The sequence below is a fragment of the Musa acuminata genome, chromosome BXJ3-8, assembly GCF_036884655.1.
Source record: "Musa acuminata AAA Group cultivar baxijiao chromosome BXJ3-8, Cavendish_Baxijiao_AAA, whole genome shotgun sequence".
Classification (NCBI taxonomy): Eukaryota; Viridiplantae; Streptophyta; class Magnoliopsida; order Zingiberales; family Musaceae; genus Musa; species Musa acuminata.
The window spans coordinates 26,862,140-26,934,228 of record NC_088356.1 but is presented as its reverse complement, the minus strand read 5'-3'; the positions used below and the strand labels follow the sequence as shown (position 1 = coordinate 26,934,228).

General features: G+C 40.2%; 2 protein-coding genes across 3 annotated transcripts; both read right to left on the bottom strand.

The window, feature by feature from the left end:
* Nucleotides 1-14,859: 14,859 nt before the first annotated feature.
* On the bottom strand, nucleotides 14,860-17,598 carry LOC135644159 (uncharacterized). The gene has a single exon (XM_065161622.1). The coding sequence runs from the start codon at nucleotides 17,596-17,598 to the stop codon at nucleotides 14,860-14,862; it is 2,739 nt and encodes a 912-aa protein (XP_065017694.1).
* Nucleotides 17,599-29,916: 12,318 nt separating this feature from the next.
* Nucleotides 29,917-32,801, bottom strand: LOC135645105 (ACT domain-containing protein ACR4-like). 2 transcript variants are annotated; one of them, XM_065163184.1, is made up of 7 exons: nucleotides 32,422-32,801; nucleotides 32,235-32,280; nucleotides 32,027-32,141; nucleotides 31,884-31,951; nucleotides 30,817-31,428; nucleotides 30,436-30,540; nucleotides 29,917-30,370 (listed from the first exon to the last, which is right to left on the bottom strand). In XM_065163184.1, the coding sequence occupies exons 1-7, from the start codon at nucleotides 32,496-32,498 to the stop codon at nucleotides 30,026-30,028; spliced, it is 1,368 nt and encodes a 455-aa protein (XP_065019256.1). In that variant the 5' UTR covers nucleotides 32,499-32,801; the 3' UTR covers nucleotides 29,917-30,025. The 2 variants fall into 2 exon arrangements, with proteins under 2 accessions (XP_065019256.1, XP_065019258.1); XM_065163186.1 differs by having other exon boundaries at nucleotides 32,241-32,280; nucleotides 32,422-32,630.
* Nucleotides 32,802-72,089: the final 39,288 nt, after the last annotated feature.

The following is a 72,089-nucleotide window of genomic DNA, read 5'->3' as shown; positions in this document are numbered from 1 at the left end:
TGTTGAGCAACAAGCTCGGATATCTCTCTTACTGTCGTCTCTCGTTCAATCCCGATCCCTTCGAGTTGTCGAGGGGGTAATAGAAAATGGCTCCAAAATGCATTAGTTTGCATCATTTGAAGCTTTGCAGGGTGGGAAGTTCAATAGAGGTGGGAGAGCGTACAACAGCAATCGCTTCCGCCAAACCGATTGAGCTCGCAAGCAGCAGCAGCCCAATAAATCACAGAAAGTTAGAGGCCACTGCATGACCATATAATCTCTCGAATCAATCCCATTCCTTTCGTGTCGCTGCCTCGAGTAGCATACGTAGAAGATATGTTATCAGATCAGATCGTGTATACTCTTTCTTCTTGTTAGAATATTGCATGCGAATAGCCAAATGAGTTCCAATGAGGTTATTGCCTCCGATTACTTCCACATATCGGTTGGGTTTGCATCATATCATATCTACTTTCGGATGGTATATTATTGGATCGTGGATGGAGGTATAAGCATTAAAAAAAAATTCATAAGATGTTATTATTACATAAAATTTTTTAATATCAAGATTAAAATTAAATAATAATAGATTAAATTTATGATATGTACCTTTCGATATCATCCAGAAAAATATTTATATGATCTGCAAAAGCACGTCAATTTAGAAAGAGAATTAGGTTTATCTTCTTCTCTCTTTCACATATCACTATAATTGATAGATTAGAGATTAGAAAAAATAAAAGAAGAACTGTAATCTTTCAATGACTAATTCATGTGACTAAGAGAAAATGAGAGAAGATCTGTAATCTCTCAATAATATCACGTATCCATGTCTTCACATATCATCTAGTTAGTTCTTAGGAGGTCATATATATTTATAGGTGAGAGAAGAAAATCTAGAATAAGTAATTAGGAGAGTCTCCCATCAAGATCATCTCTCCTAAATAATTCTATCATAATTGGACTTCCTTTCTATTGGTTGATATCCATCATCAAAATCTAATCAGATCTATAATATATTTTTACCTAATTAGATATGACCACATAATATAATATTCTCCCACTTGGTCTATTAATTAATAAGATATAAAAGAAATTTTAAAATCAAAATAAAAAAATAAATTTGTTTGAAAATAACTTTACATAATTGGATTTAAAAAAAATTAAAAATATTTTATACATGGCCATAAATTTTAAAACAAATCAATAAGTCCAATAAGCATAATGATACTATATTTAAGTCCAAGTACTAATACAAGTGTAGTTGTATGTTATCAATATTATGCTTCCTTCTATATACCACAACACAGTTAACCTTTCCTAATATAGTCCATGATAACTTATGTAATTTATCTTGTCAAGATAATCCTGTTATTATGTTCAATTATAATATATATAAATATAAATATAAATAGGATAGTAAAAATAAATAACTTTAATTAAGCAAGAAAAATATCAATAATAATATCTACTTAAACATGCATCATCATATCTTTTATGGCTTGCTCGCAAGCCTCATTCTAAAAACATATGCTTTAAATATTTTAGACTATAAAGCCTTGGTAAATGGATCAGTAATTATCAAGGTGGTGCTCAAGTTCTCTATTGACACTTGTTATTTCTTAACTCTTTTCCTAACAACCAAGTACTTTATCTTAATGTATTTAGAACTACCAAAGTACTTGCCTTTATTAGAGAAGAAAACTACTATGGTATTATCATGAAATATCTTCAGTAGCATAACAATTGAGTCGACCATACCAAGTCCTAAGATAAAATTTTATAACCATAAAACTTTATTTGTGACCTCAAAACATACCATAAATTCAACTTCCATTATTAATGATGTAATAAGTGATTATTTTATACTTTTTCAAGAAATTATCCCTCTAGTTAACATCAATATAAATCCTAAATTGGACTTCATACTATCAAGGTAATTTCCAAATAAACATATGAATATCCCGTCACTTTAGGCTGATCTAATCTCTTTTATGTAAATATATAATCTTTCGTCTCCCACAAATATCTTTAACTTTCTTTGCAACTTTCCAATGTTCCATTCTTGGATTGCTCTAGTATCTACCTAGCATGACAACAACAAAACTAATATATAGTCTTGTATATGTTTGAACATATAATATATTTTCAACTACACATACATAAGGAATATCTTTTATTTGATTCCTTTTTAGGTTAATTTTCAAACATTAGTTTTGACTAAATCTTTCACCTCTAGTAATAAGTGTATCATTAGCTAAATAAAGATGTGTTCTAAATCTCTCTAATATTCGGTCAACATATCCTTTTTAAGAGAGTCTTAGCAATCCTTGAGATCCTTGAATATCTCAGTGTTAATAACATAAATTACCTTATTCATATCAATCATCTTAAAATTCTTACTGAGAAACATTTTAGTTTTATGCAACAAACTAAGATCACTAGTGGCAAGCAAAATATCATCCACATATAAGACCAATATAATAAACTTGCTCCTATAAACCTTTAAATATATGTATTAATCAATAGTATTTTTCTTAAATCCAAAGGAAATAATAGTATCATGAAACTTTATATACAATTATCTAAAAGCTTGTTTAAGGCTATTGAGATATTTCCCAAGTTTGTAAGCCCAACTTTTATTTTTTTTTTCTATGTATTTTTCGTGTTATTCTATATAGATTTTCTCATCTAGATCTCTAGTTAGAAATACTATTTTCATATCCATCTAATGTAACTTAAGATCATAATGAGCTACTAATGTCATAATGATCCTCAATAAATCCATTTTAGAAATGAGAGAAAATGTCTCGTTATAGTCAATGTATTCTTTTTTAGAAAAACCTTTAGCAATAAGTTTGGTTTTATATTGTTCGATATTGCTCATTGAGTCATATTTTATTTTAAGGACCCATTTACAACCAACTCTTTTATAATTATTGAGTAATTTAATGAGTTCCCAAACATCATTCTAGTCCATCGATTTTAACTTTTCTTTTATCGCATCATACCACTTTTTAGAATCACTACTTTCTGTAACTTGTGAAAACGATAAAGGGTATCTTTTCATCCCTATATTATAATCTAATTCTTATAGATATACCACATAATCATCAGAAATAATATATTTTTTTCTTTTTGAGATCTACTCGAAACTATCGATTGCGATTGTTCTACAAGATCATTAGTAGCCACATTAACATCATGTGAGAGTTTATCAATATTATTTTTTGTTTACCCTCATTAATTTATTTAATAATTTAACAATCTCTTGAATAGGAGATGATAAAGAAAGATTAACATGTATCTTCTCAATATCAAATTTTGAGATTTTCACTCGATTTCATCATTTTCTAGAAATATTGTATTACTATATTCTATTATTTTTATATAATGATTAGAACAATAAAATCTGTATCCTTTAATTTTTTTTTATAATCAATAAAATATTAAAAAATAGTTCTTAGATCCAATGTTCTACATCCACTTATGATTCCTCCTCCGTCGAGGTCACTAGTGTCCACTAATGGTCTTTCTTCAATAAGTTTTGGAGATAACTCTTACAAGCCTTACACCTTTTCTTGGATGATTACAAAGCTATAAAGAGGGAGGAGAAGGACTCTTCTTACTTTTACAACACTTTTAACACTCCAAAGTTTTTTTCACACTTTGATTGTACTTTTGTTTCCTTTCATGCAGAAAAGGGTGGGGTATTTATAGGCATCAATGGCTTCAAAATTGGAGCAAAAAAGTGTCTCATCCCGGGTTTCCAAGGTACTAGGCGGTACCACCGCTTAACATTCTGACACTGGGTGGTACCACTGCCCAATCTGATGGTACCACCGCTTAACGGAGTCTTAGATAGTGAGCTCTAGTAGTACCACCGTCTGCTAGGGTGGTACTACCACCTAGCAGGTAATAACTGCCAATGGTACCACCGCCCAGAACATTTGGGAGACCGTTCCCTAGGTGGTTCCACTGCCCTAGTTTAGTAGTGCCATTGCCAAACAGAGTCCAACAACCTAGTTAGGCCTTGAATTCGGTTCAAACCAATCCAATTACGGGCCTAGTTGGCCCCTAATAGAGTTAGTAGGATTACCTCTCAAATCTAACCCTAATTACGTGCTAACTATGATTCTTAAGACACATACTAAGCAAATTAAGTCCGGTTAGTCTAGGTTTCTTCCAGCGAGCTTCCGGTGATCTTTTGGCAAACTTCTGACGATCTCTCGATAATATTCCAGCAGACTCCCGATAAGCTCCTGGACTTCATGATGATCTTCTTGGCAAGTTCCGACGAGCATTTTTGGCAAGCTCCTAGACTTCTCGGTCAATTCCGACAGAACTTCCAACGAACGTCCGGACTTCCGACAAACTCTCAAACTCCCGATGAAATCTCGATCTTGACTCCGACACTTTGTTTTGCTTTATGCCTTGATTGCTATCGTAGTTAATCCTGCACACTTTTCTCAACATATAGAATTGATCAAATAATTTACCAATTGATTTTAGTATCAAAATTCGAGATTCAACAATCTCCCCCTTTTTGATGATGATAATCAATTGATGACGGAGTTAACCTTAACTCCCCCTATCTATATGTCATACTTGAGAAAAAGGCACTCTTGAATTCAAGGCCTTTGAATTCAAGCATCAAACCAATAAGTTATATTCATTTAAACTTATCAACATGTATATCATGCATATACCGATTCAAAATATGATACTATGTATTTATCAATAAAAATTATGTCAATGCATGACATCCATTTTCAAGTCCAATATAGAGAGATGATAGACAATCATCATTTTCATGTACAAATTTTAAATATAAAATTTAGCAAAATGACAATTCATCAATGGCATGATATCAATTATAAATAGAAAATGAAGCTAATGATACCTTATCATAATGATAGACATTTATCAAGCATTTATGAAACATTTCAAGTATCTATGATGATGTATATGCAATACATTTTGATATGTTTCAAGTATTTGCGATGTGTTGCAATGTATTTGACGATTCCAATTATATTTCAAGTATTCGTAAAACATTCAAGTATTTACAACAAGATACATTTTATATATTTATCTCAATCATTCATAATGCCAATTTGTCATCAATTTTTCACATTTCTCCCCCTTTGTCATCAACAAAAAGGAGAATCATTCAACAATGCAAGTGTGGTATAAAAATTCAAGCAAGTTCTACACCAATTTATCCAAGCCAAAAAGGAAGGTAAGCAAAAACTTTGCATGATAACTTCTTTTGGATAAGCTAACATTTTTACTTTGAATGCGCAAAGGCTTTTTGGTTCTTCTTTAGATGTGCAAGTTTCTTTCTTCCTTTATCATAAAAATAAGAAGAAGAGGAAGAAGGGTAAGGAAGGAATTTATCAAGAACCAAATTTATGAAATGATTTGAACCAAGTCAAATGAAAATAAATGAGTTTCAATAAGGAGAAGGGATTCATGAAAAAGATCAAGATATCTATATGAAATCAAATCCTCATTCTTGCAAGTGATCATCATATACTAAAAATTCATAAAATTCTTTTCCTGAGAAGAGTAAGGAGGAATTCATGGGAAAGGAGCATCATATGAAGGATAAAAAAATCCATGAATAAAATTTCATAAATCAAATCTATTTCTAATTAAAAATTCACAAGAGTGAAATCCGTGAGAGATGTATTTGTTAATGAGTTACATAAGTGAAGGGACCAAGTGTATCAAAAAATATTAAGTGAAGGAGCAAGGGTATAAATTTGATACCAAGTAAATTGATATTCTAGATTTCATGAAAGCTTTAAAAAATCAAGAAAATCCGAAAAAGATATACAACAAACTTATGCATTCGGATAATTTAACATCCCTAACTCTCTTCTAATAAAATCAAATTATTCTTCATTTAAAGGTTTTATAAAGATATCGGCTAATTGATATTTCGTATCAATAAACTCTAAAGATATGTCATGTATTAATAAGATCTCTTATGAAATGATGTATAATGTCAATATGTTTAGTTCTAGAGTGTTGAATATGATTTTTTGTTAAACATATTGTACTTATGTTATCACATTTTATGAGAATATTCTTAAGGTGAATCTTATAATCTTCTAATGTATTTTTCATCCATACAACTTGTGCACAACATGCACCAGCTGCTATATACTCCGCTTCGGTTATAGATAATGCAACCGAGTTTTATTTCTTGGAAGACCAAGAAACAAGTATATGACCTAAGACTTGACACATTCCGGATGTACTTTTTCTATCTTCTCTATATCCAGCAAAATCTACATCAGCATAAGCAACTAATTCAAAGTTTTCAGATTTTGGATACCATAATCTTAAATTAGGGGTTCCTTTTAGATATCTAAGAATTTTTTTAACTACTTTAAGATGAGATAGCTTAGGAATAGATTAAAATCTAGCATAAAGTCCTATACTAAATGTTACGGTAAGTAACTTTTTAAGCCGTGGCCTCGGGGCCGTCGCGGCTCGGTTCAGGGGTCCGGATGTCGGGGATCTCGGGCGGCGTCCCTCGGGGTCTCCCGGCGGCCGAGCATGGTGGTTCGGGTCGGGAGGTCGGTTCGGCAAGTCGGGTCGGCAGTTCGGGTCGGGAGACAGCTCCGCCGCAGCTTCAGGAAGAGGCGACACCGTCTCGCACCTGCACACAGGTCGGGCCGGGAGCTCGGCCCGACCCCTCCGACGATCAAATTAGAGAAAGATGTGGAGCCAATTGTGGATGAGGCAGAAGAAGAGCCTTTGAGGGTTTTGTGTCTGAGTCAGTTCCTCCTCCTTTCCCGGTCCCCCCGGCTAGGGGACGTTTATAGTGGAACCTGGCATTACCGGGCGCGCCATCCCGTCGGGGCAGGGCCGTACCTCTGATGGCATCCGACATCGTCGAGGATGTTGCGTGGGGGACCGGGGAATCGCAGGGTATGGGCGAGCTTCAACCGTTACCTGCTTCTGTCTCGTCCGACTGTGCTGGGTCAACCGAGGGGCCGTGCGCTCAGTCAGGCTGAAGTCCGGGCACAGATCGTTACCTTTATTGCCCCCCTGGGGTGCCGCGCCTGTCCACGTACGGGCGACGTCGTCAGGAGCGGGGTCCGCCATTTTTTGCCATATCATATTCCCCCCCCCAAAGGAAGCCATGGCTCGGTTTTGGGTGGAAGGGATTCGAGGCGTGGCTTCGATCTGTAAGTGGTCTCTTCGCGGTTCATGATCGAGACACACGTCCGGGGCGACTAGGCCGCGCCGTAGAGGCGCTTTGAGTGGCCTGAGGCCGAGGAGGTGGTCAGGGATATGCGTCTGAGGAGCGCGTCCCGGGCGGGTTGGCCGTGTTGAATCTCGTATTTTGATGATGAAACTACTTGATATATGTTTATGATTTAATCTGCGTTTTGAGTGACGCAGGGTGCTTCGATCAGGATGAGACAATTAAAGCAAGAACATCATGTTGTGCCGGAGGAACATGTCAGAAGATTGGACGTCGGGCCGGTGGATCGGTCGACGTATCGACAGAAGGCTTCGGGTCGTGGACTCGGGCATCGGGCCAAGAAGAGCGGGTATTGTGCCAAGGATATCGGAGTTGCGGAGTCAACTGGCCGATTGGGCAATAGGCTGCAGGAAAGGACGATGCGCCGAAGAATCGGACGAAGCGTCGAGGGACCAATGACATGCCGGACAACTTGATTAATCGCTTAGGATTAATTGTCTCGATCGAAGTTTTTGTTTTTGTGTGTGCAGGATTAACTACGATGAAAGAAAGACAAGCAGCAGGAGTTGCGCCGGAGTCAAGTTCATGATCACATTGGTAGTTCGAGAGTTCGACGGAAGTTCGGACGGTCGTCGGAGGTTCTGCGAGAACAGATCCGAGAAGTCCAGAAGCTTGCCAAGCGAAGCTCGTCGGAACTTGCCAAGTGGATCGTCGCAAAGTCCAGGAGTTTGCCGGAAGTCCGTAGGAGCATCACCGAGGGTTCATCGGATGATCGACGGAAATTCGCCGGAAACTCGCCGGAAGAAGCAATTGACGCACCGAAGCAAAGCTGCAGAAATTGTCTTAGATCTAATCGTAGTTAGCACGTTGATTAAGTTAGAAAATGGGAGGTGATCCCATTAACTTAATCTTGGGCCAATTGGGCCCGAATTCGGACTGGTTTGGGCCAAGTTTGGAGCCCAACCAGTGATCTGGAATAGTGCCAGGAGGTGCAACCGCCTAGGCCAGGAGGTGGCACCGCCTGGGCTAAGCCTCCCAGCGAGACTGGGCGGTGCAACCTCTCCAGCAGAGAGGTGGCACCGCCTGAGCTCAGTCTTCGAGCAAGACTGGGCGGTGCAACCTCCCTGACAGAGAGGTGGCACCGCCTGAGCTCAGTCTTCGAGCAAGACTGGGCGGTGCAACCTCCCAGGCAGAGAGGTGGCACCGCCTGAGCTCGGTCTTCGAGCTCTGCCAGGCGGTGCAACCTCTCCAGTCAGGAGGTGCAACCGCCTGATCCCGAAATTCCGGGATTTGATCGTTTTGAGCTCCAAATTTGAATTGGGTTGGGGCCTATAAATACCCCACCCATTCAGCACTGAGAGAGTAAGAACTTACCCGAAATCTTGTTCTTTTCAGTGGTTCTTAGAGCTCAAAACTGCTAGTTTTTCCTCCTCCTTCTGTTCTTCAAGTTTGAGTTGTAAAGAGAGGAGAGAAAACATCTGTAAGGGTTGTCTCCTAAGCCCGTCAAAAGGAGTGAATCTGTAAGAGGGTAGTTGGCCTTCGCCTATTGAAGGAAGGCCTCTAGTTGACGTCGGTAACCTCATCGGTGGAGGAAGCCAAAAGTGGAGTAGGTCAAGACTGACCGAACCACTCTAAATCTCTGGTTTGCGTTTATTTTGAGCACTTTATTATTACTGCAAACCTCCTACATAGCTACTGCTCTCTGCGCTTTTACGAACGAGTTCTGTGCAGTTTACGTTCACGTCTTAATTCCATTTACAAACTGCAAACTGCTCTCTGCGCTTTTACGAATGAATTCTGTGCAGTTTACGTTTACGTCTTGATTCCATCTACAAACTGCAAACTGTCTCTCTGCGCTTTTACAAATGAGTTCTGTGCAGTTTACGTTTACGTCTTGATTTCACTTACAACTGCAAACTGTCTTCTGCGCTTTTACGAACAAAGTTCTGTGCAGTTTAGGTTTACGTCTTGATTTCATTTAGAACTACAAACTGTCATCTGCATTTAGACGCAAACTGCGTTTAGACGCAAACTGCGTTTAGACATAAACTGCCCTTAGACGCAAACTGCGTTTAGACGCAAACTGCGTTTAGACGTAAACTGCGTTTAGACGTAAACTGCGCTTAGACGCAAACTGTGTTTAGACGCAAACTGCGCTTAGACGTAAACTGCGCTTAGACGCAAACTGTGTTTAGACGCAAACTGCGCTTAGACGCAATCTGCGCTTAGACGCAAACTGCACTTAGATACAAACTGAGAATTAGCTTTTGCATCATAATAGTTTTTATTGAACGAACGCAGCTTTTGGTTTTAATCGCTGTAAGTTTTCCGCTGCACTAATTCACCCCCCCCCCTCTTAGTGCTCTCGATCCTAACAGGCCGCACCAAGGAGGCGGTCTCGGGGGCATGCGGCCGAGGAGCACGTCTCGGGCGGGCTGGCCGCGCCGAGGAGGTGGTCTCGGGGATATGCGGCCGAGGAGCACGTCTCGGGCGGGCTGGTCGCGCCGAGGAGGTGGTCTCGGGGACATGCGTCCGAGGAGCGCGTCCCGGGCGGGCTGGCCGCGCCGAGGAGGTGGTCTCGGGGACATGCGGCCGAGGAGCACGTCTCGGGCGAGTTGGCCGCGCCGAGGAGGTGGTCTCGGGGACATGCGGCCGAGGAGCACGTCTCGGGCGGGCTGGCCGCGCCGAGGAGGTGGTCTCGGGGACATGCGGCCGAGGAGCACGTCTCGGTCGGGCTAGTCACGCCGAGGAGGTGGTCTCGGGGACATGCGGTCGAGGAGCACGTCTCGAGCGGGCTGGCCGCACCGAGGAGACGGTCTCGGGGGCATGCGGCCGAGGAGCACGTCTCGGGCGGGCTGGCCGCGCCGAGGAGGTGGTCTCGGGGACATGCGGCCGAGGAGCACGTCTCGGGCGGGCTGGTCGCGCCGAGGAGGTGGTCTCGGGGACATGCAGCCGAGGAGCACGTCTCGGGCGGGTTGGCCGCGCCGAGGAGGTGGTCTCGGGGGCATGCGGCCGAGGAGCACGTCTCGGGCGGGCTGGCCGCGCCGAGGAGGTGGTCTCGGGGACATGCAGCCGAGGAGCACGTCTCGGGCGGGCTGGCCGCGCCGAGGAGGTGGTCTCGGGGACATGCGGCCGAGGAGCACGTCTCGGGCGGGCTGGCCATGCCGAGGAGGTGGTCTCGGGGACATGCGGCTGAGGAGCACGTCTCGGGCGGGCTGGCCGCGCCGAGGATGTTGTCTCGGGGACATGCGGCCGAGGAGCACGTCTCGAGCGGGTTGGCCGCACCGAGGAGACGGTCTCGGGGGCATGCGGCCGAGGAGCACGTCTCGGGCGGGCTGGCCGTGCCGCGGAGGTGGTCTCGGGGACATGCGGCCGAGGAGCACGTCTCGGGCGGGCTGGCCGCGCCGAGGAGGTGGTCTCGGGGACATGCGGCCGAGGAGCACGTCTCGGGCGGGCTGGCCGTGCCGAGGAGGTGGTCTCGGGGACATGCGGCCGAGGAGCACATCTCGGGCGGGCTGGCCGCGCCGAGGAGGTGGTCTCGGTGACATGCGGCCGAGGAGCACGTCTCGAGCGGGCTGGCCGCACCGAGGAGACGGTCTCGGGGGCATGCGGCCGAGGAGCACGTCTCGGGCGGGCTGGCCGCGCCGAGGAGGTGGTCTCGGGGACATGCGGCCGAGGAGCACGTCTCGGGCGGGCTGGCCGCGCCGAGGAGGTGGTCTCGGGGACATGCGGCCGAGGAGCACGTCTCGGGCGGGCTGGCCGCGGACCTCTGGTACTTTGAGAGCCCTCAGGAAGTGGCTTGTGGAGAGATTGTCGTTCTTTTTCAGCGTCGAAGAATCGCAGTGGCCGTTCTCCCTGCTTTTCCCTGCAGTCTCTTTGGGTCTGCATTTATGACAAGGTGTTTGTTGGCCTCCCCTGACATGACGCGACGAGCGAGTGTGCGGATGAGCTGTTGGCCGCTATGGGGAGACGAAGGGACGTCTCTCTTGGCGGGATTTTTCTTACATAAATGGCGCACTTGGCCCATTTCATGATCCTTGCTGCTGAGTCCTGGACCTCGTCGTCCCTTCTCCTACCGCACCTTTTCCTCTCCTACGCCGTCTTTCCCCAGTCGCTCTCTCGTCGCCTTTCTTGTTCGTTTCAAAGCCGGTAAGGATGTCCCTCTCGCCTGTCTCCTCGCCCTTGTCCTTTGATAGAGTCCGAGAGAGCACGCCTCCGCCCTCCCCAGACGAGGAGGCGGCGCGAGCCCTTGAGGTTCTAATGTGGCCGCACGACCTCGACTCGGTGGTGAGCAGGTCGTCGCTGGAAAAGCTCCGGGAGCGTTATCACATCCCGGAGGAGTTTGTCCTCGTTGCGCCTGATCTGGGGCAGCGGTCGTATGACCCGATCCCCCGAGGTTTCGCGCTGACTCAAGATGCCCTAGAGGCGGGGTTGCGCCTCCCCCTTCACTTCACCCTATCATTGTTTCCTGTCTCTCTTTGTGGCGGATTTCGCCTTCCCAGGTGGCGCCAAACTCATGGCGCTACCTAGTAGCGTTCTTAGGGGAATGTTATCACGCTAACATCACCCCTACCCGAAACCTCTTTCTTTCTTGTTTTCGCCTTCTTAAGGGGCCGGGGGGTTATTTCGTGTCAGCCCGGGTCGGTTTTCGCGTCGGGGGAGCCCCTTCGAACAACAAAGGGTGGAAGGGACGGTTTTTCTACGTTAGCTGGACGAGGGATTGGGGCTTTGGAGTTCGGTGGGCGATGAGGGTGATAGATAACACAGTCCCGCCTTTGAACGACGAGGAGCGTCGGGACCTGGAGAGGCTTCAGGAAATCCTTCCCGGTTCTCAAGCTATCCGAGCTATGACCGAGGAGTGGCTGGCTGAGGGGGGTCTTAGCCCGGCTTTTGGGGGTACGTTTATAGCGGGTGTTCCCCGTGACTTGTTTGTTTTCACAGGTCGTGATCGTATGCTTGTTTCCTTTGTAGGAATGAAGCTTCTGTCGCTCCGCGGTGGTCACTCATCGTTGGCTCCTTCCCCACGCCCGTCCGCTGCTTCCTCTCCGCGACCCTCTGCCGACCCGTTGCCCGGCTCGGCGGACGCTCCATTAGAGATTCCGGAGGGGCGCCCGTCAAAGAAGGCGAAGACAGCTGGTCCTGGGAAAGTCAAGGCGGGGGTCACCCCCTCAAAAATTGTAGGCGCAAAGTGGGCCGTTCGGGACGAGGGGCCTTCCCGAGTCGATGGGCCCAGTCAAGGGGCGGCCGGGAAGAGGTCGAGCCTGCCCACGGTGGATGACCTGTGCGGGCTACGCACGGGGGCTGGCGAGCCCCTATGGTCGTTAGTGATGGGCGAGCTTCCACCGGGGGAGGCTTCCGACCCACTAGTCGCCCGCTGGAAGGGGCTGTCCCGAGGGGACAAGGTGTGGGCCGGGGGAGATCCCTCGGCTGCCTTTCTCCGAGGTGTGCTCCACCCCGACCTGGCTCGGGATCTATACACCCTGCCCTCGGAGGCCATGCTCAACAAGGCAGGGAGGTTTCTGACACTGGTGAGTGTTTTGCTAACTCTGGGCGTCCTTGTGACTGTGTGGTGATCCTCCCTTTTCTGTGGCAGGGCCTCCACTACTCGACGGCGCTGATGGACCGAGTGCGTGACGCTGGCCAGGTAATCTGGAACCTCAGCGAGCGCAACTTCGAGTTGTGCCATCAGCTAGAGGAAGTTCGGGCCGGGTCGGGCCCAGAGGCGGTAGCGGCCGCGGAGAAGCGCGCAACTGACTCCGAGGGGGAGGTGGCGCGTCTGAAGGCGGAGCTCGAGCAGTCGAGCAATTCGTTCAAGGAACTCCAAGAGTTTCTTCGTTTGGATCGGGCCGAGCTTTGCCTATTGAAGTCGGAGGCACTTGACCTTACCAAGAGGGCGGAGAAGGCCGAGGCTGAAGCCCGCGCTGCTTCCGATGCGCTCGCCGAGGAGACTCGCCTTCGCCCGTCAAAGGACAAGGAGGCGATCGAAGTTTATAAGAAGTCCGAGAACTTCGAGCTCGGATTGAACCGAATGGGGCGAGTATCCTACGAGTATGGATACAGAATTGCCCTGGGTCGCTTTGACTCATGCCCTCCTAGCTCCGAGGTGGAAAGAGATCCGTTCGCCTCTCATCCCGTGGACTTGGAGGTGGATATGCCGGAGGACGTGCCCTTCGACGACCGCCCGAGGACTCCAGGAGAGTGATGAGTTTAGTTTTTGTACGCCGGAGTCGGGTTTGGGGGTGTGACGGGTCGGTCTGTTCCTCGTGGTTAAGCTCTTGTACCCCCTTTGAAATAAAATGACCTTTTCTTCCGATCTCGGTGTTTTCATAGTGACTACATCTTCAGATGAAGTATTTCTTAAGGTTCTGTATGTTCCAAGTCCTGGGTACGGGGTCGCCATCCATTGTTGCGAGCCGGAACGTCCCTGGTCGGGATACTCCGATGACCCGATAGGGTCCTTCCCACTTCGGGGCCAGTTTCCCCCTTACTTGGGTCGGGTGGCTGACCTCGACTTTGCGCAGGACCAGGTCCTCTAGCTTTATCAATCGGGGTCGTACCCTTCGGTTGTAGACCCTCGCAACGGCTCTTTTGTAAGAAAGGGTTTTCCGGTGCGCGTCAGCCCGTCTTTCTTCGAGTAGATCCAGGTTGGATCGGAGCCCTTCACCCGAGGTCTCTTCGCTGTAGCCTGCTGTCCGTGGAGTCGGGACGACTACTTCGGATGGTAGTACGGCCTCGGTCCCAAACGTGAGGCTGTAGGGAGACTCCCCCGTCGGGGTCTTGGGGGTAGTGCGTAGCGCCCATAGGACGCTCGGGAGCTCGTCGACCCAAACCGACCGGGCAGCGGACACTCTTCTCTTGAGACCGTCGATGAGAGTCCGGTTGGTTACTTCAGCCAGTCCGTTCGCTTGGGGGTAGGCCACCGAGCTGAACCTCAGCTGAATCTTGTGCTTAGCGCAAAATTCCTGGAACCTCCTGCTGGCGAACTGAGGCCCATTGTCGGTGATGATGGACTGGGGCAGGCCAAACCGAGTTACGAGGTTTCTCCATACGAACTTTTCTACTTGTGACTCTGTAATGGTTGCTAGGGGCTCGGCCTCGACCCACCTGGTAAAGTAGTCCACTCCTACGATGATGTACTTCCGCTGCCCTGAGGCGGGCGGGAGAGGCCCGAGTATGTCCAGCCTCCACTGCGCGAATGGCCAGGCACAGTCCACGGGGGTGAACGTGACCGCCGGCCGTCGGGCGGCGCGGGCGTGCTCCTGGCATGAGCTGCATCGCCGCACGAAAGCTTTCGCGTCCTGGCGCATGGTCGGCCAGTAGTACCCCTGTCGGAGTATCTTGTGCGCCAAGGTTCGTTCGCCTATGTGTTCCCCGCAGGTCCCTTCATGCATCTCGGACAGAATTGTCCGGGCTTCGTCGGGCTCTAGGCAGCGTAACAAGGGGCGCGAGAAGGACCGCTTGTATAGTCGTCCTCCTTCTTCAGAGTACCACGCCTGCGTCCGACGCAAACGTCGAGCCGTGGTCTCATCGTGGGGTAGGGTCCCGTCCCGCTTGAAGCGCAGCATCTCCTGTACCCACGTGGTTGGCGCGTCATCTGTGACCGTGGTGACGATCTCTATGGCTCGGCGAAGGGGCTCTTTGGTCCCGGGTTGGGCCTAGGGAGCCGAACCAGATGCCAGTTTTGCCAGAGTGTCGGCTCTCTGGTTCTCGCTCCTGGGAACTCTTAACAATTCAAAATGGGCGAACTTGGTGGCAAGGTTTTTTACTTGTGCCAGATATTTCGCCATGGTCGGGTCCCGGGCTTCGTACCCGCCGCCGAGCTGCTCGGCCACCAGTTGCGAGTCGGTGAGGACGTGTATGTCGGACACCTGCATCTCCAGTGCCAATTGGAGTCCCGCCAGGAGAGCTTGGTATTCTGCTTCGTTATTGGTGGCTCTGAACCTGAAGCGGAGGGAACGCTCGACTGAGCAACCGTCAGGTGTAACCAGCACCAGCCCTGCGCCGGCGCCCTTTGCGTTGGCTGATCCGTCTACGTGGAGAGTCCATGTCTCACGAGGTGGTTCGGGTTCTTCGCCTGTGGTCGGGGTCAGCTCTGCGATAAAGTCGGCCACGGACTGGGCTTTAATGGCGGTCCGAGGTATGTACCGTATGTCGTGCTCGCCAAGCTCCACTGCCCATTTGAGGAGATGCCCTGCAACGTCGAATTTGGACAAAACAAGCCGAAGTGGCTGGTCAGTTATTACCTCTATCGGGTGGGCCTGGAAATAAGGGCGGAGCTTTCGTGCCGATAGCACGAGCGCCAGCGCTAGCTTTTCAATCGGCGGGTAGCGTCCCTCTGGCCCGCTCAGCATGTGGCTGACATAGTAGACCGACAGTTGGTCGCTGGAGTTTCCATTGACCAGAACCGAACTGACCGCGTGTCGAGAGGCGACGAGGTAGAGACCCAATTTCTCCCCTGGGGAGACCGAAGCGAGTCGGGGGAGGTTGGCCAGGTGTTGCTTCATCTGTTCGAAGGCCCTTTCACATTCCGTCGTCCATTGGAAGCTTTTTGGATCCTTCAGGGCCTTGAAGAAGGGGAGGCAGCGATCTCCCGATCGGGAAAGGAAGCGTGACAAGGCGACTAGCCTCCCGTTAAGGCGTTGCAAGTCTTTAACCGTCCGAGGAGGCTGCATGTCAATGATAGCCTGGACCTTTTCCGGGTTGGCGTCAATCCCTCTCTCGTGTATGATGAATCCGAGGAATTTTCCCGAGGTTACGCCGAAGGCGCACTTGGCAGGGTTGAGGCGCAGGCCGAACCTTCGTAGGGTGTCAAATGTTTCAGCCAGGTCGGAAGAATGAGCCTCCGCTGTTCGGCTCTTTACGATCATGTCGTCGACGTATATCTCCATGTTTCGTCCAATCTGATGGGCGAACATTCTGTTCATCGTCCTCTGGTACGTGGCCCCGGCATTTTTCAGCCCGAACGACATGACTTCGTAAAAGTATACCCCTTGCTCGGTGAGGAAGGCTGTGTGTTCTTGGTCTTCGGGTGCCATCCTGATTTGGTTGTACCCCGAGAAGGCATCCATAAACGAGAGACGGGCGTGGCCGACTGTGGCGTCGACTAGCTGGTCGATCTTCGGTAGGGGGTAGCAGTCTTTTGGACATGCATTATTGAGACTGGTGTAGTCGATGCACATTCGCCAGCTTCCATTAGGCTTTTTGACGAGGATTACATTGGAGAGCCATTGCGGGTACCTGGCTTCTTCTATGAAACCGGCCGCCAGAAGTCGGTTTACCTCTTCTCGGATGGCAAGTTGCCGATCTGGGGCCTGCCGCCTGGGCCTTTGTTTCATCGGGCGAGCGTCGGACGAAATGTTTAGGTGGTACAGCGCGACTTCTGGGTGGACTCCTACTAGGTCTGATGGCGTCCAAGCGAAGATGTCGGCGTTGGCTTGCAGAAGGCCGACGAGCTGCTGTTGCTCCAGTTCGGGCAGCCCCGACCCGATTTTGATCGTTTGATCGGGCCTGTCTTTGATTAGTGGCAGGTCGATGGTGGATTCCCTCGGTTCGGGGCGGGGAGTCGGCTTTTTTCCCTCCCGGGGGTCCTCCAGCGGGGATTGGACCCTTGCTTTTTTGTTCAGCGTTATGGCAGTCAAGTAGCAGCGCCTGGACTCCCAGGAGTTTCCTGCTACTTCCCCGACCCCATCGTGGGTCGGGAATTTGATGGTTTGGTAGTAAGTTGAGATGACAGCTCGGGTCTTGTTGAGGGTTGGTCGTCCGAGGATGGCGTTGTATGCCGTGGGGAGGTCGACCACCAGAAAGGAAGTCATCACTGTTTTGGTCTTAGGGAAAACTCCCAAAGTTAGGGGCAGGGTGACAGCCCCTAGTGACGAGATTGAGGCACCGGTAAACCCCGTGAGCGTCGAGCATACCGGCTTCATGTTCTCTCTGACCAGGCCGAGCTTCTGGAAGGTATCCCAATAAAGTATGTCGGCCGAACTCCCAGTGTCGACCATGATCCTTCTTACTTGCGCGTTGGCGATTCTGGCTGATATCACCAGCGCGTCATCATGTTCGGCTAGCTCAGGTCCCCCGGTCGGGAAAGTGACTTCGGGCCCTTTTTCATACTTGGAAGCTTCGGCCAGGGAGGCCCTGGCGTATGCCTTCCCGCCCGTCACGGAGCTCCCTCCGGACGCGGGTCCGCCGGTTATGACGTCTATGTGTCGCTCGATGGGACCCTCCGGGCGTGGCGAGAGCTCCTTATCTGGCCGGAGGTATGGGCCGAGGTGCCCTCGGCGGATGAGCTCCTCAATTTGCCTTTTTAACTCTCGACACTGCTCGGTGTCGTGACCGGGCTGTCGGTGAAAACGGCAGTATTTAGAGCGGTCCGCGAGCTCGCGCGGGCTCCTCATCGGGTGGGGGTCTTTGAGAAGGCCTTTCTCCTTGATGTGGAGAAATATTTCGGTCCGGGAGGAGTTTAGGCCCGGGGGAGGGGACCTAGGTACCGCGTCGTTGAGTCCGTCAGCCCTACGCCGGGAGGTAGCGGGCTGTTGTTGCCGGGGCTATTCTGGCTTAACCCTCTTGCGCTCGTCGCGCCTCCCGACCATCCATGCTTCAGCAGCGACAAACTGGTTCGCACGCTGCAACATTTCTGGCACCGAAGTGGGGGGTCGCTCCACCAGAGACCAAAAGAATCTGGTAGGCCGCAGGCCCATCATGAATGCCTGCATCATCAAAGAAGGGTGAGCATCAGACAGCCCGCGAATTTGTGTGGTGAAGCGGTTCACAAAGTGGGAAAGGGGCTTGTCCTCCCTCTGGTTGAGCCCGAGGAGCATTGCCACCGACGGCTTTGGTTTGGCGTGAGCCAGGAAGTTAAGCTCAAAGTCTTTGGCCAACTGGTCGAAAGAGGCGATGGTCGCGGTCTTCAGATTGCTGTACCACGCTCGGGCTGAGCCTCGCAGGGTTGTCGGGAATGCCCTGCACATCAGGGCGTCGGACGTCCCGTATAGCGCCATCTGGGCGCGGAAAGCAGCTACGTGGTCCGCCGGGTCGGTGGCGCCGTCGTAGGCGTCCAATGAAGGGAGCCGAAAATGCGGTGGGATCGCTTGCTCTTGAATCTCGGGGGTGAAAGGGGACCCCTGGTGTTGCTCGGCCCCCGGGTCTCCCCTGGTCCTGCGAACCTCTCGCTGCACCTCGTCCAGTCGATGGCCTCCGAGGCGCAGCTGTGCCCACAAGCCCTCCGTCGAGTCTGAAAGCGGGGCCACGGGCGTCGGGTGCGCCGCTGGGTCCTCCGCTCCTCGGCTCCCGGGTCGGGTGGACTGGCCCGGAGGTGAAGCGGGAGACTCGGGAAGCGGTGCGTGGGTTGGGGTGGCGGACCGTTGCCGTTGTGGAGGTAGGGTTGAGTGTGAAGACGTCGGATGAGAAACCAGCGGGATGATGGTCTGCATCACTCCCGTGAGAGCCCGGACCTAGTGTGTGAGGTCGTAGAAGGCTTCGGGTGGCACGGGTGATGGGCCGCCGGGATTGCCGATGGGCGGCGATAGACCCGGGTCGTTGAACAATCGCCAGTAGCGCTCCGAGATCGCAGCGGGGCGCTCGTCACGAACCCCCTCCTGCGGGGGATGTTCTCCCGTTGCATCGGTCGGGTGCGACCTGACGGCTGGGGGCTCGTCGGAGTGGGCCTGTTGATCGCTCGACATTCGGAGGTTCAGGCCCTCCTTCTAGCGCCAATCTGTTACGGTAAGTAACTTTTTAAGCCGTGGCCTCGGGGGTCCGGATGTCGGGGATCTCGGGCGGCGTCCCTCGGGGTCTCCCGACGGCCGAGCACGGTGGTTCGGGTCGGGAGGTCGGTTCGGCAAGTCGGGTCGGCGGTTCGGGTCGGGAGACAGCTCCGCCGCAGCTTCAGGAAGAGGCGACACCGTCTCGCACCTACACACAGGTCGGGCCGGGAGCTCGGCCCGACCCCTCCGACGATCAAATTAGAGAAAGACGTGGAGCCGATTGTGGATGAGGCAGAAGAAGAGCCTTTGAGGGTTTTGTGTCTGAGTCAGTTCCTCCTCCTTTCCCGGTCCCCCCGGCTAGGGGACGTTTATAGTGGAACCTGGCATTACCGGGCGCGCCATCCCGTCGGGGCAGGGTCGTACCTCTGATGGCGTCCGACATCGTCGAGGATGTTGCGTGGGGGACCGGGGAATCGCAGGGTATGGGCGAGCTTCAACCGTTACCTGCTTCTGTCTCGTCCGACTGTGCTGGGTCAACCGAGGGGCCGTGCGCTCAGTCAGGCTGACGTCCGGGCACAGATCGTTACCTTTATTGCCCCCCTGGGGTGCCGCGCCTGTCCACGTGCGGGCGACGTCGTCAGGAGCGGGGTCCGCCATTTTTTGCCATGTCACTAAATATGATGTTCGATCTAGTTGCAGTGAGGTATAGTAAACTACTTATCATACCCCTATAAGTTTTTTTATCAAAGCTTTCTCCACTTTTGTCCATATCTAACTTAGTGAAAGTACTCATAGGAGTTTTAATAGCTTTTGAACTATCCATATTAAATTGTTTTAGCAATTCTAATGCATATTTGGTTTGATTAAAAAAAATACTATCACTAAGTTGTTTGATTTGTAAGCCTAAAAGGAAAGTTAGCTCACTCATTAAACTCATCTCAAATTCTTGATTCATACTCTTAGCAAACGATTCACATAAGGATTCATTTGTAGAACCAAAAATAATGTCATCAACATAAATTTGAATAATAAGAAAGTTATTTTCAAAATTTTTAATAAACAATGTAGTATCGACCTTGACTTTAGAGAAATTATTTTGGATAAAAAAGGAGCTAAGTCTTTCATACTAAGCTCTCGAGGTTTATTTTAATCCGTAAAGAGCTTTGGTTAACTTAAACTCATGATTAGGAAAAAAAAAGTTCTTAAATCCAGGTGATTATAACATACACTTCATCAGAAATAAAGCCATTTAAGAAAGTACTTTTAACATTCATTTGAAATAACATAAAATTATTACTACTAGCATAGGCAAGGAGCATCTTTATGGCTTCTAATCTTGCTACATAAGCGAATGTTTCTTCATAATCGATATCTTCTTCTTGGCTGAAACCCTTGTCCACTAATCTAGCTTTGTTTCTAACCACGATATCAAATTCATCTTGGCTGAAACCCTTGTCCACTAATCTAGCTTTGTTTCTAACCACGATATCAAAGTCAATTGATGGGTTAATTGATCTAATCTACATTATTGAGTTAAGTGTGTAGGATTAACTATGATAGCTTGAAGACATAAAGCAAGTTTACCGGAGTCAAGTTCGATGGGTGTTCGAGAGTCCGCCGAAAGTCTAAAGAATCATCGAAAGTGTTGTCAGAACCAACCGAGAAAGAATCAGGGACTTGCCGAACTTTTTGGAAGTCTGCCAGAAAGATTATCAGAGGTTTGCAGAGATCACCGAGAAGGTTCGGATACTTGCCAAAGACTCGTTGAACTCGCCACAAGACCGGGAGCCTACTGGGAGTCCACCGGAAGAAATCCGAGGGTGTATCGGAAGTCCATCGGAAGTTCACCGGAAAGCTCACCGAAAGGAAACTCGACATTGCCGGTTAAAAATTTACTTAGGGCTATGTCTTAATTTTATAGTTTGCATATAATTTGGGTTAGGATTAAGTGTTAATCCAATAACCTAGTTAGGGGCCAATTGGGCCCAAGTTTGCACTGGTTTGGGCCAAGTTTGGAGCCCAACCAGTGAGCTGGAACAGTCTACGTGGTGGCACCACCGGGTTGGGTGGTGGCACCGCCCAGAACCTGAGAGGTCTAGCGATGGCACCGCTAGTACACTGTCAGTGTCAGACACTGATAGGCGGTGGCATTGTTAGCACCGGGAAACTCAAAAGTAATTTAAATTTGGAGCCCAAATTTGAATCCTCTTGGGGCCTATAAATACCCCTCAATTTTCAGCAGAGAACACACCTTTTTGAGAAGTTAGAAAGTGAGAAAAAGCTCTAGCAAAGTCTTGTTTTCAATAGCTTAAGTGTTCACTTCCCTCTTTCTCTTTGAAAAAAATCTATAAGAGTGTGAACCACTTGTAAGAAGGTTGTAAGAGGGGTATTTGGTCCCTTCCCCTTCAAAGTGATTTGCTAGTAGAAGTTGGGAGCCTCATCGAAGAAGGCTTCGAAAGTGGATGTAGGTCATTTGACCGAACCACTATACATCGTGGTGTTCCTTGAATATGTGAGTGTTTAATTTTCTGAATCATTTCTCTACTTAGCTGCAAATCATTCGGTTTTCATCTCCCTACTCTTGACTACCTTTACTCGAAGTATTTTAGCTAAGTCATCCTTCATCAAATTGAAATCTCTACATATTTATGAAATCAATTTCAAACTTACGAGTTTTAATCCGCTGTACTAATTCAACCCCCCCCCCCCCCCCCCCTCTTAGTGTCGCTCTGATCCTAACAATTGGTATCAGAGCAAGGCTCACTCTCATATTTGGTTTAATACCCAAAAGAGATGGCTTACTCCGACATGCAAGAGGGTCACTCTATTATACGTCCACCTATGTTTAATGGGTCGGATTACAAATATTGGAAGACTCGTATAAGGATCTTCCTTATTTCCATGAATTTTGAGTTTGAAATATTATTGAAAATGGATTTAAAAAATCTTCTCTTCCGATGAGCGAATGGGATGAATCGGAGAAGAAGGTTTTTGCTTTAAATGCAAAGGCTATGAATGCCTTGTTTTGTGCACTTGACAAAAATAAATTTAATCGCATTTCGATTTGTGATTCGGCTTTTGATATTTAGAGAACTCTTGAGGTCACTCATGAAGGCACTAGCCAAGTGAAAGAGTCCAAAATCAACATTCTTGTACATTCTTACGAACTTTTCTCGATAAAACCAAGTGAGTCCATCGGAGATATGTACACCCGATTCACGAATGTCATCAATGGACTCAAAGCTCTTGGTAAAGGTTTTTCTAACTTTGAACTAGTAACTAAAATTTTAAGATCCCTTCCAAAGAATTGTGATCCAAAAGTTATGGCCATTCAAGAGGCCAAAGACCTTAAAACATTTCCTCTCGAAGAACGTATTGGGTCTCTAATGACCTACGAAATGACGTGTCATGCTCATGAAGAGCTCGAGAACCCACTTCCAAAGAATAGGGAGGATATGACACTTAGAACACAAGAAGATCACTTGAAAGGAATATCAAGTGATGAGGATAGTGATGATGACATTGCACTTTTAATTCGAAAATTTAAAAAAATTATAAGAAAGAACAAATTTAAAAATGACACCAAAAACAAACTTGAATATAAAAAGGACCAAGTAATATGCTACGAATGTAAGAAGTCGGGGCACTTCAAAAATGAATGCCCCCAAGCCAGGAAGAAGCAACCGAAGAAGAAGAAAGCTTTAAAAGCGACTTGGGACGACTCAAGTGATTTCGAGAATGAAAAAGCTAGCAACAAAGAGGAGGCAAACTTCGCGCTAATGGCTTTAGGAGGAGAGGTATGTGATTTAATTAATGAAGATTTATCTTTCGATTAACTTTCTATCACTTTTTATGAATTATTTGATGAGTGTAGAACTATTAGTAAGAAGTTCAATCTATTAAAGAAAGAGCATGCCTTACTACAAAATAAGCTTGATAGTCTTCAAACTCCTCCATGCTCTAAGTGTGAACACTTAAAAGTAATAAAAAATGAGAATTTGCTACTTATGGAGACCTTAAACAAGTTTAAGGTCGGTAGCAAAGGCTTGGACAGGATCCTTACAAACAAGGGTCACATTGCAAATAGAAGTGGAATTGGTTTTGTGAGAGAATCTCACCAAAATCCTACCACCTTCATTAAAGGACCCACATTACATATTTCACCTCATTTGAAATGTAACTTTTGTTGTAAATCCGGACATGTTGTTTACAAATGTCCATTTAAGAAAATTAGTCTACATAAGTTGATATGGGTTCCTAAAGGAACTATAAATAATTCAATGATGAATGACAAAATTAGTAGATCAATTTTTGAGGCACCCAAAATCAAATGAGCACCTAAAAACCATCCTCTTTTGTAGACAAACCCACAAGCTAGGAGCAAGAGATGGTATCTTGATAGTGAATGCTCAAGACACATTACTGGAGATCCATCTCATTTCTCTATGCTCACTAGCAAAGAAGAAGGGTACATCACCTTCGGAGACAATAACAAAGGCAAAATCATTGGTAAGGGAACCATATGTAACAAATTAAAATTTTCAATTGATGATGTATTGCTAGTTGATGGATTAAAACACAATATCTTAAGTATTAGTCAATTATGCGATAAAGGTTACATCGTTAGATTTGAATCTAATGTGTGCATTATTGAAAAATCAAACAATAACATGTCAATGATTACTTTAAAATAAAATAATATTTACACAATCAACCTTGACGAACCGAGTAATGAAATGTGTTTCTCTGCTTTAAATGATAATGCTTGGCTTTGGCATAGGAGATTAGGCCATGCAAATATGAAACTAATAGCTAAGATCTCATCTAGAGAGTTAGTATGAGGGATTCCCAATATGAAGTTTGTTAAGAACAAAGTATGTGATGCGTGTCAATTAGGTAAACAAATAAAAACTAGTTTCAAACCAAAAAATCAAATTAGCACCACTAGATCATTGCAATTGATCCATTTGGACTTATTTGGACCAATTGACACAACGAGACTAGGAGGAAGTAAATATGCCTTCGTAATTGTAGATGACTATAGTAGATATACTTGGACCTATTTCTTGGCTCACAAAAGTGATTGTTTCAAATGTTTCTCTAAATTTGGTAAAATTACTCAAAACGAAAAAGGCTTTATGATTTCATCAATTCGGAGAGATCACGGTGGCGAATTTCAAAACCCTGACTTCCAAAGTTTTTGTGAATCCAGTGGATATAATCATAACTTCTCCACTTTGAGAAATCCTCAACAAAATGGGGTAGTTGAAAGAAAAAAATAGAAATTTACAAGAAATGACAAGAACCATGTTAAATGAACACAGTCTACCTAAGTATTTTTAGTCCGAACCTGTTAATATGGCTTACTATGTCATGAATAGGTTTCTAATAAGATCATCTCTATCAAAAATGGAATAACAAAAAATTAAATATTTCTTATTTTAAAGTTTTCGATTGCAAATGCTTTATTTTGAATGAAAAGGATGCCTTAAGAAAATTTGATGCTAAATCCGATGAAGGCATCTTTCTTGGTTACTCTTCTGTTTCTAAGGCTTTTCGTGTTTTTAACAAAAGAACCTTAGTTATAGAAGAGTCTATTCATGTAGTTTTTAATGAAATTTTTGAGTTAAAGAAAATTGATTTTGATGATGATCTTGGTTTTGATAATTTGAATTTAAATGAACCCCCTCCTCAAAATAGTAACTTGGATACATCTTCTTCTGAAATTTTCTTACTCAAGGAATGGAAGTATGCAGATACTAATCCAAAGGAGCTAATTATAGGAGATACATCAAATGGGGTTCAAACTCGTTCTTCCTTCAAGAATTTTTATGCTAACCCCACCTTCCTTCAAATTGAACCTAAATGCATTGACGAAGCCTTGAAAGATGATTCATGGGTTATTGCAATGCAAGAGGAATTGAACCAATTTGAGAGGAATGAGGTATGGAAGCTTGTTCCTAGACCTAGTGATCATTTAGCCATTAGCACTAAATGGATCTTTAGAAACAAGCAAGATGAATGCAGTATCGTGGTTAGAAACAATGCTAGACTAGTGGCCAAAGGTTTCAACTAAGAAGAAGGTATCGACTACGAAGAGACTTTCGCTCTTGTGGCAAGATTAGAAGTCATTAGGATGCTCCTTGCCTATGCTAGTAGTAATGATTTTAAACTATTTCAAATGGATGTCAAAAGTACTTTCTTGAATGGTTTTATTTCCGAAGAAATGTATGTTAAACAACCTTCCAGATTTGAAAATTTTCTTCTTCCTAATCATGTATTTAAATTGACTAAGGCTCTCTATGGCTTAAAACAAGCTCCTAGAGCTTGGTATGAAAGGCTTAGTTCCTTTCTTATTTTAAATAATTTTACAAAAGGCAAGGTTGATACTACATTGTTTATTAAATATTTTAAAAATAATTTTCTTATTGTTTAAATTTATGTTGACGATATTATTTTTGGTTCTTCGGATGAATCACTATGTGAATCATTTGCCAAGTGTATGAGTCATGAATTTGAAATGAGCCTAATGGGAGAATTAACCTTCTTTTTAGGATTACAAATTAAACAACTTAGTAATGGTATATTTCTTAATTAATCTAAATATATATTAGAATTATTAAAATGATTTAACATGGATGGTTCAAAAGCTATATACACTCCTATGAGTACTTCCACTAAGTTAGACATGGATGAAAGTGGTGAAAGGTTTGATCAAAAAATATATAGGGGAATGATTGGTAGTTTACTTTACCTCACCGCAACTAGACCGGATATCATGTTTAGTGTAGGACTTTGTGCTAGGTTTCAAGCTAATCCTAAATTGTCTCATCTTAAAAGTATTAAAAGAATCCTTAGATATCTTAAAGGAACTCCTAATTTAGGATTATGGTATCCAAAATCTGATAATTTTGATTTAATAGCTTATGCAGATGCCGATTTTGGCGGATGTAGGATAGATAGAAAAAACACATCCGGAACATGTCAATTTTTAGGACATGCACTTGTTTCTTAGACTTCCAAGAAATAAAATTCAGTTGCACTATCTACGACGGAAGCCGAATACATAGCTGCAAGTGCATGCTGTGCACAAGTTGTTTGGATGAAAAATACGTTGGAAAACTATGAAATTTACTTAAAGAACATTCCCATAAAATGTGATAATACAAGTGCTATTTGTCTAACCTAAAGTCCAATTCAACACTCTAGAACTAAGCATATTGACATTAGGCATATTGACAAGTTCAAAATTAGAAAAACTTTTACCAAGTCCTTTTAGACTATTGACAACATCCATAAACCGGGTATACATGTCTCCAATGGTCTCACTTGGTTTCATCCAAAACAACTCATAAGTATATACTAAAAGATTAATTTTGGACTCCTTTACTCTACCAATGCTCTCGTGAGTGATTTTGAGTGTATATCAAATATCGAAAGTCATTTCATAAATAGACACTCGATTGAACTCGTTTTTATCTAAAACGCAAAATAAGACATTCATAGCCATGACATTTAAAGCGAAAGTCTTCTTCTCCAACTCATTCCAATCATTCGTTGGAAGAGAAGACTTTTGAAAGTCATTTTCTACGATGTTCCATAACTCAAAATCCATAGAAATTAGAAAAATCCTCATTCTAGTCTTCCAATAGGTGTAATCTATCACATTTAACATGGGTGGACATGTAATTGAGTGACTCTCTTGGTTGCCGGCAAATGCCATCTCTCTTGGGTTTCAAACCAAATCGAGAGTGACATTACTCTGATACCAATTGTTAGGATCAAGAGCGGCCCTAGGAGGAAGGGGGGGGTAGTGCAACGGAAAAATTAAGTCAATTTGAAAATCTTCGTACGATAAAATTTGATTCCGACGAAAACTGTTTCGTTTTTATTAAATGAGTAGAGAAGAGGGGATTTGACAGTTTATAATGAAGTAAAGTTGAATGCAGTAAAGAGATTAAGCAGTAAGGAATGAACACACCAAAATTTATAGTGGTTCGGTCGTTGTGACCTACATCCACTTCTGATTCCTGTCTCATCTCGGATTTCCGGGTTATTGGTGGTACCATCGCCAATACTGGGTGGTACCATCACCTGACACTCTGACATTGGGCGGTACCACTGCCCAGTCTGGCAATACCATCGCTTGACGGAGTCTCGGATACTTAGCTCTAGTAGTACCACCGCTTGATAGGGCGGTACTATCGCTTGGCAGGTAATAACTGTCAACGGTACCATCGCCTAGACCACCTGGGAGACCTAGGTGGTTCCACTGCCCCAGTCTAGTAGTGCCACCACTAGACAGGATCCACAACCTGGTTGTGCCTTGAATCAGGCTTAAACCAGTCCAATTACCAGCCTAGTTGGCTCCTAACAGAGTTAGTGGGATTACTCTTAAATCTAACCCTAATTACATGCTAATTATGATTCTTATGGCATACATTAAGCAAATCAAGTCTGGTTAGTCAAGGTTTCTTCCGGTGAGCTTCCAGCGATCTTCTGACGAACTTCTGACGATCTCTCAACAATATTCTAGTGGACTCCCGGTAAGCTCCTGGACTTCACGACGATTTTCTTGACGAGTTCCGATGAGCTTCTTTGGCAAGCTCCTAGACTTCTCGGTCAATTTCGGTAGAACTTCTAATGGACGTCTGGACTTCCGACGAATTCTCGAACTCCCAATGATATCTCGATCTTAACTCCAGCACTTCATTTTGCTTTATGCCTTGATTGCTATCATAGTTAATCCTATACACATTTTTCAACATATAGATTTGATCAAATAATTTATCAATTGATTTCATCATCAAAATCCAAGATTCAACATAGGATACCCTCAAATATATAAATGTCTCAAACTAAGTTTCCTACTAGTTCATAACTCAAATAGAGTTGATGGAATCAACTTACTAGGAACCTTATTTAAGATATACATAACTCTCCTAAAAGCTTCACCCAATATTGACTTAAGTACATATGAATAGCTCATCATGCTCTTAATCATGTCCGTAAGAGTATGATTTCGAGTTTGAGCAACATAATTATGCTCTAGCACACCTAGTAAGGCATATTGACCATAAATGTTTTATTTTTTTAAGAATCTAGCAAAAGGATTGACATTCTCATTAGATTCTTTATATTTGCCATAAAATTCATTACCCTTATCATATCTGATAATTTTAACTTTTTTATCTAATTGTCTCTCGACCTTATTTATCTATACTTCAAGAGTGTTAATAGCTTAAGACTTTTCATATATTAGATACACATAGCTATATCTGGACAAGTCATCTATAAATATAATGAAATATCTTTCTCTATTCAAACAAAAAATATGGAGTAGTCTACGTATGAATTATCTCAAAGAGTTCCTTATTTCTTATGGCATTTTTCTTTGTATGCTTAATCTGTTTTTCCTAACATAAAAAATAACTTTAAATATATAAGCAAAAAAATATCAATCCATTTAAACATACATCATCATATTTTTTATGGGTTACTCACAAACCCTATTATGAAAGCATATTCTTTAAATACCTTATGTTGTAATGAATATCAACAATCAATACAGTCAAACTCAGGTTCCATTAGTTATTTATGAACTCTTTCGCTAACCACTAATAGTATAAATGGATGTAAATACCCTTATCATTTTTTTCTTTTCTTCTCCTAATCACAAGCGATGAGTGACATCAAGCAATAAGCGTTGAGCAATATTAATGGGATTGGAATGACGTCAATTCTAGCAAATGAAGTAAAGGTTTATGGGAATAAAGGTATGAGTGATAATTGAAGGGATATAAATAGTAAAATTATATTTTTATTAGTTTTTAAGGGTTACCATTACAAGTTTTTAAGAATACTAGAAGTTCTTAAAATAAGATTATGAATAGCAAAAATGGTTGCCAAATATTTTTCTCGGATAAATTGCTCAAATGTTTTTGGGTTACAAAAATAGGTATCTGGTTGTATAAAGTAATATTTTAAATTAAATTAAAAATATTATTTAAATTTTAATCTATATTTTTCAATAAATCTCCTTCATTGTTTTGCACCGGTAAGACTACTTGGTTTACCTCTTTTAATTATACATCTAAGTCTTCTTTAGCATGTCTCCGACGTCTTATTATCTCCCATCGACGAGAGTAATTAGACTTTTAGATTCCGTCGTATCAAGACAATTTAGCTTGGATTACAAAGATGTTGGATTCGGTTCAAGATGGCATCGCAGAATGGGCGGCCGGTGAGAAGGATTGTGTCAGGAATAGCCGAAGGCAATGTGAAGTGGGTAGTGTTGGGAACTACGGCCACAGACATAAGTTGGATGGGGCGAAACCAAGAATGATAGGAGAGGTCATGCGGGTGCTCAGCTCGGCCATCACTCCCAGCGCATCATCGCCTACTACCAGCAAGAAACATGATCACAACTATTACCAAGGAAACAAGCAGTGCGGATGAGACGATGGAGAGGACTTGATTCGCTAGACTCTTCCGTGGATCAGGAAAAGTCCAAAAATACTTCGTGCGTAAGATTTAATAAGACAAAGTTCATGCATAAAATGCAGATAAGGTTCATCGCATGCGTGTGGAAAAGAAGGGAAAAATACAGATAAAAGAGAGGAAAAATTAACATAGAAAACTGGAAGCCGTTGTGGAGATGTGAATGACACTATTTTAAGTCACCCCTTGTCATCTCTGACTCGTATTTCAATCGTCCAGTGTTTATAGATCCACATCATATGCCACCCTCAAAGGCGAAAAGTAGGGGTAGATTCTCACATGGACGGACACAAGTAAATGGCTCAGATGGTTCACGATTTGCTGCTTATTTGTCCATATATCTTGAAACAGATAGTCAACATTTCTACAACTTGCTTCGCATCTAAAATCCCACGTGTTATTTGATAAAAGTTTGCACAAACTGAGATGCAAACCCGGCAACAAGATGAGCACTTTTGACCTAAAAATGCTAGTGGGCCAAAGTCGGTAACTCTGGTATTCACAGCTTAGTTGATTTCCCAGACTTGTAAGATTCACAAATATATGGTAGCCAGACCTGCATTAGCAGCTCTTACAACTTAGCTTGGTTACAATATCACATGTAAGAATAATGCCAGTTCTAAGAGCATGATCTTATGAGCCCCAAGTTGTAGAGGAACTTCTCTGATCTGGATCTGAAGAGATCACCCAGGGAAAACCTCTCACTATCCTCAGGTGGAGAGCTTGGGCCTGCAGCATCTTTGACATGCAGACTGGTTTGCCCGATCTCGCTTCTCACGGCGTCGATCATATGGCTCTGTACCGGCTTTCCTGATGCATCCACGACGTAGAATACATTCACAGCCTGAGACCCCCTCGTGGAGACTTCCGCCTGAATGACCGAGAGACCGTTCTCTCGAAAGATGCGGGTGACGTCCGAGAGGAGGCCGACCCGATCTTCGCAGCAGAGCTCCAGCCTTAAGCCCTGGATCACGGAGAAGCTCGTCATGGTGGATTTCAGAGGACAACAGGAAGTAGCAAGCGATATACCTCTGTACTTCTTCTTTCGATTGCAGCCTCCAAGCCCTGAATTAAAAGTTTCCGCTCGCCTTCAGAGCTAACAGCACACCCATCCATTTTCCTGATGTAGTATTCCTGCATGTCAGTCAAACATATAAAGGAAACATCAGTATAAAGGAAGCATATATTCAAAGGTCACAAATCTTGTGAACTCAGAGATCCAACGGCATGAAAGTGAGATTGTGCACATTCATCTTACAATTAATTAAGAGATCATTCAAGGACTAGTTAGATTCAGCGCAAGAAAATTTAATGCTTATTGATTGTGTGAGAGACAAAGATAGAATGCGTGCTGCTAACGAGCCATATCTGGGAATAATTGTAATCAGAAGTAAAGGTTCGAGGATAAACCTGACATGCTTCTGGTCCTTCGGTAATTATAGTTGCATGGAAGACAACATATTGCATGTCAGTGAGAGTGCAGACTGTGTCGAAAAGAAGCTTTGGTCGGTCCTTGCAACGTATATTGACGACTGTATACTCCTTCTCGATGCAGTTCTCTACCGTAACAAGGGGTTTGCTATTGCCATCGGTGCCATCTTCCTCCTCCTGGCCCATGTCATCTTCCTTGCGATACTGCTGATCGGCAAGCATCATCTGATGCAGCCTCCTCCCGGCATGCGTTGGTTCCATGGATATTGCCGTCCTCGCACTCTGTTTGTCTCTGTTTCCCTTGAGGACGTAGCGGAGGAGGTGCCTTATCTTCGACAGCCGGTCGGTGTCGTCGATCGGTGCTCCCGTCACCTCGTCGGTCACATAAACCACTGATGCCAATCTTGAATTGTGGGTCCAGACCTCAGCAGCCACGACATTGCACTTGAGGTCGGTGAGGACCGCAAAGATCTCGGAGAGCAGCCCTGGGCGATTTCTTCCGATGAGTTCAATGGAAGTGTGCTTTGCTTCAGTTTGGACGCCGACCGACCTCCTCACAGACTGGTGGCTTAGTGCTCTCGCTTCAAGGGACTGCTCGTCAGGTGAACACACAACACTCTGAAAACTTTTGAACTCAAGTACGACTCCATCATAGAAAACATCGAAAGCAAGATGTACTTGAAGAAACGTAAACACGGCTTCTCATTTAACTAAAACATTAATAATAAAGTTTGAAGTACCAGACGCAGATTTAGTCATGATTTGCAACATAAAACCAGAAAGAGAAGATCAATCAGTTCCAACCATGCTTTTGGATGAGATTTTTGGAGACTGCAGGGACAAATACAACAAATCCGACAATCACATGAACCTAAGAGAAGATTTTTATCTCATTTGTTGTTTGAACCATTCTCAAAGTCATATTTCGTTTGATTAACATTCTGAAAACCACGGCAGATCCAAGAATAAGGGGACTCTAAATCCTGAGATCTTCTTCTATTGGAACACACATGGTTCCTAATAATACTGAACTATCCCAGCTTTACCTGTTGAATGCGGTCAACGAATCCAACATCTGAAAGCTTATTTCCAACTTGGTCCACAACATGGAACACTGCGGAGAAGAAGAGCAACGATAGATGTCAAATATAAACTCGAGAGACGACACAACTAGGATTAAAAAGCTTACCATCCATAAACCATTCGCCATCAGAGGATATGTAAGCCCTCTTAATGGTGAGCTTCAGATCACTCAAGACCTGCACCACTTCCAGCAAACTCCCTTGCTTATTAGCACTGTCTACCTGCATCAGAAAGCAGAGAAGAAAACGAGCACACATGGAAGGTCACAAACCCAGGAAAGGAGATTCAAAAGACCAAGCTTACGACAGACCAACCTTTACCAAAGTTTCTTTCCTACCGGAAGTGTTATCCACAGTAACCCTGCAGAAACCCAAAACACAATGGAAACTCGTCAAGACATCAATTCAACAATAGTCGGCCTCCCAACTCTCGAACCAGGAGAGAGAGAGAGAGAGAGAGAGAGCGAGAGAGAGAGAGAGAGAGAGAGAGGAAAAAGCTCACCTCGGGGGGTTCATTCGGATGACCAGCTTCTCGTATTCGTCATCAACCTCACTAGAAATTGACCCACAGCTCATCATCGTCGAAGACAGGGATACGATTAGTACCACTCTTGTTTGATCCAGAGGATGAGGTGAGAATGAACAGAGAGCGGTAAGAGAGAATGCTCAAGTGAAAAGATTCCTCCTTCACTCTTTAAGTGTACTCCAGCCCTCCTCCCTACGCCTCCTCTGTGCGATGTCTCCCACCTCATATTTGCTTATGGGGGTAGCACATGTTCCTTTTTCTCCACATTCCTCTCTTTGTGGTGGGGCTTGCGGCTCTCCGGTCAGAGAGAGAGAGAGAGAGAGGGAGAGAGAGAGGCGGCAAGGTTTGGCTTTTTGACCGCAGAAACTTACCGCACCATGGGCGGCAAGGTTTGGCTTTATGACCTTCTTTGTTACGAGATGGTATAAATAATGGTGATAGGGGCATGGTGCTACCTGTCCATCGTGCATTGCTGCTGCCACTGGAGTGGTCCTCTCTCACCATCCCTGTCGATTCTTTGTGGATTAGGAATCTGCCAATTCCTTCTCTTTCTCCTTTGCACACTTGTCATTTTTCATTGGATTGCCAGATTTACTTGCTTAGAATCCTCACGCCTCTGCTGTCTAGTGGACCTGCCAAAACCACTGGATAAGGTATTATTGTAGGGATCTCGAAAGAGAAAGAGGAGCAAAAGGGTGAATGGCTTTCACGTGGTTATCTTTCCATTGCTCTTCTAATGATTCTACGCTCCCGACTCCCACAATTATTGTTTTCTCACTGATATATATATATATATATATATATATATATATATATATATGCAAAGGATTCGGCTCAATGCTAAATCTATGTGATATTAATAATCAGAAAGAGTCAAAGAGACTGATAATATACCTAGTTCTTTTATAGTGTGATATGCGATTATTAAGCTGAGGTTGTGCTTAACACCAGGTAAATTTGTCATCCAACCATAAAATAAAGTCATGGAGGAAATAGAAAGTAATAACTACACAACTTAGTTTTCCTTTGGTGCTACATGGTTGATCACGTGGTGCTAAGTCGATCTCGTTGTTGGTGTTATGTTTTCTACCTCATAAATTCTGGTCTTAGATAACATGTCGACCGAATGGGGTCGAAATGTCAGTCAGATGGAGGTAACATGCCGGCTTGGTATTGATCAAATAAAGGTGGTGTATGATAGCTGTCTATATATCATAGTTCTTAAAATAGTTGAAACATTATTATGATTTGTTGGTGTTGTAGATTTACACCACAGAAAGAAGATAAAATCCATATAGTTTGTTAGTTTTCAACAACTTAACGTGAATCTTTTGTTAATATTCAATAGCTGTCTATATATATATATGTGTGTGTGTATAGTGTCCTTTCAGATTGACATAAGACACACTAAGCAAGCAGTTAAGGTCATCGTTAAAAGACAAGCATGCAGTGTCGCTCCTTCTGTCCCCCCCTCAGAAAAATACTGTCTCCTATTTAAGCTTTTGTTGGATCCACGCGTGCAGCAGCCGCATAAGAAAACACTTGACCATCGTCACCAGCAACTTTTCTTGGATCTTTTGTTCTATTCGCCACGATAATGCGTCGTGATATGGGTGTCACATTCTGCTTCTCGGCAACGATAACCGATGAGAATTGGTTTCAATGAAACGTCGACGTGGATAACACTTTCTCTAAAGTCATTCTTCCGATTCTAACGACAGTGAGGTAGAAATTGATGGGAGATGAACAAAACAGTCTTTTGATTAAGGGAAAAAGAAATCCCAGCCATAACATCTAGCTCTAAGCGTTCATCCTTGGATGAAATAAAAGGACAAGGAAAAAAGAATCGAGAGACAAGCTCTGATTCAGCATCCTGCATGGGGATGACATATTGAGCACTAATTTCGCTGGCTGAACCAGATTCTTTTTATCTGACTGCTTTATTCTGAAACCTAACCTTTTTTTTTCTGTACCTGTTCTATTCTTAGATTCCAACCGAGTATCTCATCAAGTCTTCTTGGTTATGTCTGACCAAATATTCGGTCAAGAGCCAGTTGTAATTACGTGAGTCCTATTCATATTCTAGTCATCTAGTGAGAACAAGATCCATGTCTTACGCAGGAATCTCCCAAAGATATATTCTCACAAAGACCAAAGAATATGATACTATTTAATTGAGCTCCTTCCTGTCCATTAGTTTGAAGGCCACAGGATTCCATGCAGGAATCTCCTTGCTTAGTTGGTGGTGTCCATTTGCACAGGCTGGCCTTAAAATAACTTTCGGCAGCAAGATATATTATTATATGCATTTTCTTTTAACCTTACGATATGTTATAAAAAAAAAAAAGGAAGAGTGGTGAAAGAAAAGAAGATGAACTTCAAATTTGTTTCCATGCCAGATTCATTCACAACAAAACTGCAAACCATTCAGTGTCTTCCATCAAATTTTCAAAGTGGTCTTATATTTTTTTTTCCCCTTATATACATATTCCAATGCAAATTAATAAATGTTCACGTAAGACCATTCAGTATTTTGTATTTCAGTATGTATTGTATTATATGACTAACCAATTACTAGAAATAAAATTATTTGAAAAAAAAATTTAATGAAAAATGAGTTTATTATAGATTTCACATACATATAATTGAACTGTGTGAATATTATAATATGTTTCATGAATTATTAGAAACCATCGATTAACACTTTTCCAAGATCTTCGCTTTCTATTATGAATCCAATAGTAAAAATCTTATGAAAAATTTGACTAAATTTTCTATTGATCTTTTGAATAACATAGAGTTATGCATAGCCAAGGGAGGGAGGAAAAAACAAAGGATAGCCATAAACTTGTTCATTGTCAGTACTACGATAACCTAAGAAAATAAATGAAGCGCATGGAGAGAAAAGAAGAGAACAATTGCTTTCTTTTTGTTTTGGAAACAAAGCAAAAGGAAAATACATTCTTGTCTCGTTTGGGTTGTTTAATTAAATTAAAAAAGATAAAATACTTCAACGAGACAAATATTATTTTAAGCTTCAAAAGGAATTTGACAACTATAAAATCTCATTCTAGAACTAATTTTCTAGAGTTTTAGGTAAATTTAGATTTTTTTTTATTTTAAGTAACTTTAGTTATAATGATTTTGAATGGGTAACCCTGATTTTAAAATCACCCATTATTCAAAATCAGCATAACTCAATATCAAAAAAGCAATCATCAAGATTCATTCAACAACTTCGTACAAGTATACAGAGTAAGTTTTTGGACTTCAAAGCCATGAAATGAGGGGCTAATTAATAAAAAAAATCAAATTTAACACAATTTTAGCTTTTAATGGACTGGAATTAGTGAAAAAAAAAAACCAAAACTATCAAATCTTACTCTAGAATTTATTTTCAAAACTCCAAATGGCATTAGTGACACTGATTTTGGATGAGGTACGCTAATGTTTGTCCCCCATTCAAAATTTGTGTAATCTCATTCAAGATCAATATGACTCAATTTTTAAAATAAAAACTCATTATAATTCTTTACAAAACTTCATACAAGCAAATAAAATGAGCTTTTAAGCTTCAAATCTATGAAATGAGGGGTTAATTATAAAAATATGTAATTTAGCATAATTTCAATTAAGGCTAAAATTAGTGAAAAAATAATTTCAACATAAAAGGTCAAAACTGCCAAATATTTTTCGAGAACTAATTTCCAAGAGTTTTAGGTGAACTTAGTTATTTTTGGGTACAAAGTGACTTGAATTACATTGATTTTGAATGGGGAATACACTGACTTTTTACCCCCTATTAAAGATCAATGTAACTCAACTTAAAATAATGATGGGCTAATTGAATAAAATTAAAATTAAAATATTTTTTTATTTTAGGTTGAAGTTAGTGAAATCATTTTAAGATTAAAAACAATCTAAATCTCATTCTTAAAATAATTTCTAAGATTTTCCGGTGAATTTAGATATTGTTGGCCTTGAATGATTTGAATTACACCTATTTGGAACGAGGATGCACTAATTTTGACACCTTATTCAAAATTTTAAAAAATATTTTTTGATAAAACTCAAATTTAAAAAAAAATTCAAAAAATATTTTTTTCCACCATGTTTTATTCTAAAACTTCATTCAAGGATGGGGGTGAGCTCCTAGGTTTCAAATTCATTAAACAATTAAATTGATAAAATATTATAAATTACCAATACTGGAATCTCATTCTAGAATTGATTTTAAAGGTTTCAGGTGAATTAATATTTTTTTGGCTATATATGACCTGAGTTACACTAATGTTAAATTGATTTATGCTGATCTTTTACCCCCTTTTCAAAACTAGTGTATCCATACTCCAAGATATGTGTAACCCAACTTAAAAGTAACTTTTCTCATCTTTCTTGCAAAACTTTATAAAGGCATATAGCACATCTTTTTGGGTTTCAAATTCATAAAATAAACAATAATTGATAAAAATAACATAATTTCAACTTTTACTAGGCTGAATTTGGTGAAAGATACAATTTTAAGGTATAAAAAAATTTAAAACCACCATATTTAGAACTAATTTGCAGGCTTTTATTTTTTTTATTTTTTTGCTTCAAATGACTTGAGTTACATTAATTTTGAATAGGGTCACTCTCATTTTTTTACCCTCTTTTCAATATGCATGTAACCTAATACAAGATTAATGTAACTCAACTTTAAAAGAATTTTTTTCAACAAGATTGATTATAAAACTTCACATGATCAAGTCCACGTTGGGGGGGGGGGGGGGGACTTAACGTTGATAATAAAAACATAGGTTTTGAAAAATTAAGTCGAATTGAATATTTTGTTTCAATTTAAACCCGTATCAAAAATATAAAGAAAAAGCAGAATAAGAATGAATAGGAATGATAAAGTAGAGATCACACTAGATTTATAGTGGTTCGGTCATCATGACCTACATCCACTCCCGGTTCCTCCTCCGTTGAGGCCATCGACGATCACTAACGATCTTCCTTCAATGGGCGAAGACCAACTACCCTCTTACAATGTTTTTTCCTTTTCACGGGTTTAGAAGACAACCCTTATAAGCCTCATATCTCTCTTGAATAATCACAAAGCTAGGAGGAGGACACTTAGCAATTTTACAACCCAAGATCTTAAGAGTTTTGTTCACACTTTCATTGCTCTTTCATGCATAAAAGAGTGAGGTATTTATAGGCCCCAAATGACTTCAGAAATGGAGCCAAAAAGTGTCTCATCCCGAGTTTTCTAGGTACTGGCGGTACCACCACTCAGTTTGGGTGGTACTATCGCTTGACAGAGCATTGGAGACCGAGCTCTATAATACCACTACCTAACAGGGTAGTACCATCGCTTGGTAGTAATAACTACCAGAGCCTCAAGTGGTACCACCGCCTGACGTAGCTCCAAGTGGTTGAATGAGCCATCCAACCAGCCCAATTCAGCCTTGTTAAAGACCTAGTTGGCCCCTAATCAAGTTGGTAGAATTTCTACTAAACTAACTCAAATTAAAGTCCTAACTACAATAGTTAAGGTTAAAACAATTACTCTATTTGTAATCTAAGTTGTCATGCACGTCAATGGTTTAACTAAACTCTTGGTGAACTTCTGGCGAGCTTTCGGTAAACTCTCGGTAAACCTCCAGTGAGCTTTCGGCGAACTCCTAGTGAGCCTCCGGCGAGCTTTTGACGAACTCTCAGTGAACTTCCAGTGAGCTTTTAGTGCATCGATGATCCTTCGGTGTATCCCCCGATTCATCCAACCCGATGCTCGAGCATTCACTCCGGCCCAACTTCGATTCTACTTTAATCGTTTCACCTTTTTCATGATCGTAGTTAATCATGTATCACTTATCTCAATACATGGATTATATTACTAATTTATCAATTGATTTCATCATCAAAATCCGAGATTTAGCAATCTCCCTATTTTTGATGATAATCAATTGATGACAGAGTTAACTTTAACTCTCCCTATATATATACCATATTGAGATAAAGTAAACTTGTATTCAAAAGGAATCATAACCTTTGAATATAAGTGAAACTTATTTCGATCGTAGTGATCAAATATAATATATCATATCAAAATTTCATATGCATCAATATAGTTTCAAACTATCAAAAAGTAACATGCATAAGTTCATCACTTCATGCATGATAATAAATCAACATCACTTTAGGCATGAGCTACCGAAGTATTCATCACTTCTTGCATGATAGTAAAATTAACATCATTTTAGTATGATATTCATGGTACTAAATCATTCATATTTTCAATCATTTTGGGCATAACATATATGATACTAAAGCACCATTTATCACTTCATGCATGATACCAAATTTAACATAACATACATGATACTAAAGAATTTTTTAACCACTTCATGCATGATACCATTTTCAACATCATTTTGGCATGATACCACATTCAACATCATTTTTGGCATGATTCCAAAAATATTCATCATTTCTCCCCCTTTGTCATCAACAAAAAGAGAATCATTCAACAATTTATGTAAGTATTTTAAACTATTCAAGTAAGTTTCACACCAATTTATCCAAGCTAGAAAATTTATGAAATGGGCAAGCTAGCATTTTTGTTTTAGATGTGCAAGCACTTTTTAGTTCTTCTTGAGATGTGCAAGTTTCTTTCTTCCTTTTATCATAAAAATAAGAAGAAGAGGAAGACGAATTAGGGAGTAATTCATTTATCACAAGAAAAATCAAGAACCAAATCCATGAAAGTATTTGAACCAAATCAAATCCATGAAAAAAAAAAAAATTCATTGAATCAAGACACTACTTTTGAAAAGAGAAACGATTCATCATAAAAGATCAAAAAGTGCATACTAAGAAATTCATGAATCAAATCCCTTTTCTTGTAAATAAAAGGAATAAGGATTCATAGGAAATGATTATAGCATAAAAGGTCAAGTATAGCAAAAATCCATAAAACTTTAAGAAGGTAATAGGAAATGATCTTGTTAAAGAGAAATCTCAAATTCCAAACCTCGAGAAATCCAAAAAATATATAAAAGAATTCATGCATTCGGAAGATTTAACATGCCTAATTCTCTTCTAATAAAATCAAATTGTTCCTCATTTAATGGTTTTGTAAAAATATCTACTAATTAATATTTAATATCAATAAATTCTAAAGATATATCATGATTATTAATATGATCTCTAATAAAATGATGTCTAATGTCAATATGTTTAGTTCTAGAGTACTGAATATGATTTTTTGTTAAACATATTGCACTAGTGTTATCACATTTTATAGGTATGTTCTTCAAGTGAATTCCATAATCTTCTAGTGTGTTTTGTTGAATCTCGGATTTTGATGATGACGTAAATTGTCATTTGTTATCTAATCCATATGTTGAGATAAGTGTACAGGATTAACTACGATGAAAGTAAGACATGCAGCAGGAGTTGCGCCGGAGTCAAGACTATGATCACGTTGGGGGTTCGAGAATTCGACGGAAGTTCGGACGGTCATCGGAGGTTCTGCGGGAACAAATCCGAGAAGTCCAGGAGCTTACCAAAAAAGCTCGTCGGAACTTGCCAAGTGGATCGTCGCAAGTCCAAGAGTTTGCCGGAAGTCCGTAGGAGCATCACCGAGAGTTCATCGGATGATTGACGGAAGCTCGCCGGAAGCTCGTCGGAAGAAGCGATTGACGCACCGGAGCAAGTTGCAGTAAATGTCTTAAGAAATTCGTAGTTAGCACAATGATTAAGTTAGAAATGGGAGGTGATCCCATTAACTTAATCTTGGGGCAATTGGGCCCTTGATAAACCCAAATTGGGCCAAATGGATTAGCCCATTCGGACCCAGATTACTTGGCCAAAGGTGGCACTGCTTGGGTCAAAGGTGGCACCGCCCAAGGCTCAGTCTCCGAGCTCTAGCTGGGCGGTGCAACCGCCTCTGACAGAGGTGCAACTGCCCCAGTCAGGCGGTGGCACCGCCTGAGCTCGGTCTCCGAGCTCTGGCAGGAGGTGCAACCGCCCCTGACAAGAGGTGACATCGCCCAGAGGCTCAGTCTTTGAGCTCTGCCAGGCGGTGCAACTACCAGACCCCGGAATTCCGGGAATTGATAGTTTTGAGCTCGGAATTCAAACTGGGTTGGGGCCTATAAATACCCCACCCTTTCAGCAATGAAAGAGTAACCAAAAACCACCGAAATCCTGATTTTACTCTGTGATTTTTAGAGCTCAAAAGTGTTGTATGAGTTAAAAGTTCTCCTTCCTCTTTTCTTCCAAGTTTTGATCTGTCAAGAGAGGAAAGAAAATTCTATAAGGGTTGTCTCCTAAGCTCGTCAAAAGGAGTGAAACTGTAAAAAGGTGATTGGCCTTCGCCTATTAAAGGAAGGCCTACAGTGGACGCCGGTGACCTCGTTTGTGGAGGAAGCCAAAAGTGGATGTAGGTCAAGATTGACCGAACCACTCTAAATCTCGGTTTGCATTTACTTTGAGCATATTATCCTTACTGCAAACTTCCTCAATAGCTTACTGCCTTCTGCACATTTACGATCGTGTTTCAATGTTCAGTATTTTCTGAATCGGCGTTAAGACGTAAATCAGTTTTATCGTACGAACATCATATTTCAGTTTACGCTTACATTCTAATTTCCATCATAATTGCAAACTGCCTTCATAGACTTGCTTTAACTGCATCTTGCTTGATCACAAGTTAAAGTGATTTACGAATCGGTTTTTCTACTGAAATCACTCTTATCGTACGAACGCAGTTTTAATCGTCAAAAGTTTTCGCTACACTAATTCACCCCCCCCCCCCCCCCCCCCCCCTCTTAGTGCTCTTGATCCTAACAATTGGTATCAGAGCGGGGTTAACTCTCAAATAGATTACAACCCAAGAGAGATGGCATACGCCGGAAACCAAGAGGGCCATTCTATTACACGTCCACCCATGTTCAATGGGACGGACTACACCTATTGGAAGACCTGAATGAGGATCTTCCTTATTTCAATGGATTTTGAACTTTGGAATCTTGTCGAAAATGGATTTTTGAAGTCTTCTCTTCCAATGATCGATTGGAATGAATTGGAGAAGAAGACATTCGCTCTTAATGCAAAGGCTATGAATGCCTTATTTTGTGCGCTTGATAAAAATGAGTTTAATCGTGTTTCGGTTTGTGAAACCACGTTTGATATTTGGCATACACTCGAAGTGACTCACGAAGGCACAAGTAGAGTGAAAGAGTCAAAAATCAATCTTTTGATACACTCTTTCAAACTTTTCTGAATGAAATCGAGCGAGACTATTGGCAACATGTACACCCGTTTCACGGATGTCGTCAATGGTCTAAAAGGACTCGGCAAAAGTTTTTCAGATTTTGAGCTCGTAAATAAGATTCTAAGATCTCTTCCTAAGAGTTGGGACCCTAAAGTCACTACTATTCAAGAGGCTAAAGATTTAAACAACTTCCCTCTTGAAGAACTAATCGGGTCATTAATGACCTATGAAATTATATGCAAGGCTCATGAAGAGAAAGAAGACATCTATCCAAAGAACAGGAAGGATATGACACTTAGAACTTTAGATGACCACTTGAGAGAAAACTCAAGTGATGAGGACTGTGACGATGACTTGACACTTCTAACAAGGAAATTCAAAAAATTCATTAAGAGAAACAAGTTTAAAAATGACACAAAAAATAAACTTGAACCTAAAAAGGACCAAGTTATTTGCTACGAGTGCAAAAAGCAGGGATACTACAAAAGTGATTGTCCCCAAGCCAAGAAGAGAACATCAAAGAAGAAGGCGCTCAAAGCAACGTGGGATGACTCGAGCGCGTCCGAAGAAGAGGAGTCCAACACCGAGCAAGTTGCTCATTACGCCTAAATGGCCATCGGAGAGGAGGTAACAAATTTAATTGATACAGATTTATCATTTGATGAGTTATTAAATGCCTTCCATGACTTATTTGATAAATGCAAGATTATTAATAGAAAATATAAATTGCTAAAAAAGGAGCATGATAGTCTTACTTGTAATTTTGATAAGTTAAAAACTGAATATCATGATAGTTTAGGTTCTTGTATAAAATGTCATGATCTAGAAACTATCCAAAAGAAAAACTTGCTACTTAAGGACACCTTGAAGAAATTCAAGGTTGGTAGCAAGTTTTTGAACATGATCCTTACAAACAAGGGTCACGTTCCCAAAAGAAGTGGAATCGGATTTGTGAGAAATCCTCACCAAAATCCAACCACCTTCATAAAAGGCCCCATCCTACATGTTCGACACCAAAGCAAATGCAACTTTTGTTGCAAACATGGACATAAAACGTATTATTGTCCATTCAAGAAAATTAGTCTGAACAAATTAATTTGGGTTCCTAAAGGAACCATGATAAACTCTATGCAACATGATAAACAATGTAGATCAGTTTTTGAGGCACCCAAAAGTAAATGGGTACCTAAAAATTATCCTTTCTTGTAGAGACATACACCATCACAAGCTAGGAGCAAGATATGGTACCTTGATAGTGGATGCTTAAGGTATATGACCGGAGATCCATCTCAATTCTCTAAGCTCACTAGCATAGACGAAGGCTATGTCACCTTCGGAGACAACAACAAGGGTAAAATCATTGGCAAAGGAACAATAGGTAACAAATCCAACTTCTTTATTGAAGATGTTTTGTTAGTTGATGGTTTAAAACATAACCTCTTGAGCATTAGTCAATTATGTGATAAAGAATATATTGTCAAATTCGAATCTAATGCTTGCATCATTGAAAAACCACACAACAACACATCTATGATTGCATTAAAACAAAATAACGTATACACCATTGACATCAATGATCTGTGTAATGAAATGTGTTTCTCGGTTTTAAATGAGGATGCTTGGCTATGACATAGAAGATTAAGTCATGCTAGCATGAAACTAATCACTCAAATATCATCCAAAGAACTTGTAAGAGGAATTCCTCATATCAAGTTCATTAAAGATAATGTATGTGATGCTTGTCAATTAGGTAAACAAATTAAGGGTAGTTTCAAATCTAAGAATCAAATAAGCACCTTTAGACCCTTGCAATTGATCCATATGAACTTGTTCGGACCAATCTCTACATCAAGCCTAGGAGGTAGCAAATACGTCTTCGTCATTGTATATGACTATAGTAGATACACATGGACTTACTTCTTAAAATACAAAAATGAATGCTTTAGATATTTTAACAAGTTTTGTAAACTTGTTCAAAATGAAAAGGGTTCTATGATTTCATCAATTAGAAGTGATCACGGTGGTGAATTTCAAAACCGTGATTTCCAAGAATTTTGTGAACTTAATGGATACAACCACAACTTCTCTACTCCAAGAAATCCTCAACAAAATGGAGTAGTAGAAAGAAAAAATAGAAACTTATAAGAAATGACAAGAACCATGTTGAATGAACATAGCCTACCCAAATATTTTTGGGCCGAAGCCATAAACACTGCATACTATATTTTGAATAGAGTTCTAGTAAGACCCCTACTCACCAAAACTCCCTATGAGTTGTGGAACAACAAAAAACCTAATGTTTCATATTTTAAAGTTTTTGGGTGTAAGTGTTTCATCTTGAATGAAAAAGATGCCTTAGGAAAATTTGATGCTAAATCCGATGAAGGAATTTTTCTTGGTTATTCTTCAGTTTCTAAAGCTTTTCATATCTTCAATAAAAGAACTTTAATAATTGAAGAATCCATTCATGTTGTTTTCAATGAGATTTTCAAAATCAAGAAAAATGATTTTGATGATGATGTTAGCTTCGATTCTTTAAATTTAAATGAAACCCCTTCTCCAACTAGCAACTTGGATGCATCCACTTCCGAAACATCCTTACCCAATGATTGGAAGTATGTAGATGCTCATCCTAAGGAGCTAATCTTAGGAGACACATCAAAGGGGGTTCAGACATGTTCTTCTCTTAAATTTTTTTGTGCCAACGCTGCTTTTCTCTTCCAAATTGAACCTAAATTTATTGACGAAGCCATGAAAGATGATTCATGGATTATCGCAATGCAAGATGAATTAAATCAATTTGAGATAAATGAGGTATTGAAGCTTGTTCCTAGGCCAAATGACCATTTAGTTATTGGTACTAAATGGGTCTTTAGAAGCAAGCAAGATGAATATGGTATCGTGGTTAGAAACAAGGCTAGATTAGTGGCCAAAGGTTTCAACTAAGAAGAAGGTATTGATTATGAAGAAACCTTCGCTCCTGTGGCTCGATTAAAAGCCATAAGGATGCTCCTTGCCTATGCTAGTAGTAATAATTTTAAGTTGTTTCAAATGGATGTTAAAAGCGCTTTTCTTAACGGCTTTATTTCCGAAGAAGTTTATGTTAAATAACCTCCTGGATTTGAAAATAATAGCCTCCCTAATCATGTGTTTAAATTAATTAAAGCTCTCTATGGTTTAAAACAAGCCCCTAGAGCTTGGTACGAGAGACTTAGTTCTTTTCTTATTGAAAATAATTTCACAAAAGGCAAGGTTGATACTACATTGTTTATCAAGAATTTTGAAAATAATTTTTTCATTGTTCAGATTTATGTTGATGATATTATCTTCAGTTCTACGAATGAATCTCTTTGTGAATCTTTTGTTAAAACCATGAGTCTCGAATTTGAAATGAGTTTGATGGGAGAATTAACTTTTTTCTTAGGCTTACAAATTAAGCAACTAAGCAATGACATCTTTATTAGTCAAACTAAATATGCTTTAGATCTACTGAAAATATTTAATATGGATAGCTCAAAAGCTATTAACACCCCAATGAGCACCTCCACTAAGTTAGAAGTTGATGAGAGTGGAGAAAGCTTCGATCAAAAAACTTATAGGGGTATGATAGGAAGTTTACTTTACCTCACTGTAACTAGACTAGATATCATGTTCAGTGTAGGATTTTGTGCTAGGTTTCAATCGAACCCTAAGATATCTCATCTCAAAGCAGTTAAAAGAATACTTAGATATCTTAAAGGTACCATAAATCTAGGATTATGGTATCCAAAATCTGAAAATTTTGAGTTAATTGCTGATGCGGATTTTGCTGGGTGTAGACTAGATAGAAAAAGCACATCAGGAACATGTCAATTTTTGGGACATTCCCTTGTTTCCTGGTCATCTAAGAAACAAAACTCAGTTATACTATCAATAACCGAAGCTGAATATATTGCAGCCAGTGCATGCTGTGCACAAGTTGTGTGGATGAAAAACACCTTAGAAGATTATAAAGTCTATCTTAAAAGCATTCCCATTAAATGTGATAACACGAGTGCAATATGTTTAACAAAGAATCCCATTCAACACTCAAGAACAAAACATATTGATATTGGACATCACTTTATACGAGATCATGTTACTAATAATGATGTAATCATAGAGTTCATAGATACTAAGCATCAACTAGCTAACATTTTTATAAAACCTCTAAGTGAATAACAATTTGATTTTATAAGAAGAGAATTAGGAATGTTGATGTGTCCGAATGCATAAACTTGTTAAAATTATTATTCGGACTTTATTGATTGAATGATCAAATCACTTAATTACATGCCTAAAATAACATATTGAAAATTAATATAAAAATTTCCATAACAATGAGTATGTCTTCATGATTGTATAGTCTTGTCCGATTGCATGAAAGTGTTAAATTAAATTTTCAGTTCCAATCGGATTTCATGAATACATTATTCTCTTTCGGACTTAATAAACATATGTTACATATAGTTTGATTCACATCATTGATTTTTGACAAATAGAATCATCTAGCAAATGCATATCTTTTAGACTTATCATGTGAAAAATATTCTCTTTGAGAAATAGATTTGATGATTCCTTCTTATAAAAGGAAGATATTTTTATGTGCAAGGATTTAATTCACATAAATATCCTTATCCTTGTAAAGCATGCCTTAATATCCTATTGATTTGAACTACACAAATGACTTTCCTCCTTCATGCAAAAAGATAATAACAAATAAAAAGGAAGAAGTTTTCACTCTATAATCTTCATGTCATGTTTTTCTTGAGATGTTTGTATAATTTATATCCTATCACTCTATATAGATAAATGACATGAATCTACTTATGGCATCGCACGTATATTAAAAAGTTGTTTATATCGTTCTCTTTTTTGTTGATGACAAAGGGGGAGAAATATATGAATTGATGCTATAAATGTCATATTATGTTGAAAAAAGCAGATATATGAATTGATGCTATGATTATGCCATGCTTGCATCATCGAAAATATATGAATTAATGATAACTATGATTGCCATATTAGCAATATGCCATGTTTGCATCATGTTAAGATATCAAGAACTTGCATCATAGTCCTACGTGTTGATATCTTACCATGTGATGAAATGTTATGATTGCTAAAATACTTGAAATGTGTGCATCATGGTAAGATATCAAAATTTTACTTCGAAATTTTACATGTTGATATCTTACCATATGATGAATTGCTATCATTACCATCATTCACATTTGAAATTTGAAAATGGATGTCAAGCATTGACATCATACATCATTTTCAGAGAGATACATCATGATGGGAATCATGATGGGAGTATTGATAAGGTTAAATGATTTTAACTTATCAATATGTCTCTCAAATTCAAAGGCTTTGAATTCAAGAATGACTTATCTCAATTATGGCACATAGATAGGGGGAGTTAAGGTTAACTCCGTTATCAATTGATTGTCATTATAAAAAAGGGACAGATTGTTGAATCTCGAATTTTGATGATGACGTCAATTGTCATTTGTTATCTAATCCATATGTTGAGATAAGTGTGCAAGATTCACTACGATGAAAGTAACACATGCAGTAGGAGTTACGTCGGAGTCAAGACTATGATCACGTTGGGGGTTCAAGAATTCGACGAAAGTTCGGACGGTCGTCGGAGGTTCTGCGGGAACAAATCCGAGAAGTCCAGGAGCTTGCCAAAGAAGCTCGTCAGAACATGCCAAGTGGATCGTCGCAAGTCTAGGAGTTTGCTGGAAGTCCGTAGGAGCATCACCGAGGGTTCATCGGATGATCAACGGAAGCTCGCCGAAAGAAGCGATTGACGCACTGGAGTAAGTTGCAGTAAATGTCTTAAGAAATTCATAATTAGCATGATGATTAAGTTAGAAATGAGAGGTGATCCCATTAACTTAATCTTGGGGCAATTGAGCCCTTGACAAACCCAAATTGGGCTGAATGGATTAGCCCATTCGGACCCAGATTACTTGGCTAGAGGTGGCACCGCCTGGGTCGGCGGTGGCACCGCCCAAGGCTCAGTCTCCGAGCTCTGGCTGGGTAGTGCAACCGCCTCTGATAGAGGTGCAACCGCCTGAGCTCGGTCTCCGAGCTTTGGTTGGGCGGTGCAACCGCCCTAGTCAGGCGGTGGGACCGCTTGAGCTCGGTCTCCGAGCTCTGGTAGGAGGTGCAACCACCCCTGACAAGAGGTGACACTGCCCAGAGGCTCAGTCTTCGAGCTCTGCCAGGCGGTGCAACCGCCAGACCCCAGAATTCCGGGAATTGATAGTTTTGAGCTCGGAATTCAAACTGGGTTGAGGCCTATAAATACCCCACACTTTCAGTAATGAAAGAGTAACCAAAAACCACCAAAATTCTGATCTTACTTTGTGATTTTTAGAGCTCAAAAGTGCTGTATGAGTTAAAAGTTCTCCTTCCTCTTTTCTTCTAAGTTTTGATCTGTCAAGAGAGGAAAGAAAATTCTATAAAGGTTGTCTCCTAAGCTCATCAAAAGGAGTGAAACTATAAAAAGGTGGTTGGCCTTCGCCTATTGAAGGAAGGCCTCTAGTGGACGTCGGTGACCTTGTCAGTGGAGGAAGCCAAAAGTTGATGTAGGACAAGATTGACCGATCCACTCTAAATCTCGGTTTGCATTTACTTTGAGCATATTATCTTTACTGCAAACCTCCTCAATAGCTTATTGCCTTCTGCGCATTTACGATCATGTTTCAAAGTTCAGTATTTTCCGAATCGGCGTTTAGACGTAAATCAGTTTTATCGTACGAACATCATATTTCAGTTTATGCTTACATTCTAATTTCCATCATAACTGCAAATTGCCTTCATAGACTTGCTTTAACTGCATCTTGCTTGATCACAAGTTAAAGTGATTTACGAATTGGCTTTTCTACCGAAATCGCTCTTATCGTATGAACACAGTTTTAATCGTCGAAAGTTTTCCGCTACACTAATTCACCCCCCCCTCTTAGTGCTCTTGATCCTAACATGTTTTTCATCCATACAACTTGTGCATAACATGCACCTGCTGCTATATACTCAATTTCGGCTATCGATACTGTAAACGAGTTTTGTTTCTTAGAAGACCAAGAGACAAGTGGATGAAGTAAGAGTTGACATGTTCCGGATGTACTTTTTCTATCTATTTGATAACCAGCAAAATCAGCATCGATATAAGCAAGTAACTCAAATTTTTTAAATTTTGGATACCATAATCATAGATTAGGAGTTCCTTTTAGGTATCCAAAAATTCTTTTAATATCTTTTAAGTGAGATTGCTTGGGATTAGATTGATATCTAGTACATAGTCTAACACTAAACATAATATTTGGTCTAGTTGTTGTGAGTTTTAACTACCTATCATATTCTTATAAATCTTTTGATTAAAACATTATCTATTAATGTCCATATCTAATTTTGTGGAAGTGTTCATTGGTGTATTAATAGCTTTAGCACTATCTATATTAAATAATTTCAATCGATCTAAAGTTAATTCTGTCACTTAATTATTTAATTTGTAATTGTTAGGATCAAGAGGTCGGTACTAAGAGGGGGGATGAATTAGTGTAGCGGTAAGATAATGTCGATTTAAAAACTTCATTGTGATAAAACCAGTTTCATAAAGATGTTAACTTGAAAATGTGTTCGTAAAAGAGTAGTAGATGTAAAGAGTAAGGAGATTTATAGTTAAAGTAAATTGAATAAATAAAACACAAACCAGATTTTAGAGTGGTTCGGTTGTCGTGACCTACATCCACTTCGCCGATTCCTCTTCCGTCGAGGCCACTGGCATTCACTATTGATCTTCCTTTATAGGTAAAGATTAACCTCCTTCTTACACCCCTCTTCTCCTTTTACCGAGTTTAGGAGACAACCCTTACAAGCACTCACTCCTCTCTAAACAGAATTCGAAACTTAGAATTTAGAGAAGAGGATTTCTCTTATGATCGCAACAGCATTTTCTCACTTTGAATCTTTCTATGCTTGTTTCTTTTAACCAGGGATGAGAGGGGTATTTATAGGCTTCAAGTTGATTCAAACTTGAAGCCTAAAAATATCTCATCCCGAGTTTCCCAAGCACGGGCGGTACCATCGCCCGCATTGGACGGTACCACCACCAGTGTCAGTCTGACACTGACACTGCACTCGGCGGTACCACCGCTTGGGATGCTGGGCTAGGTGGTACCACCACCCAGACTGGCGGTACCATCGCCTGACACCCTGCCAAGGGTGGTACAACCGCCTAGACTGGTGGTACCACCGCTTGACATAGTCTCGAAGACTGTGCCATAATGGTGCCACTTCTTAGGATACTGTTTGGGCCTCTCATTAGGCCCAACATAGTCCTTACATGGGCCTAGCTAACCCCTCATTGGGTTGGCCCAAATCCAAACCTAATTACATGCTAACTATGATTCCTAAGACATTTGCTAAGCTAAATATGTCCCTATGTCTTGGTTTCTTCCGGCGAGCTTTTGGCGAACTTTCGACGATCTCTCGACAATATTCCGGCAAACTCCCAGCAAGCTCTTGGACTTCACGATGATCTTCTTGGCGAGTTCTGACGAGCTTCTCTGGCAAGCTCCAAGACTTCTTGGCTGGTTCCCCTAGAACTTCTAACAAACGTCCGGACTTCCGACGAACTCTCGAACTCCCAACGAAATCGCGTCCTTGACTCTGGGACTTTAGTTTGCTTCATGCCTTGCTATCATAGTTAATCCTGCACATATAAAACACACTTCGATCTAGACAATTAATACTAAGCATTAATCATGTTGTCCGGCATGTAATTGGTCCCTCGACGCTTCGTCCGATTCTTCGGCGCATCGTCCTCTCTTGCGGCCAATTGGGCAATTGGCCAGTTGACTCCGTAACTCCGATATCCTTGGCACAATATCCGCTCTTCTTGGCCCGATACTCGAATCCATGGTCCGAAGCCTTCTATCGATACGTCGACTGATCCTCTGACCCGACGTCCAATCTTCTGATATATTTTCCTCCAGCCAAACATGATTCTTCCTGCTTTAATTATCTCATCTTGATCGAAGCATCCTGCATCACTCAAAATGCAGATCAAAACATAAACACTTATCAATTGGTTTCATCATCAAAATCCGAGATTCAATAATCTTCCCCTTTTTGATGATGACAACCAATCGACAACGGAGTTAACTTTAATTCCCGGAGTTTAAACAAACTCCCCCTATCAATATGGCATATAACTCTTGGATTCAAAAATCCAAGCAAACATGTCATGATAAAATCATGCATAACATCAACATACTTCCCCCCCTTTGTCATCAACAAAAAGGAGAAGTATAGCTTTCTTGTGTTTGGAAATACAAGTTCAACTCATTGCATAATAAGCATACTCTCTATTTTTATCATCATGCAAGCTTGCAAAAATTTAGCAAGTGCTACATCATATTAGAACATGCAAGCTATCAAGTTTTAGATATGCAAGGTAGTAAGATAGCATGTTCTACATCATACAAGCTAGCAAAATTTATCATCATTTTAGAAAGTGTAAGCTAGCAATTTTCTATCACTTTACAATATGCATAATCACAAAATCATCATTAATTTTAAAGATGTGCATGATTGTAAATTTTACAAGTTTGTATTTTTGCTTTTTAAGATAGGCAAGCTAATGATTTTCAAGATAGCAAGCTCTTTCTTCTCTTTTGAGAAATGTCATTTTTGCTTCCTTTTCAAATTACAAGCTAGCAAATTTTACACGTATGAAAGTTGGCAAGGTTTTACATCTTTTGAGATAAGCAAGCTTTTTGCTTCTCTTTATAATGTCCAAACTATCAATTGTTGGTTTTCTTTGCGATGCGCAAGTTAGCAAATTTTGCTTCATTTTTGAATTGTGCAAGCTAGCATCTTTCTCTTTGAGATATGCAATTATGTTTGCTTGCTTTGCAAAAATGCAAGCTAACAAAATGTTACATTATTTTACAACATGGAAGCTAACAATTTGAGATGTTCAAGAAGCAAGTTCTTTCTTTTCTTTTGAGAAGTGCAATTTTTACTTTCTTCTTGAATTGAGCGAGCTAGCATCTTTTATCTCCCCCTTTGTCATTGTCAAAAAGAAGGGAAGACCCTTTATATCAATTTTTAGATTATGACAAAGGTAAAGTATTAATCCTTTTTCAATATGTTTGTGCATTATCCTAGTTTTAAATTAAAACATGCACAATTCCAAAACTTTACATTTGTATCTTTACTTTATGCATTATACAAATAAATCAATCATCATCATGGGCATATCATACATGATATTCAAACATTCATGATACATCATTTTAGTAACATGATCATAGCTTTTCAAATGATGGTATCCAAATGTTAAATTATATTACATCCTACCATGCATGATCAAAACTCTTCCCCATTTTATCATTGTAAACAAGAAAAAAGAAGGGAAGAACATAATGGTATAAAATATTTCAATCATTTCAAGGCATACAAGCCAAAAATACAAAGAAATCATATCATGAAAGATAAGACCTCTTGAATTACAAAAGACATGATTCATTTTATCAAATCTCTTCGTTTTATAAATAGCAAAAAGAAACATAGGAGATCAAATGATATAATATCTTGATTCATGCATAAGAAATCTCAAGTTATAAATCTCAAAAAATTAAGATAAGTCTCATTTAAATTCAACTCATCAAAATCATTTTCATGAGATTCAAAATGACATAAACAACTTTATTAATCTCTTAGTGAAAAATTGATAAGATAGAGAAAAAGAAATTTTCAAGAAAAATATTTTTCTCTTTTTAGTTTTTTCAATTCATGTGATTTATTTCATAGAAGTATGCCTTTTTCATTTATCCCAAAAACATGCATCAACGTTTAAAAACCAAAAAAGCCACTTTCATTACTATAAAAATCGATAATCCATAAATCTCAAGAATCATCATGCATAATTTTGAAATTTATTAAGCATGATCATTATGCATGACATCAAGACATGGTTTCAAAATATTTAATATTTTCATTACATAATTATATCATTATGCATCATCAAAATTGATTTCATTAAACATAAAGCATTTTCCATCAAGATCATTTTGTTTGTTGTAGTCATGCATTTTTATTTTTAGGTGAATCAACTTTTCATGCTTAGTTTTCCATACAAAAGCCATGCATCATCATTAAGCATGATATCAAACTTCTTAATATTTTCATTAAGACATCAAGCATGGTTTCAATCAAAATTGGAAGTCATCAAGATACATATTATTTATTCTTGAAAAACATTCATAGGATCATCATTAGATTTAAATATAACATTTTATTCTATTATAAAACATGTATTTTTCATGAAAAATAATTATTCTAAACTAAAAAAATAAATGCATCATGAACAACATCATGTAATTTCGAATTAAACTAAGGGGGTTTCAATTACCTTATCGTAAAAAATCGTTAAGGTGTAGTTTGCCACCTCGCCTTTGTTGATTTTCTCCTCATCTTCGGAGGAGCTCGATTCATCCCAATTTATGTTATTTTTCTTGTGTTCAAAGCAAGTAGTTATGTTCTTTTTATTCTTTAATTTTTGTTTCATGAACTTTTTAAATTTATTAGTGAGGAGTTCAAGTTCACCATCACTTGAGCTTATGCTCAAGTGGTCTTCGATTGTTCTTTGTCCAAAATCCTTCTTGTCCTTTGGAAGGTTGTTCTTGAGTTTTTTACGTGCATTGCACGTCATTTCATAGGTCATCAAAGACCCTATTAGTTCTTTAATTGGAAAGGTATTCAAATTTTTTGATTCTTAAATTGTCATTACTTTTGAATCCCAACTCTTATTAAGAGAACGCAAAATCTTATTTACAAGTTCAAAATCCAAAAAATATTTGCCAAGAGCTTTTAAACTATTGACGACATCCGTAAAACGGGTGTACATATCAACAGTGGTTTTGCTAAGCTTCATTCGAAAAAGTTCAAAATCATATATTAAAAAATTAACTTTAGAATCCTTAACTTTGCTAGTGCCTTCGTGTGTGATTTCAAGAGTATGCCAAATATCGAAAGCCATTTCGCAAGTAGAAACACGATTAAACTCATTTCTATCTAAGGCGCAAAACAATGCATTCATAGCCTTTGCATTTAAAGAAAGCATCTTCTTCTCCAAATTATTCTAATTGTTCATTGGAAGAGAAGACATTTTAAATCCGTTTTCGACTATGTGCCGTAAGTTCAAATCCAAAGAAAGCAAGAAAACTCTTATTCGAGTTTTCCAATATGTGTAGTCCATCCCATTGAAAAAGGGAGGACGAATGAGAGTGTGACCCTCTTGAAAGTCGTAAAGAGCTATTTCTCTTGGGTGTTAAACCAACTGAGAAATCACGAGGCTCTGATACCAATTGTTAGGAAAGCAATCGGTCGGCACTAAGAGGGGGGGTGAATTAGTGCAGTGATAAGATAACGTCGATTTAAAAACTTCGTTACGATAAAACCGGTTTCGTAAAGATGTTAACTTGAAAGCGTGTTCGTAAAAGTGTAGCAGATGTAAAGAGCGAGTAAGGAGGTTTGCAGTTAAAGTAAATTGCACAAATAAAACGCAAACTAGATTTTAGAGTGGTTCGATCGTCATGACCTACATCCACTTCACCGATTCCTCTTCCGTCGAGGCCACCGGCATCCACCATTGATCTTCCTTTATAGGCGAAGATCAACCTCCTTCTTACAACCCTCTTCTCCTTTTACTAGGTTTAGGAGACAACACTTACAAGCACTCACTCCTCTCTAAACAGAATTCTAAACTTAGAATTTAGAGGAGAGGATTTCTCTTATGATTGTAATAGTGTTTTCTCACTTTTAATCTCTCTGTGCTTGTCTCTTTTAACCAGGGATGAGAGGGGTATTTATAGGCTTCAAGTTGATTCAAACTTGGAGCCTAAAAACATCTCATCCTAGGTTTCCTGGGCACGGGCAGTACCACCGCCTGCGTTGGGCGGTATCACCACCAGTGTCAGTCTGACAATAACACTGCATTAGGCGGTACCACCGCCCAGTTTGGCGATACCACCACCTAGGATGCTGTGCTAGGCGGTACCACCACCTAGAATAGTGGTACCACCACTTGGCACCTTGTTAGGGGTGGTACAACTGCCTAGACTAGCGGTACCACCGCTTGACAGTCTCAAAGACTGTACCACGATGGTATCACTTCTTGGGACACTGTTTGAGCCTCTCATTGGGCCCAACATAGTCCTTACATGGGCCTAACTAGCCCCTAATTGGGTTGGCCCAAATCCAAACCTAATTACGTGCTAACTACGATTCCTAAGATGTTTGCTAAGCTAAATAAGTCCCTATGTTTTGGTTTCTTTCGACGAGCTTCCAGCGATCTTCCGATGAACTTTCGACGATCTCTCGGTAATGTTTCGGCGGACTCCCGGCAAGCTCCTGGACTTCATGACGATCTTCTTGGTGAGTTCCAACGAGCTTCTTTGGAAAGCTCCAAGACTTCTCGGTATGTCATTTGTCACTCGACGTTTCGTCCGATTCTTCGGCGCATCATCCTCTCTTGCGGCCTATTGCCCAATCGGCCAGTTGACTCTGCAACTCTGATATCCTTAGCGCAATATCCACTCTTCTTGGCCCGGTACTCAAATTCATGGCCCGAAGCCTTCTGTCGATACGACGACCGATCCTCCGGCTCGACGTCCAATCTTCTGACATGTTTTCCTCCAGCCCAACATGATTCTTCCTGCTTTAATTGTCTCAACCTGATCGAAGCATCCTACATCACTCAAAATACAGATCAAAATATAAACACTTATCAATTGGTTTCATCATAAAAATCTGAGATTCAATAGTAATCATAAGAAAAAAGTTAATTCGCCCATTAAGCTCATTTCAAACTCTTGACTCATACTTTTGACAAACGATTCACACAAAGATTTATTTAAAGAATTAAAAATGATATCATCAACATATATTTGGACAATGAGAAATTATTTTTAAAATATTTAATAAATAATGTAGTATCAACTTTGCCTTTCATAAAATTATTTTGAATAAGAAAAGAACTAAGCTTCTCATACCAAGCCCTAGGGGTTTGTTTTAATCCATAGAAAGCCTTAGATAACTTAAACACATGATTTGAAAAAATTACATTCTCAAATCCAGGTGGTTGTTCAACATAAACTTCTAAAACTATTAAGAAAAGCACTTTTAACATCCATTTGAAATAACTTAAAATCATTACAATTATTATAGGCAAGGAGAATCCTTATGGCTTGAAGTTTAGCCATAGGAGCGAAGGTTTCTTCATAATCGATACCTTCTTCTTAGTTTAAACCTTTGGCCACTAGTCTAGCCTTGTTTCTAACCATGATACCAAGTTTATTTTGCTTATTTCTAAAGATCTATTTAGTACCAATTACCAAATGGTCACTAGGTCTAGGAACAAAATTTCACATCTCATTTCTCTCAAATTGATTTAATTCTTCATGCATTGCAAAAATCCATGAATCAACTTTGATGGCTTCGTCAATGTATTTAGATTCAATTTGAGATAAAAAGATTGTATTCATACAAATTTTTTTAAAAGAAGAATGAGTTTGAATACCTTTTGATGTGTCTCTAATGATTAGCTTTTTAGGATAAGTATCTACATACTTCCAATCCTTAGGTAAGGATTTTTTAAAAGAAGATGCATCCAAATTGCTTAGGGGAGGAGATTGTTCATTCAAATTTAAAGCATCAAAATCAAAATCATCATCAAAATTATTTTTCTTAAGTTCGGGAAGCTTATTAAAAATAATATGAATGGATTCCTCTATAACCAAAGTTCTTTTATTAAAGACATGAAAGACTTTAGAATTAGAGGAATAACCAAGAAAAATGTTTTCATCAAATTTAGCATCAAATTTTCCTAAGACATCTTTTTTATTTAAAATAAAATATTTACAACCAAAAACTTTTAAATATGAAATATTGGATCTTTTGTTGTTCCACAATTCATAGGGTGTTTTGGAAAGTAATGATCTTACGAGAACCCTATTCATGACATAGCATGTCGTGTTTATGGCTTCGTCCCAAAAATATTTGGGTAGGCTATGATCATTTAACATGGTTCTTGCCATTTCTTGTAGGCTCCTATTTTTTCTTTCAACTACTCTATTTTATTGTGGCTTTCTTGGAGTAGAGAAATTGTGGTTGTACCCATTTAACTCACAAAAATTTTAAAAATCATGGTTTTGAAATTCACCACCATGATCATTATGAATAGATAAAATCATAAAACCCTTTTGATTTTGAACAAGTTTACAAAATTTTGAGAAATATTTAAAACAATCACTTTTGTGAGCTAAGAAGTATGTCCAAGTGTATCTATTAAAATCATCAACAATTATAAAGACGTATTTACTACCTCCTAGACTTGTTATATCAATTGGTCCAAATAAAACGATATGGATCAATTATAGTGGTCTAGAGGTGCTTATTTGATTTTTTTTATTTGAAACTATTTTTTATTTATTTTTCTAGTTGGCATGCATCACAAACTTTATCTTTGACAAATTTAATTTTAGGCATACCTCTTACAAGTACTTTAGTTATAATTTATGAAATTAGTTTCATACTTTCATGACCTAATCTTCCATGCCAAAGCCATGTATCATCATTTAAAACCAAAAAGCAAGTTTCATTACAAAACTTATCAAGGTCAATAGTATAGATATTGTTGGCCTTAAGGCAATCAAAGATATATTTATGTGTGGTATTTCTATATTGTAGACATTAGATTCAAACTTGATGTTATAACCTTTATCACATAATTGACTAATGCTTAGTAAGTTATACTTTAAACCATCTACTAATAACACATTTTTAATTAAAAGGTTTGACTTATTACCTACGGTTCCTTTGCCAATAATTTTTCCTTTATTGTCTGCTTCAAAGGTGATGTATCCTTCATCTTGGCTAGTGAGCATAAAGAAGTGTGTTGGATCTCTAGTCATATGCCTTGAGCATCCACTATCAAGGTACCATCTCTTGCTCCTAGCTTATGATTGTAGACGATATCTACAAGAAATGAGGTTTTCTTTTAGGTACTCATTTAACCTTGGGTTCCTCATAAATAGATCTACCTATCATCGAGTGATTTATGGTTCCTTTAGGAACCCTAACTAATTTATGTGGATGATATCTTTTAAATGGACATTTGTAGGCAAAATGATCATATTTTCTATTGAATCTCAGATTTTGATGATGAAATCAATTGATAAATTATTTGATCTAATCTATATATTGAGATAAGTATGCAGGATTAACTACAATAGCAGTAAGGCATAAAGAAGATGTTGGGCCAGAGTCAAAGATCATATGATACATCGAAGATTCGGACAATGTGCCGAAAGTTTGTTGGAAGCTCGCCGAGAGTTCGTTGGGAGTTCGCTGAGAGTTCATCGGGAGTTCGCGGGAAGTTCACCGGAAGTTCACCGAGAAGTTCATCGGAAGATCGCCAAAAGAACAATCGACATACCGGACAGAGATTGCTTGTTTAAATATCATAGTTATCATAGTTAGACCTTAAGTTGAGTTAGGATTGGGAGGTAATCCTACTAACTCAGTTAAGGGCCAACTAGGCCCTTAATAGGGTTAAATTGGGCCGGTTGAATAGCCCATTTAGCACCTGAAATCACGGCCGACGGTCGCACCGCCTGGTGACTCAATCTCCTAGGTGTCCTGGGCGGTGGTACTACCAGACTGGGTGGTGGTACCGTCGACAATTAATGCTGCCAAGCGATGGTACCACCCTTGTCAAGCGGTGGTACCGCTAGAGCTTAGTCTCCGAGCTTTGTCAAGCGATCATATCGCCTAGACTAGGTAGTGGTACCGCCCAGTGTCAGAGTATCAGGCAGTGGTACTGCCCAATAATGGCGATGGTACCGTCAGTACCTCGAAATCCAGGGATATGACACTTTTTGGCTCCAATTTTGAAGCCATTGGGGTCTATAAATACCCCACCCTTTTTTGCATGAAATGGAACGAAAGTGTGAAAAATATCTTGAAGTCTTAGGGTGTTAAAAGTATTGTAAAAGTACTAAAAGTCCTCCTCTCTTTCTAGTGTTGTAATCATTCAAGAGAGGTGTGAGCCATGTAAGAGTTATCTCCTAAACCCGTGAAAATGAGAAAGCACTGTAAAGAGGGTGGTTGGTCTTCACATATTGAAGGAAGACTATTAGTGGATGTCGGTGACCTCGATGGAGGAGGAATCAGAAGTGGATGTAGGTCATAACGACCGAACCACTATAAATTTCTGTGTACTCAATTCCATTTTGCTTTTTACTACTACTATTACTTTTTAAGTTAACTGCTAGTTCATTTGCTCTAAAGTCAAGCACTTTCCGAAATTGGTTTTCAACGAATGAATATCTTACAAAATCGATGATTTTTCTACTGCACTAATTCACCCCTCCATCTTAGTATCGCTCTTGATCCTAACAATTGGTATCAGAGCAAAGTCACTCTCATTTGGTTTGAAACCCATGAGAGATGGCATTTGCAGGCAGCCAAGAGGGTTATTTAATTACACGCCCACCCATGTTCAATGGGATGGATTACACATATTGAAAGACTAGAATGAGAATTTTTCTAAATTCTATAAATTTTGAGTTATGGAACATTGTGGAAAATAACTTTTGAAAGTCTTCTCTTTCAATGAACGATTTGAATGAGTTCGAGAAGAAGACTTTCGCTTTAAATGCCAAGGCTATGAATGCCTTGTTTTGCGGTTTAGATAAAAATGAGTTCAATTGAATGTCTATTTATGAAATAACTTTAGATATTTAGCACACACTCGAAATCACTCACGAAGGCACTAGTAGAGTAAAGGAGTCAAAGATAAATCTTTTAGTTCATACTTATGAGTTGTTTCGGATGAAGCCAAGCGAAACTATTATTGACATGTACACCCATTTTATGGATGTCGTCAATAGTTTAAAAGCTCTTGGCAAATGTTTTTCGAACTTTGAACTTGTTAATAAAATCTTGTGATCCCTTCCAAAGAGTTTGGACCCTAAAGAAATGGCCATTCAAGAGGCCAATAATTTAAATAACTTCCCTCTCGAAAAACTTATTGGGTCACTAATAACATATGAAATGACTTGCAATGCTCATAAAGAGCTTGAGAACAACTTTCCAAAGAATATAAAGGATATGACACTAAGAACTCATGAATGTCACTTGAAAGAAAGTTCAAGTGATGAGGACTATGATGATGACTTAGTACTCTTGACAAAAAGATCCAAAAAATTCATAAAAATAAATAAATTTAAAAATGACATAAAAAATAAAATTGAATCCAAAAAAGAATAAGTTATATGCTACGAATGTAAGAAGCCGAGACATTTCAAAAGCAAATGTCCCTAAGTAAAGAAGAAGCAACCAAAGAAAAAGAAGGCGCTCAAAGCAACGTGGGATGACTCGAGCAATTCCGAAGGCAAACAACAAAGCAACAAGGAAATCGCTAACTACGCAGTAATGACTATCGGAGATGAGGCAAGCAGTTCATTAGATGCAAATTTATCTTTCAATGAGCTTTTAAGAGTTTTTCATGAATTATTTGATGAATGTAAATTAGTTAGTAAAAAGTATAAACTATTAAAAAAGGAGTATGCTTCTCTTGTTAATGATTTTGATAAATTAAAAATTAATCATGATAATTGTTTAGCTCCTTGCACAAAATGTGATGAATTAGAAATACTTGAAAAGGAAAATTTGTAACTACATGAAATCTTAGAAAAATTTGAAGTTAGTAGCAAGTCCTTAAATATGATCCTTGCTAATAAGGGTCACATTCATAGAAGAGACAGAATTTGATTTGTGTAGCTCTCACCAAAATCCAACCACCTTTGTTAATGGCCCTACCTTGTATGTATCACCCCACACCAAATGTAACTTTTGTTGCAAACTTGGATATGTTGCTTATAAATATCCGTTTAAGAGATATAGTCTAGACAAATTGATTTGAGTTCCTAAAGGAACATTAAATGACTCAATGCAACATGATAAGTTGAGTAGATCGATTTTTGAGACACCCAAGATCAAATGAGTACCTAAAAATCATCTTTTTTTGTAGATGTGTCTACCATAACAAGCTAGGAGCAAAAATAGTACCTTGATAATGGAGGCTCAAGGCTTATGACCAAGATCCAAAATATTCCATAATACTCTCTAGCCAAAATTATAAAGGAAAGATAATTAGAATTAGAACTATTGGTTCCAAAATGATTTAAGATACTTTATATTCCAATCATGTTTGATGACTTGATGATGCAATGATTATTTGAAATCCTACGTGATAAACATTTGATCTTGATCTCTCAATATTTGATGAATTCCTTTCTTACATTTTTCGGATTTTCGAGTTTCTTGACATTTGAAAATTGAGTCTTCTTTTTCGAAATCAGTTACTATTATTTCTTGTCATTGCAAAAAGGGAAATCTGATTATGGAACATTGGTATGTTTGGTCTTTTATGAACTGATAATTTCAATAAAAGTTCTTCCTCCCATTTACGAAAATCGAACTTCATTTTGACTTGATACGATATTACGCGAATAAGCGTTCATACCACAAAATGACTATAATCTTGATTAAAAGAGGAGGCAAGAATTCTTGCCTATTGTATCTCAAAAGAGAAGAAATGATGCTAGGAAAAAAAAAACAAATAAGTTGAGAAAAATAGTGCACCAGTAGTGGCACCGCCCAGCTGGCGGTAGCACCACCTGCAGCTCTACCCTATAAAAGGGCTTTTAGGGTCGGCGGTAGAACCACCCCCAAACCTTCCTAGACCTCTTCCCCACACCTCAAAACCCTTCTCCACCTCTCATTCTCCTTGCTCTTCCTCTAGAACTTAAGAAAACCCTCATCTCTTACGAATCTAAAGATCAATCTCAACCTTTCAAGAGATCACTACAAGGGTAATCCTTAAAAACCTTTCTCTCAATTTTTAGATCTTACTTCTTATATTTTTCTCATTAATACTATGTGTAGTTCCATGGCATCTATAAGATCCTTTAGGGACAAAGGTAAGAGGAGAGTAGATGAAAACTATGACTCTACACTCTTTGATTCCCCTCAACATACTCTTAAATTCCTAACCTTTGTATCTAGAAGTGTTTGTAAGGGAAAATATGTAGATTTAGAAGAATTGGATAATTTAGAACCAATTCAATGGTTTGCCAATTTAGATGTCCTTCCAATTTTCCAAATAAGTAAACTCATTTATCCTAGACTTGTTCGGTTGTTTTAAAACAACTTCCAAGTAGACGAAAATGATAGGGTGTCCACTTATTGCTTAGGGCATCACGTACCCATCACAGATAGTATAATTTGCAACCTTATAAGAATTCCTGAGAAAAGAAGAGATTGTTGTTACTTTAGAGGGCTATGGGATGAAGAATCAGTTGGGGTTACGTATTCTGAGGCATTATGAACTATCTTTAGTAACCCAAATCTTTCCATTGTTCAAAAAAGTTATGAACATTTGCTACCCTTTAGCACAAAATTGCTACATCATATAGTGATAAGTATCCTACTTCCAAAACAATACCATCATGATGAAATTAGTCAAATGGAATTAGGAACAATGTATTGGATTATGAGAGGACACGATAACTATTTTGAGTATCTGCTAAAACAAAACATGATTGAACTATCAATAAAAGATATGATACTTCCTAATGTGTGCACATAACATGATTATTTCATCTGATGAAGAAACCTTAAAACTAGATCGATTCAATGTCATCAATGGAAACCTATTAAGGAGATTCAGATGCATAGTAAGAAATGGAATCTGAACTAGATTACCTAGGAGGACTGAATTTTCCCCACCTGAACCAGAACCAGAAACACATATCCGTAGGAAAAGTCATTCTCCTCTTATTAGTCCCCTTGAGGCAGCACCTCCAATAAAGCAAGCACCTTCCTCATCTGTCGATCCAATAGTGACTCGACTAGATCGAATTAAACTACGTTAAGAGCAAATTAAACTACGTCAAGATCAAATCTTAACCGAGATGCAACAAATTCGTCGGCAATTGAATACTTTGTTTAGGCATTTTAATTTACCACTACCTGAATAGATTATGTATTTCTTTTTGCTGATAAAAGGGAGTAGAGAACTAAAAAGTATCATAATGAGTTGTACTCCTTGATATACTATAATTTTACATTCTATGACATAACCTTTGACGTCATGTGCTTTTTGATATTATGATGCGCTTCTTGATGATGATTTAATGCTTGCATCACTCTAAGAATTAGACTTGATAAATCTTTTGAATGTATAAATTCCTTGATACATTCTTCAAATTTCTTGGTTTTCTTTTTAAATCAAGAACACTTTTTTTTTCTCATGATATTTACAAAAGAAAATATTCGACTTGTGTATTTACAACTTGATGATTATTTTTAAAGTTAGGGATGTTAAAATGTCTGAATTCATGAGTTTATCGTACATCTTTTTCGAACTTTCTCGATTTAAAAAAAAACCTTCATGAAATCTAGAATATCAATTTACTTGGTATCAAATTTATTTCGTACCCTTGATCCATCACTTAATGATTTTTGATACACTTAATCACTTCACTCATATAATTCATTGATAAATGTATCTCTCATAGATTTCACTCTTGGAAATTTTTACTGAGAAACGAATTTGATTTATGAAGTTTTATTCATGAATTTCTTTTTCATATGATGCTCTCTTCCCATGAATTCTTCCTTACTCTTCTCATGAAAGATGAATTTTATGAATTCACATGGATATCTTGATCCTTGAAAGATGAATTTTAGTGTGTGATGATTACTTACAAGAATGGTGATTTGATTTCACATGGATATCTTGATCCTTTTCATGAATCCCTTCTCTTTGTTAAAATTGAAGCATGATTTAATGAAACTCATTTATTGTTTTGAATTTGACTTGATTCAAAACATTTCATAAATTTGGTTCTTAATGGATTCTTTCCTTACCTTTCTTCCTCTTATTTTTATGACAAAGGAAGAAAAAAACTTGCACATCTAAAGAAGAACCAAAAAGCCCTCAAGTAAAAATATTAGCTTATCCAAAACGGTTATCATGCAAAGTTTTTGCTTACCTTCCTTTATGGCTTAGATAAATTGGTGTGAAACTTGCTTAATTTTGTTTACTACAGTTGTGTTGTTGAATGGTTCTCCTTTTTGTTGATGACAAAGGGAGAGAAATGTAACAAATTGATGATAAATTAGCATTATGAATGTTTGAGATAAATGTATAAAATGTATCTTGTTGTAAATGCTTGAATGTTTTGTGAATACTTGAAATATAATTAGAATCGTCAAATACATCATAACACATCACAAATACTTGAAATATATCAAAATGTATTTCATGTGCATTGTAGATAATTGAAATGTTTCATGAATGATAATTGTTTATCATTATGATAAGGTATCATGAGCTTAACTTGCTATTTACATCGATATCATGCCTCGGAATGATGAATTGTTATCTTTTATCAAGAATTATCATCTTGCTAAATTTCATATTTGAAATTTGTATCATATTTGAAAATGATGATTGTCTATCATCATTAGACTTGAAAATGGATGTCAATCCTTGACATCATTTTTTTTTATAAATATGTGGTATCATATTTTGAATTAGTTAATCATGATATGTATCATGATGTGCATGTTGATAAGTTTAAATAAATATAACTTATCGGTTTGATGCCTAAATTCAAAGGCTTTGAATTCAAGAATATCTTTTCTCAAGTATGAATATAGATAGGGGGAGTTTAGGTTAACTCCATCATCAATTGATTGTTAGAATCAAAAAGGGGGAGATTGTTGAATCTCGGATTTTGATGATAAAATCAATTGGTAAATTATTTGATCTAATCTATATGTTGAGATAAGTGTGCAGGATTAACTATGACAGCAGTAAGGCATAAAGCATATGTTGGGTCGGAGTCAAAGATCGGACGATACGTCGAAGATTCAGATGATATGCCGGAAGTTTGCTGGAAGCTCACCGAGAGTTCGTCGAGAGCTCGCCGAGAGTTCATTGGGAGTTCGCTGAGAGTTCATTGGGAGTTCACTGGAAGTTCACCAAGAAGTTTGCCGAAAGATCATCGAAAGAACAATCGATATATTGGACAGTGATTGCTTGTTTAAATATCTTAATTATCGTAGTTAGACCTTAAGTTGAGTTAGAATTGGGAGGTAATCTCACTAACTTAGTTAGGAGCCAATTGGGCCCTTAATAGGACTGAATTGGGTCGGTTGAACAACCCATTTAGCACCTGAAGTCACGACCAACGGTGGCACCGCTTGGTGACTCAATCTCCCAGGTGGTTTGGGTGGTTGCTAACTTGCATATTTCAAGAAGCAAAAGTTGCTTTCTTGAACGTATCAAATATTACTAGCTTACATCTTTTAAAATGATGTAAAAATTTGTTAGGTTGCATGTTCTAAAATGTTGTAAGATTCACTAGCTTGCATGATGTCGAACTTGCTATCTTGAACATCACCAAGAAGTGCTATCTTGTCTATCTCAAGAAGCAAAACATGCTAAACTTGCACATATAGCAAAATTTACAAACTTGCAAAACTCAAATTTTTGCGAGCTTGCATGATGATAAAACTTGAGATTATATTTATAATGCAATGATTTGAAATTACATATCTCAAATACTTGATAGTTGTACTTCTCTTTTTTGTTGATGACAAAGAGGGCGAAATATGATGATGTTATGCATAAGTTTATGATAACATATTGCTTGGATTTTTGAATCCAAGAGCTCTATCAATATGACATATTGATAGGGGGAGTTAAGGTTAACTCTGTCATCAATTGATTGTCATCGTAAAAAAGGGGGAGATTGTTGAATCTCAGATTTTGATGATGAAACCAATTGATAGTGTTTATGATTTAATCTATGTTTTGAGTGATGCAGGATGCTTCGATTAGGGAGAGATAATTAAAACAGGAAGAATCATGTTGGGCCGGAGAAAAATATGTTAGAAGATTGGACATCGAGCCGAAGGATTAATCGACGTATCGATAAAAGGCTTCGGGCCATGAGTTCAGGCATTGGGCCAAGAAGAGTGGATATTGTGCCAAGGAAATCAGAGTTACAGAGTTCAACTGGCCAATTGGGCAATAGGCGGCAAGAGAGGACGATGCGCTGAATAATCGAATGAGGCGTAGATGAACCAATGAAGTGCCAGACAACATCTGATTAGCTTAGTATTAATTGTCTAGATCAAAGTAGGTTTTATGTGTGTAGGATTAACTATGATAGTAAGGCATAAAGTAAAATGAAGTCTTGAAATCAAGGGGGCGATTTCGTTGGGAGTTGGAGAGTTCGTCGGAAGTTCGGAAGTTCATCGGAAGTTTGGACATTCGTCGGAATTCCAGATGTTCATCAGAAATTCTATCGGAATTAACCGAGAAATCCAGGAGCTTGCCAAAGAAGCTCATCAGAACTCGCCAAGAAGATCATCATGAAGTCCAGGAGCTTACCGGGAGTCCGTTGGAACATTGCCGAGAGATCGTCAGAAGTTCGCCGAAAGATCACCAAAAGCTCGTTGGAAGAAACCTAGACTTATGGACTTGTTTAGTTTAGTAAATGTCTTAAATTTCATAGTTAGCACATAATTGAGATTAAAATTTGGCCAACCCAATTAGGGGCCAATTGGGCTCATGCATGGACTGTGTTGGGCCCAATGAATGGCCCAAACAGTGACCTAATAGGTGACACTATCGTGGTACAATCTCCGAGACCGTGTCAAGCGGTAGAACCGCTAGTCTGAGCGGTGGTACCACCCATACATAGTCTCCAAGAGGCTGTCAGACGGTAGTACCACTAGTCTGGGTGGTGGTACCGCCCAATGCAAGGTGTCAGGCAGTGGTATCGCCCAGTGATAGTGCTATAGGCGATGGTACCGCTAGGACCCTGAAAATCGGGGATGAGACATTTTTAGGCTCCAAGTTTGAATCAACTTGAGGCCTATAAATACCTCTCTCATCTCTGGTTAAACTACATACAACTAAGAGCAAAAAAAGGAAAGAAAACTATGTTTTAATTGTGTGTGAACTCCTCTCAAAGCCCTAAGTGTTAGTATAGTTTGAGAGAGGAGTAAGGGGGCTTGTAAAGGTTCTCTCCTGAACTTGTCAAAAGGAGAATCGAGTTGTAAGGGTGGTTGTTCTTCACCCATTGAAGGAAGATCAATAGTGGATGCTGGTGGCCTCGACGGAAGAGGAATCGGTGGAGTAGATATAGGTCACGACGATCGAACCACTATAAAAATCTGGTTTGTATTTCTTTTGAACAATTTACTTTAATTGCAAACTGCCATCTCATTTCTTGCTTTACATCTACTACACTCTTCCATATGCTATCAAGTTAACATATTATGAAATTGGTTTTATCGTACGAAGATTCTACGAAACCGATGTTTTTATTACTGCACTAATTCACCCCACCCCACCCCCCCTCCCCCCTCCCCTCCATCTTAGTACCGACTCGTTCCTAACAATAGAAGAATCTATTCATGTTGTTTTTAATGAAGTTTCCGGAATTAAAAAAATAATTTTGATGATGATCTTAATTTCGATTCTTTGAATTTAAATGAAACCCTTTCTCCATCTAGCAACTTGGATGCATTTCTTCAAAAACATCCTTACCCAAGGAATGAAAGTATGTAGATGCTCATCTTAAGGAGCTAATTATAGGAGACACATTAAAAGAGGTTCAAACTTATTCCTCTCTTAAGAATTTTTGTGCCAACTCTGCTTTTTTCTCCCAAATTGAACCTAAATGTATTGACGAGGCATTGAAAGATGATTGATGGGTTCTCGTAATACAAGAAGAGTTGAATCAATTTGAGAGAAATGAGATGTGAAAGCTTATTCCAAGGCCAAATGACCATTTAGTTATTGGTACTAAATGGATCTTTATAAACAAGCAAGATGAATTTGGTATCATAGTTAGAAACAAAGCTAGATTAGTGGCCAAGGATTTCAACCAAGAAGAAAGTATCGATTATGAAGAAATATTCACTCTTGTGGCACGATTAGAAGCCATAAGGATGCTCTTTGCCTATGCTAGTAGTAATAATTTTAAATTATTTCAAATGGATGTTAAAAGTGCTTTTCTTAATGGCTTTATTTTCAAAGAAGTTTATGTTGAACAATCTCCCGGATTTGAGAATGATAATTTCCCTAGTCATATGTTTAAATTGAATAAAGCTCTCTATGGATTGAAACAAACCCCAAGGGTCAAGGTATGAGAGACTTAGCTCCTTTCTTATGCAAACTAATTTTTCTAAAGGCAAGGTCAATACCACATTATTTATTAAAAATTTTGAAAATAATTTTCTTATTGTTCAAATTTATGTTGATGATATTATTTTTGAGCCTACTAACGAATCTTTATACGAATCATTTGCAAAAAGTATGAGTTTAGAATTTGAAATGAGTTTGAATGGGGAACTAACCTTCTTTTTAGGCTTGCAAATCAAACAACTTAATGATGAAATTTTTATTAGTCAAACAAAATATGCATTAGACTTGCTAAAACAATTTAATATAGATAGTTCGATGGCTATCAATACGCCTATGAGTACCTCCACTAAGTTAGACATTGACGAAGGTGGAGAAAGCTTTGATCAAAAAGCTTATAGGGGTATGATAGGTAATTTATTATACCTCACCGCAACTAGACCAGACATCATATTTAGCATAGAACTTTGTGCTAGGTTTCAATCTAACCCGAGCAATCTCATTTAAAAGCTGTTAAAAGGATTTTTAGATACCTAAAAGGAACTCCTAAACTAGGATTATGGTATTCAAAATCTAAAAATTTTGAATTGCTTGGTTATGCCGATGCTGATTTTGTTGGTTGCCAAATAGATAAAAAAAACACATCCAGAATATGTCAATTTTTAGGACATGCACTTGTCTCTTGGTCTTCCAAGAAACAAAACTCGGTTGCATTATCCATAACCGAAGTTGAGTACATTACAGCAGGTGCATGCTGTGCTCAAGTTATATGGATGAAAAACACTTTAGAAGATTATGGAATTCACCTAAAGAATGTACCTATAAAGTGTGATAACACAAGTGTAATATGTTTAACGAAAAATCCTATTCAGTACTCTAGAACTAAACATATTGATATTAGGCTTCATTTTATACGAGATCATATTAATAACCATGATGTAATCTTAGAATTTATTGACATGAAACATCAATTGGCTAATATTTTTACAAAACCTTTAATTAAGGAATAATTTGATTTTATACACTAATTCCTCTTTAAATTTTTCTCTGGATTTTCTTATAGAATTCTATGATCATTCATTTAAATCATGAACTTATGGTATGCGTAATGAGTCATATGAACTTTATCATACGAATTTTATATGATGGTTGTATACGAATTTTATATGATGCGTATTTAAATCATGAACTTATGGTATGCATAATGAGTCTGATAAGACCCTAAAGTCTTATCGTCGCTCTGATACCAAATGATAAGACCCTAAAATCTTATCGTGGAAGAAATGGGAGAAATGGGGATGATAATGATCGCTTCGAGGGGATCGGCCTCCTTGATCGCTTCGAGGGGATCGGCCCTCCTTGATCACTTCGAGGGGATCGGCCTCCTAGAGTTTGTCCAAAGACAGAATGATATTTTTCATAGATTACTGAAAAGAAGCATTTACATCCCTATTTATAGAGTTCCACCCAAAGTCCATCAGGACTTGAACTCTAATAATAAATAAATATTAAATAAACCTCTACTTGACTCTAACGGAACCAAACTGACTCAATAAACAACTGGATTAAATAGACTAAATAAACATTATTCAAAAGCTCAAGAAAAAGGGTCCTAATAGTTCCTCCCTCTTCAAATCAGCCTTGTCCTCAAGGCTGAGCAGCATTAATCTCGGGGAGCTTGTCTTTTAGCACTTCAGTCATAGGCTATCTGCAACACATCATAACCCATTGATCAAGTAAGTATGGTCTCCACTTTTTGACAATGTAAGCAATAGGTCGATCTTTCAGTGTAATAATCGTTGCAAGAAATTTCTGGCCTTTGCTATCATAAGTTAAAATCCGTCTATCAGCTTCGAATATATCACAGCTTTCAACATGGTGGGCTAATTGGGCTGCAACTTTCTTGTCCATAAAATTATTAGTGCTATCTGTATCAATCAAAATAGTGATAGGTTGATGCTTCAAAGTTCCTCCGATTTTTATAGTTTGTGGGTTAGTGTAGCCATCCAATGCATGCACTATATGTGTGATGGCTTCAATATCTTCATCAGTTGTCATACCTTTATGATCGGAGTCCAACTCTTTTACTTCCAGTTCCTCTCTAATTGGCTCAATCATCAAAAGTTGCCCTTGTTTACATCGGTGCTCCATGCTCCACTTTTCATCATAGTGCAAACCCTTTGCTGATCTTTCATTGAGTTCTTCTTGGGTTAGTCTTCGAGTGTCAAGGCTTTGGTTAGGAATAGATGGGGCCAGTGGCTTACTAATCATCTGGTTATTGTCACTTCTATTTCCATGATTTTTCCTGTTGATTTTTTTCTCACGTAGATGTGCGAATGAGATCGCAGCTATCATAGTGCGGGGTTGACGAGCCTTAACTTCACATCGAATCTCTAGAATGAGCCCTTCAATAAATGTATCCAGAAGTTGTCGTTCCGACCAATCTCTAGCTTGATTTGATAATCTTTCAAACCTACTCTGATATTCCAACACTGTAGAAGTCTGACAAATTTTGGCGAGCTGTCCATCCACCTTCATGTACGAGTAGATTATGTCACAATCTTGGAGCCCTTTTCTAGTATTTCCAGATCTGTGCAATGTAGAACTTGAGCTCCCACCTTGTTGAAATTTACTAAGGCTCCCCAGTAAGTCCTTTTTGAAATCATTAAGTACTTCTTGTAACCGGTTCTCAATTCTAATTTCCAATGCTTCCATTTGTGCTTTCACTGAGTTATCAGTGGCTATTTCGTAAGACTGCAAATATGTAATCTCAACTCCTATTTTTGGTGTTGGTTAAGGGCATCAATCACTGCCCTATTCGGTGCTGCAGTTGTGACACAGTCGATGGCAATACTATGGGAATGAAGGGTTGCTGTGAGGATACGGAGATGTAGCTGTAGTCGCCGCGTGGGAGGCAGCGATGTTTGTTGCAATCGCTGCGTAGAGGGATCGCTGTTGCTAAGGGCTTGGAGGCAGCGATGGTGGTGCGGTTGGGGCAGCACCGCCAAGGGCTCACCGCTGCGATGGCTGCGACGGCGCGGATGGAAGGTAGCGTTGCTCTGTTTCTGTCACACTGCGGAAGGAGGCACTGGTGAGAGGCAAGGCAGCATACTTGCTGCGGTTGCTGCATTCGCTGATGGAGGGTGGCTGCTACAGAACGAGAGGTTGGTCATTGGCCGGGAGTGACGACGGTGGTTACAATCGGCGACTACGGCAGCAAAGGGTGCCACTATTTTTGTTGCTGCGTGGTAGTTGCTGCGTACTCTGTTTTTGTCGCACCACCGAAGGAGTTGGCCGGAAGGATCACGAGCAGTTGAGGAGAAGGCTGCGGTGGCTGGCAGCTGTGGTGGTCGTTGGCCGGAGCACAGCGTTGGCGGTGGAGAAGGAGGCAGCGAGGTTCGCGGCTGGGATCGACGGGGGCTGCAGCAACAGAGGAAGCTTTATTTCTGCAACCGTTGTAACGAGGGTTGCGGCAACCGGCGGCTGCGGCTGTGGTTGTGGCAGAATATGCTAAGCAAGGAGGATCAACTGTTGGGAGGCGTGCGACGGTCGTCGCATGGTGGCCCGCAGCGGTGATGGGTCGGCTGGGCGGCGACGGCGCTGGGGGGGGAAGAGGAGTGCTGGAGGCGGCACGGCTGGTGGAGGCGTGGCTGCGATGGAGAGGCAGCGGTGGTGGCACGACTGGGAGCAGCGTCACCAATGATCGCCGAGGAGGAGAGGTCGAGCGGCTGCACTGCGACGCAAGGGGAGGCGGGCGGCGATAGTAGGGCTGGGATGGACGCTGGCAGCGTCACCAAGGGTCTGTCGCTGCGGTGGTTGCGACGGTGCGGATGGAAGGCAGCGTTGCTCTGTCTCTACCGCACTACGGAAGGAGGCATTGGTGACGCTGAGGGATCGCGTGATGTTGAGGACATGACAGTGCCATTGAAGCGGCCGAGGTTGAGAAGAGGAGTCGGTGCATGCGTTGCCAAGGTCGGTGCTGTTGGAGGGCGGCTGCGGTGGCATTGCCGAGGTTGAGGCTATAGTGGAAAATAGGAATCGACG

Coding starts and splice junctions, on each gene's coding strand:
- LOC135645105 (XM_065163184.1), bottom strand. CDS start 32,498: ATGATGAGCTGTGGGTCAATTTCTAGTGAGGTTGATGACGAATACGAG. Junction 31,952..32,026: donor TGGCGAATGGTTTATGGATG/GTAAGCTTTTTA, acceptor TCTTCTCCGCAG/TGTTCCATGTTGTGGACCAA. Junction 30,371..30,435: donor TCGAAAGAAGAAGTACAGAG/GTATATCGCTTG, acceptor TCCGTGATCCAG/GGCTTAAGGCTGGAGCTCTG.
- LOC135644159 (XM_065161622.1), bottom strand. CDS start 17,598: ATGAGGAGCCCGCGCGAGCTCGCGGACCGCTCTAAATACTGCCGTTTT.